General features: G+C 41.0%; 1 protein-coding gene across 1 annotated transcript; it reads left to right on the forward strand.

Annotated features, from left to right (window-relative positions):
- Nucleotides 1-24,080: 24,080 nt before the first annotated feature.
- Nucleotides 24,081-52,067, forward strand: LOC120731483 (protein crumbs homolog 1-like). Its single transcript, XM_040028499.1, has 13 exons — nucleotides 24,081-24,444; nucleotides 33,004-33,699; nucleotides 34,711-34,906; nucleotides 36,946-37,085; nucleotides 37,953-38,138; nucleotides 38,236-38,349; nucleotides 41,172-42,107; nucleotides 43,299-43,840; nucleotides 44,248-44,413; nucleotides 46,560-47,421; nucleotides 50,324-50,440; nucleotides 50,593-50,719; nucleotides 50,932-52,067. The coding sequence occupies exons 1-13, from the start codon at nucleotides 24,345-24,347 to the stop codon at nucleotides 51,151-51,153; spliced, it is 4,404 nt and encodes a 1,467-aa protein (XP_039884433.1). The 5' UTR covers nucleotides 24,081-24,344; the 3' UTR covers nucleotides 51,154-52,067.
- The last annotated feature ends 20,022 nt before the right edge of the window (nucleotides 52,068-72,089 follow it).

Consider the following 72,089-nt stretch of genomic DNA (forward strand, 5'->3'; position numbering starts at 1 on the left):
AAAGAGGATTACAGATATTGCTATAAAGAAACCTGGTTTCACACACAAGATCCTTTTACACATTAACACCTGATGAAGTTTACAGTGACAGAACTGGAGGTATTCACAGTAATAATTCTCAAACTTTGCCCTGTATTCCTCTCAGCAGCACTGCAACACCTAATACTACGGCGACACATTACCATGTTTTGGATTAATATGGTGTGCGTGTTTACACAGCTTCATTGGTCTGTTTTTTTAATTTTTCTTTATTTGATTTTTATCAGTCAAGTCAATTCTAAAATTAAACTGACTAAATAAAAGTCAGTTCTCATATATGAAGGCAACACTTGTGGTATTCTCTGTATACTGGTGATAAGAAATAAGAAGAAAAGTAAGAGAATCTAGGAACTATGAATGTTTGCACATTGATCAGCTCACCTTCATCGTCTGTATGATACCATGAAAGAATACATTCTCATCTTGGAGACGTAATCCTGGTAGGATTATTGTAGTGTCAGATTATGTCTATTTATTAAAATAATTATTATTTATTCCCAATAGAACATGTCTTATTCTTATTGTTTTTCATGATGGGATGTGTGGGACTGCCTGGAGACTGATTGGGCTAAGATTAGGCTAATTTGAAATTATGAAAATATTTTGTAGTAAAACTAGAATGTTCTGAAAATGGAGCACTGAAAGCGTGTCTTACAGAGTGCAAGTTCTTAGAGAAACTTTCTTTAGGATTTGGAGAATTTGAACTCATCTAGTTTTCCACTCCAAGCTACAGCTATCCTTTAAAGCATTGGTCTGTTCAAATGTGTGATATGCAGTCACAAGAAGTTGAATAGTATGGACCAGAGGTGTCAAAGTCAGTTAATGAGGGCCACACTGGTAAATGAAAATAAGATCAAGGGCCACACATATGCACAAAATGTAACTATTAAAATAAAAAAAATTATATTAGCCTTTATTAGTCAAACAAGAACAGCAATTTAGTAATAATTCAGTAACTGTCCCAGAAGCTTTATTTAAAAAAAAATCTTTGATCAAGTGGTTTACATACCACACACCCTGTCTTTTGGCATTACAGCTTCGTCTCTTCATCAAATCCCTGGCAAAGAGAACCCGCAAAGAAAGTCAAGGTATCTGTGAGTACAGTTTTCTTCACCATCAAAAGGCTCAGAAACTGGTGCAAACTCTGACAGGAAGTCAGCGTCAACTGCCAAACATGGAGCAGGAAGTGTGATGGTCTGGGGCTGTTTGCTGGATCCAGGGTCGGTGACTTGTACAGAGTGAGAGGCTCCCTGAACCAAAACAGCTACCACAGCAATCCATGCAGGACCCTCCAGCATGCAGTTGGTCAAGGGTTCATCCTACAGCAGCGGTCTCCAACCTTTTTTGCGCCACGGACCGGTTTATGCCCGACAATATTTTCACGGACCGGCCTTTAAGGTGTCGCGGATAAATACAACAAAATAAAACTAGGTACCGGTACCGAAAAAAAGAAGATTTATTCATAACAACACGTGAAAAGACCCAGGAAAACCGAGTTAACGATAAAAACAATAAAAAAATAACGCTGAACCGATAAAACGCCTGAAAACCAGACATTTCACCACTGAGCCTCAACTGCTCAGCTCGCAGCCCGGTACCAAACGACTCACGGACCGGTACCGGTCCGAGGCCCGGGGGTTGGGGACTGCTGTCCTACAGCAACATTATGACCCAAACATAAGTCCAAGCTCTGTCAGAACTACCTCAGGAAAGAAGAACAAGATGGTGAGCTTGAAAACATGGAGTGTGCAGCACAGTCTGCAGAGCTAAACCCCATCGAGCTGGTTTGGGATGAACTGGACAGAAGAGTGAAAGCAAAGAAGCTACAAGGTCCACATTTATGGGAACTTCTGCTACAGATATGGGAGAATATTTGATTTCCGTTGTAGAAAGAATGCCACAGGTGTGCTCAGCTGTTGTATCTGCCACAGGTGCTACTTTTTCTTTTGGTCTATAAATTGACTCCATTATTTCTTTTTCTTTCTTTTTTTTTTTTTTAAACTCCAACTGTTTATTTGTACGATGCTTTCATTTCAGAGTCCAGCAGATATTAAAATGCAAAACTTTGCCTACTGTTTCCACCTATATTTATTTATTTATTTATATACTCTTTAAGTGTGATCACTCACACATCACACAAATCACATCACTTTTATTCTCACGCTACACTGGTGCAGCACATGTGAGTGAGATTCTTGTGTGCAAACTTCACAAGAATCTCACTGTTGCATGTTACACCATAACATGTTATTCAATGTAGAATTAAACTTTACATTTTTCTGTTTTTATGTTGTTCAATCCACTTTGAATAAAAGTGACGTAAAGAATTTCTTATCTGCTTGAAAATCTGTAAATGATGCTTTAATTCAGTGTGAGCGATATCTGTCGTCAGTCGGTGTGTTTGGCACTTTAGACTCGTGGAATGTTTTGTGTCAGGTTACAGTCACACAAAACTATGTTCACTAAACATTCAGAATCATCCGATTCTTTAGAAAAGTCAGTGAGTCCTTTGTGTGCCTTCCACAGAAGTGCTACCCCCAGAAATGAAAGCAGACAGGAGACATACCTGCACTTGCCTAACCAATAGAAAACCAGAGAGAAAAACAGACACACAAAGACAAACAACAAGAACCGAAACTTCTTGCAATTTGAATGTGTCCTTTTTGTTGGAAAGAAGCTGATTGTTATTTGTTGAGCAAGTCCAAAACGATAATGATAACGTTTGCGTGTCAAGTGGCAGCTTGAGCTGCATTGAGATCATTCCAGGATAGAATAGAACAGAAAATAAAAGAGATGGCTTCCTGGAGATTGGAAAAAAAAGTGACACAAAGGGGACTAAACTCTAAAATTTCATTGATTTAAGAGATAAATTGTTAAAAAAAAGAAAGCAAAAACTGAAATTGATATAAAGAAATGTACAGTATTTTTTTTTTTCAGGGCATTGGGGTGGATGTGACACAGATTTGCAGAGCAGGCTCTCTACCAATCAAAACAAACAGTGGACCTACTGTATGCAAATACTAAGGATGCATATACATCATCACCCCTCCCCCTACTGGGTCGCTCAGAGCATAACCTGGTCCATCTTGTTCCCTCATACATGTACCTCTTGTGTGTAAACAACCCCACTACAAGGTAAATGACCCCCCCCCCCCCCCCCCCTTTTACTAATAAACACCTTCATTTAGAAACTGCATGTTGTGTTTACTTGTGCAATATTTAAACTTGTTTGATGATATGAAACATACAAAAACATACAAAAAAAAATAGGAAATCAGGAAGGGGGCAAACACTTTTTGCCTCGTCTCCACCAGAGGTTTCCACACCTGCTGGGCCTGCTTCCCCTCCGCCAGAGGGCTACACCAAGTGCCCTTCTGTCCTTCTGGCTGAACCAATACAAAACAGTTATCTGAAACACACAACACATGGTACTGTATGAGTTATTATAAATCACAAAGTAAAGAGGTTTTAGTATGCAGGTTAACTTGAATACTCACCTTACTCAATGTTGGGGGATAAGTATTTTCTTCAACAGGTCGCTTTTTTCTGCAACTCTGTCTATGACCAAGTCATTGTCAAGGGACATGAGGATGTCTTTCTCTGTAGTCATAAGGTGTCAAGGATTCTGACTTTTTCATCAAAATTATTTTTCTCAGAATTCTGAGAAAAAAGTCAGAATTCGGACTTTAATCTCAGAATTCAGGAAAAGAAGAAAAAAAAAGACGTGCCCACTTTTGTTTTTTCCTAGTGGCCCTAATCCTCTTCCGTATATACCTATTACCCATTAGTATATAGGTTTTTTTTTTTTTTAAAGTTGTATTTCACAGGAGAGAACCTGTGCTAAAAGATAGAAAGATACAAAACTATTTAAATTCTCTTTGAATTTATGCACACATTCTCCATTTACTTCATTATATTGCATAAATGTCTGTTACAAGCTTAAATTTAAAGTTGAAAAAGTGTAATTGCAGCCAGGCTATCGATCAAGTAATTGCGATTAATCGCGATTAATGACAGAAAATTGTGCGATTCATTAGTTAATTTTTTAAAAGCTATACATAGTCTGTTATACTGTTTTTATACTGTTGAGAGATTTATGTTCTGCTCGTCAAACACATTTCATTGCAATGCTGACCCTGTGCTAACTTGCATATGGCAAATAAAGCTGAAACTGAATTGAAATTGAACTGGTTAAAGAACTGGTGTGGGAGTTTTGCATTCTTCTTTACTAGAGTATTAAGTGTGCCAGAAAAATGGAGCAGACAATAGGCTCATTGACAGCTCCTGGTTTTTGCTTATGCTAACCCTTGCTTCCCTAGGAAGGTTTGTGCTAAAACTAACAATCTACTCAACTAATTATTGTCTAAGTTTTGTCTAAATTTTTACAATGGGGTGTCTCAAGATAAATGTTGACACAGTAGCCTGCTGTGTGCCACTTGTGCTTCGCTTTAGCTACTTAGTCACTACTTCAGCTTGTCTGACTGATGCCCTGTTATTGGGCCGAACCTATGTTGCATTTCATTTTCTAAAGAGAGCCCACTTACCACATTTGCCCTACAGCAATGACATGCAGTGACTTGCATACAAAAATGTAAGCACAAATGATAACCACTCCATTCCACTGCCACGGCCCTAAGGTTAAAAAAATTGTTGACAATGTGGATGCATAATTAACTACAGGAAGCTTCTGCCCTGTCCCTCCCAGTGTCATTTTGATAATATTGCAACACTTTCTGGAGTTCAATTTTAATACTGAGCATCATAACAATGCTTTGTACCAGGGGTGTTTTTAGAAGCACCCCCCAAAATTAATCAAAGAACCCCCAAAGATTTCCTAATTTTTTGACAATATTTGCTGTTTTTGTGACACACTACTAATAATATATAAACCATACAGTACTTGGTTGAGATGCAATAGTTTAACGACAAATGTTTAAATACCCCCCCTCCCCAAATGGTTTGTTCCAGCTCGCCTCTCCCCTACTCTGGCTCTAGCGCCTAGTGATGTGCGATACCACTGATTTCTTTTCCGATCTGATACCAAGTAAAATCCAGGATGGTATCGAGGATACTGATCCGATACTTTGTGCAAAAACGTATTTTATTTATTGTATCTCAAATTATAGCTTCATAATGATTACAGGACATCAGATTACTTGTTCTTATCACTTAATAATGCAGAATTATCATATAGAAATAAAAACACTGAAGTTGTGGCTATTTGAGCATCTTGCCTGCCTGCAGCACTAAAGGACTCCGTGAGAGACGTCTGTCTCACCCTAGCAGCACCTGTCCCTGTCCTCTCCTCCTCTTCAGTTCGCCTCAACATACGCTCGTCATATTCTGCGATATGATTTATTCTGAGGTGTTTGACAAGGTTAGTAATGTTGCCACAACACCTCACTGTCTTGCCACATGTATCGCAAACTGCATCTTGGCTGTTTGTGGAGGTAAAATACGTCCACACATGACTCAATTTACGCTCAGCCATTGTTGTGAGTGTGCACGCCAAGGGGCTGGTCGCATTTATACAGCTGTGTTTCGCATATCCAACCGTGGTTCAGGGGGTTGCGAAGCGCATCTGTAACCAGAAAGTCACCGGTTCGATCCCCGGGCTCTCTGTCCTGGTCGTTGTGCCAGATGCAATATGGCAGCCTCGCTTCTGTCAGTCTGCCCCAGGGCACCTGTGGCTCCAACCGTAGCTGCCTCTACCAGTGTGTGAATGAATAGTGACATTGTAAAGCGCTTTGGGTGCCTTGAAAAGCGCTATATAAATCCAATCCATTATTATATGACTAGGAAAGGCGGAAGAGGAAATAGTAATGTAGACAATCCGAAAGATATAGTTTCTTTCCACTGTGTTCCTGTTAATGATAAACTACAAATGTACCCAAAATTACTAAAATATCGATATTTTAAAATGAGAATCGATTCTAGAGCATAAATGACTGGAATCGGTATTTTAGTATCAAGCCGCACATCACTACTATTGCCCTTTCTGATAAAGATTATGTCTATGGCAGAGCAGCAATCATTGAAGCCAACCACCAGCCCCTGGTGACCATAATGAAAAAGCCCATCCATGCCGCCCCTGCCCGGCTCCAGAGGATGTTACTGCGACTACAGAGTTACGACATCAGCCTGGTCTACAAAAAGGGGAAATACATGTATCTAGCCAACACCCTTTCAAGAGCCCCGCTCGCCCCGCTGTCACACTGCCCGGTTGAACACACTGATTATGAGGTGATGACAGTGAGCTACATCTCCACTGCTCACCTGGAGGAGCTAAGACAGCACACAGCACAAGATGATCCAAGCCGTCAGCACAGTCATCCAGCGAGGATGGCCCATCAGAGAGAGCCAAGTACAGCCCGCTCTAGCTCCATTTTTTCCATATAGAGATGAGCTCAGCGTGCAGGATGGGATCATCATGAAAAGCCACAAAACAGTCATTCCCCAGTCCCTGCACAAAGAGTACATCAACATCGTACACAAAGGCCATCCAGGTAACCAAGAGCAGAGCTAGGAGTGTCATCTTTTGGCCAGCGATGTCAAAAGACATCACGGAAGAGCTGCTCTCTGGCACTGTGTGTAACAGCACTAAGACACATCAGCAGAAAGAACCGCTAAAACTGCACCCTGTTCCAGACCTCCCACGGTCGATGGTGGCTGCTGACATTTTTACCTGGCATGGAAAACAATACCAGGTCCTTGAAGATTCCTATTCAGGATGGATTGAGATTGACCTTCTCCGTGACTTGACCACAGCAGCGGTCATCTCCAAGCTAAAGAGACACTTTTCAGTTCATGGCACACCGCACACGCTCCTCACTGACAATGGCAGACAATACACTAGTCAACAGTTTATTGATTTCACAAAGCAGTGGGACGTCACCCATTTAACCAGCTGCCCAGAGTTTCCACAGTCAAACGGTCTTACCGAGAGAGCGGTGTGCAGTGCAAAACAGTTCATGGGAAAATCACACAGAGATGGAACCGATGTGTTTCTTGACCTCCTAAACCTTAGAAACATTCCCCGTGACACACAACTAGGCTCCCCTGCTGAACGCCTCATGTCTCGTCAGACGCATGCAGGCATTCCTGTGTGCAGCAAGCTGTTGGCACCTGTCGCGAAAGACACAGGACAAATCTGTGACCGACTTTGCGACAAAAGACTCAGACTGAAGCGTCACTATGATAAGTCCAGCCGCACGCTACAGTCGTTGCAAGAAGGACAAGTGGTCCGGGTGCAGCCAGAGAAAGGTTACGACAAGCTGGGAATTGTGGAAAGGAAGAGCAAGGAGCCACGATCCTCCCAGTGGCAGAACAGCCGCCGCCACCACTCCATGACTATGACCCTGAATGCCAGGACACTAACCATTCTACAATGGACAGTTCCACACTCACACCGCAATCACACACACGCTCAAACGAAGATTCACAAAACACATCCTCTCCTCAGCCCCAACCTGCTGTGCAGGTGCCCGGCCAGAACATTGTGAACCCGACACCATACACTACGCATGCAGGTCGCATGTGCAGACCCAACCCAAGATACATGTAAATGGAAAACACTAGGATGCCTCAGGTGTAATCAGTTTTGTCAGTATGTTGAAATATGATGCTTGCTGGCTATTTGCATTTCTGATAATTGCTGTTATGTTAAGGTGTGGGGTTACTCCGAGCATAAACATTGCTAAGTTAAAGTTGTGTGAAGAAGCACTGTTTAGAAACTTGTGAGTGAATTAGATTTGTTAGGTGCTACTAGCTAAATGGGGATGATGTACAGGGTGGGCCATTTATATGGGTACACCGTAATAACATGGGAATGGTTGGTGATATTAAAGTCCTGTTTGTGGCACATTAGTATATGTGAGGGGGCAAACTCCTCAAGATGGGTGGTGACCATGGTGGCCATTTAGAAGTCGGCCATCTTGGATACAACTTTTGTTTTTTCAATAGGAAGAGGGCCATGTGACACATCAAACTTATTGGTAATGTCACAAGAAAAACAATGGTGTGCTTGGTTTCAACGTAACTTTATTCTTTCATGAGCTATTTACAAGTTTCTGACCACTTGTAAAATGTGTTCAATGTGCTGCCCATTGTGTTGGATTGTCAATGCAACCCTCTTCTCCCACTCTTCACACACTGATAGCAACACCTCAGGAGAAATGCCAGCACAGGCATCCAGTATCCGTAGTTTCAGGTGCTGCACATCTCGTATCTTCACACCATAAACAATTGCCTTCAGATGACCCCAAAGATAAAAGTCTAAGGGGGTCAGATCGGGAGACCTTGGGGGCCATTCAACTGGCCCACGACGACCAATCTACTTTCCAGGAAACTGTTCATCTAGGAATGCTCGGACCTGGCACCCATAATGTGGTGGTGCACCATCTTGCTGGAAAAACTGAGGGAACGTGCCAGCTTCAGTGCATAAAGAGGGAAACACATCATGTAGCAAGTTCAAATATCCAGTGGCCTTGAGGTTTCCATTGATGAAGAATGGACCCACTATCGTTGTTCCCCATATACCACACCAAACCATCACTTTTGTTGTTCCAACAGTCTTGGAGGGATCCATCCAATGTGGGTTAGTGTCAGACCAATAGCGGTGGTTTTGTTTGTTAACTTCACCATTCACATAAAAGTTTGCCTCATCGCTGAACAAAATCTTCTGTGTGAACTGAGGGTCCTGTTCCAGTTTTTGTTTTGCCCATTCTGCAAATTCTGTGCGCCGATCTGGGGCATCCTCGTTGAGATGCTGCAGTAGCTGGAGTTTGTAAGGGTGCCATTTGTGAGTAGCTAATATCCACCGAAGGGATGTTCGACTAATGCCACTCTCCAGGGACATGCGGCGAGTCGCTGTGGGCTCTTGCTGAATGAAGCTAGGACAGCCACTGATGTTTCTTCATTAGTGACAGTTTTCTTGCGTCCACATTTTGGCAAATCCAACACTGAACCAGTTTCACGACACTTAGCAAGCAGTTTGCTAACTGTAGCATGGGAGATGGGTGGACTCGTAGGGTGTCTTGCATTGAAATCTGCTGCAATGACCCGGTTACTGCGTTCACCAGATATCAACACAATTTCGATCCGCTCCTCACGTGTTAACCTCTTCGACATGTCAATGGCTGTGAACAAAGAGAAACTTGTAAATAACTCATGAAAGAATAAAGATACGTGGAAACCAAGCACACCATTGTTTTTCTTGTGACATTACCAATAAGTTTGATGTGTCACATGGCCCTCTTCCTATTGAAAAAACAAAAGTTGTATCCAAGATGGCCGACTTCTAAATGGCGACCATGGTCACCACCCATCTTAAGGAGTTTGCCCCCTCACATATACTAATGTACCACAAACAGGACTTTAATATCACCAATCATTCCTATTTTATTACGGTGTATCCATATAAATGGCCCACCCTGTAGATCATTGGTTAAATGATCACCAAGCAATATTTGTTTATGCAGACCTGCCATAACTGTGGGGGCTAGTCCAACCGGAATAGTATGGTGGGGGGAGTTTTGTTCTTCTGGTACTGCCATTATGTTTTGTCATGTGCTGGAGTACGCATTAAAGTGTTACAGCGGACTAACATCCACAGTGATCATTGGTGCGTCGCATCACACGAGAGTGCTACAGTTACTAACAAGAAAATGCGGTCGCGGTACTATTTTTCAACAGACAGACGGCTCAAGCTGTCTTCAGCTTACTGCATCTTATATCAGTTGCACGGAAGTAGCTGTCTGCGTAAGTAATCTGGGCGCTACAGCTTTAAGTAGCTGCGCGTGCTCCCACGGATGGCAGTCACTTTCTGCCCGACAATCACATTCTGGCAGAACACCTGGAGCTAAGGGGGCAAAACAATCGCATGAGTGCTGCTGTTTGACTGAGGAAGAATAAAGTAGTCGTGGTAAGCCAATCACATGACCACTTCAAGATGACAAAGCAACAAGGTGATATATACCAGTTTTTAAATTGTGTTGATAGGCCACATAAAATGAGAGTCATGATAAACAATATATACGCGTGTTTTTCCTCAATAGTTTCGTCACGTTTACTGTCTAAGGACAGCGCAGCGAGCACTCTCTGCTTATGAGCAAAAAATAAACAAACAAAACAAAAACAGCCCGTTCGTGTTGGTGGAAAAATGCACCATGTCGACCAATCAAAAAATGACATGGCAACATGACATTTGGTTGTTTAGGAAGAGGGGGAAGTTTTAGGAGCAATGGTGAGAGAGAGAGAGAGAGAGACAGCAGAAAAAGAGAGAGCGAGTTTTGAGATGTGAGAGATTTGTGACGTTTAGCGTGTTTCGAGTGTGTAGTTAATGTGTTGTCTTGTGTAGTTAGTGTGTAGTGTTGTGGATAGTTTTGTGTTGTGTGTCAGAACAATTAGGTGACTGCAGTCTCCAGGTAGAGAGCAGGAGCAGGGATACACCTGCTGCTGTCAGGCCTGCAGGTATCAGGCTGTGATGTTCTCCTTTATAGTGGACAGACATTTTTTGGGGGAGTGGCACAAATGATTTGTGTGGCATCTTATTGGATGCAGAACAGCTGATGGTTATATAAATAGTTTGAAATGGTTATAACAAAGGGTAAAAGGTAAAAGGCTGCAAATAACTTTGTTGTTTGCAAAACAATTTGCAAAAGGAATTTAAAACTGACAATTTATATTTGCATTTAAAGTTATGAAATATGATTCAATAAACATGTTTGTGGTTGTTACAGTAAAAAATATAACTTTTTCTACTCGGGTTTTATGTTTTTGTCTGATTTTAGATCAATTGTGTTAATACAGTATATTGTGCTGAAAAGAATGATACCAAACAAGGCAAATAAACAGTTTTTAAAGGTGAAGGAGGAAACATAGTGGTTAAAATCGTCAGTTATACCCTGGTCCCCAGAGGGTTAAACATTTTTTTAAAGTAATGCAATAGTTACTTTTCAAGTAATTAATTACTTTTAGAATCTGGTGACTCAGTTACTAACTCAGTTACTTTTTTGAAGAAGTAACAAGTAACTATAATTAATTACTTTTTCACAGTAACTTGCCCAACACTGGTGATGTCAGTTGAGAAAGAGATGTTTGAGAGAGTTGACCACCAAAAAGTGATGGACAGATTTGTCAACTTCAAGGTGAGGCGACACGGGTTAAAATAAAGGAAAAAACCCTGCAGAGCCATAGTAGCATCTGAGTAAAGATCTTTTCATACATTGTATACATTGTACCATAGGCAAAGTTGCCTCCATGTTTATAATTTTTTTGGACTCTCCTATTTTTGGAGTGTATTTTTTAATGTATCTATTATATTACACACACACATTAAAAGTGAATCTCTGTCCAAAAAATGCACTCATTTTACTTTTTACTCACTATGAGCATCACTCATTATTCTCCCCAGTAATTAAGGTTAGGATATGTATTTTTTCTATTCCAATCCATTCTTCTTTTGCAGCATTTAAATAACCTTTATCAGATTTGATGGTTTTGTTACAGACTTTAAAAAAAAAAGAAGGTGTTTTTCTTTCACAAATGTGGGATTAAATTGTGTTAAAATATACAAAACAGTGATGTCATGTTTTGTGACGAGGACCCAGGCACAGAGAGACTTGATGAATTTAAGAATCTTATGATTTAATAAAGAAACGTCCAGATTTGCACGGAGATGGTAAAGTTATGATGACTAATAACAGAGACGAAGACAACAGACGATGAGGACAGGGAGGAACAGGTTACCAAGGAGACAGTCAGAGGAAACTCGGGACAACTGGAGACATTTAAGGATGCAGGGACTGACAGAGACGGGGAAGACGTCTCATCGTGACGAGTAAAGTTTATCTTGCCTGGCTGAGCAGCTCTCTGGGTGCTCAGCACCCCCAAAGCTCTGGTCCTAGAATCGCCCCAGCTTTGTACCACTGCGTCTATAATTTCAATGACATCTTTTTCTACAATAATTTTTTCTATGTCCAACAAACATGGTGACAAGATGAAACGGTTTTGCTTTCTGTTTTCATAAAATTTGAGTTTAACCTATAAATAAAATGCCAGTAATTTGTTTTTACCATTTAAAGCTATTTAACCTTTAAGAACTTTTGAGCTATTGAAAAATTATTACTCCTAATTTCTTTTCAACTAACTGCCAAAGCACACATTTACCTCCCACCAGTCAATAAAATCGCTAGAACGCTTACATTCAGAACCATATATTAGCCTTTTTAAGGTAAAAATATGCATAAGTATAATATGTACTACCGATACTTTTATGAGGCTGTCTGTGTCTGTGTGCGTGCATGACAGGAACCTCATTGCTCCAGCTTAATATCTCTATCCTCTGCATGTCACAATACTTCCGAGTGTTACAGAATCATAAACAAGGTGACTTTTTCATGCTCCACCTGCATGTAAATACTTCCTTTCTTTAGCTTTCATGAATCCATGATAAGCGGCTGATTCAATTATAATGTTTTTACTGCCATGGTACTGACTCAAATTACTGTCAATAAATGGGCCAGAACTTCTCAAGTGTGTATTTATTAAACATTGGATATTACTGTGACTGTCTTACAGTATCTCTTTGATTTGGATGATTTTTTGATAGATGGAATTTTTAACACTCTTTCCTTAGATGAATCGTCGCCTGCAAAAGTGTCAAAGTGTGTGTATCTTAGGGTTGCTTTTGGAATTTTGGCCACTCCCAATAAAAATCTTGACATCTCCAGCTCAGCCTCCTGTTTTTTTTTTGTAAGCACTATCATCTCATCTCTAGATCCATAATGACAAAGTGCAATTCTTTCTGACCTTTTCTGTACTTCCCCCGTAAAACTCTCAAAGAAAACATCTCATCTGTAGTAATCATACTGCTGCGCACAGTTGCCTGTTTTCTTCACATAACTTCAACAGCTCTTTTGCAAAGCTTCAGTTCGGCCACACGGCTGAACAACGAAACACAACTGGGAACTGACCAGTAAAATCTTACACATTGCTCACAGAGACCCTGGACTACAAATCTTATCTTTTAACAGAACAGAGGAATTCAGCGTCTTTACTCACACTATTGGTGGTGACTAGAATAAACACTCACTGCTGTTGCCGATGTTTTTGCCATCAAATTAGACTGAATTGCAGCTCTGCTGCCCCAGTTTTACTGAATCATGTCATTGAATCAACTACAGGTGAGACTGGATGACTATAAGGCTCTTACTAAAGACCTGGAGGACCATGTATTTTTCAAAAGTCAGTAATTTCTTTAAAAAAAATCTTTACTGTCAAATGTGTGCAGCTTCAAATTCTTCACATGTGACTCTTTGTTCTCTGTGTCCAGCAAAACATCAGTTTGTGTGAAGCAGATGTTCGATGCTGTAGAGAAAACCAGAGTGCATGACAGAAATGAAATGAAACCGAAGTAGAAGCAGTGCATCAGCAACACCCAGTGGTTAGCTTTAGCAGTCACAGCCAGGTGTTCCCCTGCATTCAGAGCGCCATCTAGTGGATCAGTCATAGAAAGGCCCTTATGTCAGCGTCTGCTGTATCTGGGAGTTCATGTAAGATTTTTCCCGAGTCCACCGCGGGACAGGGTGATGTCTTTGTGCTGTTTAATGTCTGCGTTCTGTGAGAGGGGTAATGAAACCTCTGTAACAGTCTCTGAACACAAAGAAGATCTTAAATGATTAATTAATGTTATGTTTTTCTGCCACGTTCATGCTACATTTACGGTAAAATTTCTAACTTCACTTTCGTTATTACTTACTGTCTTTGTTTTTGTGTTGTGAAATCAGTATTGATATAATAAATAATACTTCATCCTTTCTTCTCCACAGTTATTTTTGCACATGTCTACCTGGCTGTTAGAAGGATTACACAAAGCCTAGGGTGAATTTTTGAAATGTGTTGGAGAGGTAGAGGATGGGATGGAAGAACTCTTAATTTTGATGCCAGTCTGAAGTGTCAGCAGGAGATGCATCAATGACAGGAGCTGGGGGTTCTTTGGTTCAGGGATATCCTCTGGACAACATCTTCAGCACAGGTTTGTTGTAGTAGACCAAGGATTTTGGAAACCCACTACCATGCCACCCTTTTGAAGATCACAGTTCCCAATTAAGCGGTGGAATCTCCTGCTGTTAGGCTCTTTATTTAATTCTACCTGCAGATGTGGCGGTATTTTTTTTTTTTTTTCTTTTTAAATGTTGTACTTGCAGATTGTTTACATTTCATAAAATCAAACCTGGGAGTCTATGTAAGAAAATGACTAGCCTCTGGGAATATGGGGGAAACAAAATGAGGCTGCTGCCTGCCAAGAGTTGGAAAAGCCTGGGCAAGCCATCACACAGGACCTATAGTGGGAATAATGCCAGCCAGTAAGTCAGAATATAATGAATTCCCATTCTGCTGGTTAAATCTGTAATACAGATATCAAAGCTGTCTGGAACCAGGATCAGTATGAGACATGCATTGTGACAATTCTACTATTCTCTTACAAACACAACAGTCAGAAAAAGACTACAACTGTAGCATATGCCCCCACAGCGTTGCAGTATTGCAAGTTTGATCTCTGCTATTTTGTTCCTTTTCCTCTCTACCTCCAACCAGTTGCAGTATGTGGCTGCCCTCCCTTTGCCTGATTCTGCTGGATGTCTTCATCTCCATCATCCTTGACTCACTGGGGTGCTCTGTCTAATATTGTAGGGTCTTAAAGAAGGCTGTCGTTAGGACTGTTTTGAAGTTGCACTATATAAATTCAATTTAATTGCAAAACACATATTGTTTGAAGATAATTTAATGTTTAGATTACAATAGCAAGGAATCCTTGGTAGGTAGATTTCAACTTTCCATATGATTTGCTCACTAAGTGGTCAGATTATATAAAAGATGTAGCCACCGTAGGCACCAGCTGGTCAACATTGTTTCCAGTTACTTTTCTCGGGCACGGGGATCTACTGGGACTGATTTGCATTTGCTGTCAAACCCATGTGGCCATGAGAAGAACTTCAGCACTGGGCACTTGATTCACATGGATAACACTCCAAAATAAATTCTGTGTAGTAGTAACAAAGCCTCCTTACTATCAATGCCAACATCACTCATAGAACATAATGGCATTCATGGTATATTGTAATGCTTTTGTAATGTTAAACAGCTGGTTAGGTTGGGTTACTGTATTCCTGGTAGTAATGTCAGAGTTAAGCGGACAGACAGACACAATCTTAAAAGCTAAAGGAATGTAATGTTTGACTTTTCTATTTACCTTCCAAATATTACAGGAGGAAGTTTGCTTTGATCTCTCCCAGCTTTATTCAGATCCCTTTCATTACTTGAGCATTTGACTGGGCATACCTCAGGCCATGGTGCTGAAAGGTTTCATAGGCTGGGGGTCCCACGGGGTTGCTGGGGTCTTATTAGCTACTCATCAAGATTCTAAAAGACAGGAGGCCCGAGTACAGGGCAACAGACTAACATGCTCCGTCAGCCATACAGGAAAGAGATCATTACAGGAGAGGATAGCTGGTTTTGTTTAGCGCAGACATTCAGTGAACCCAGGACAGCTACACACACCTGCATATCTTACTGTAAACATATTACATTGCAGAATGTTGAGGCTTTCAACCTAATGACATGTTAATCAGAGCCAGAAGAGAACAAAGACCTTGCAAGGACAGGTAGAGAAAAGCTCCAGTTGGTGTGCAAATCACTTTATTCTGTTAATCAGGTATTAGAGGTCAGAGCAATTAGTGAAATCACAACAGAGATTTGTTTTGGTGAGCGAGGGAACAACATTCTCTCCCTGAATGAGAAAGCTTGGAGATTTGGTCATGTATCTAGTGCCGCTGCTGTTTAAGATGCTTGAACAGACCAGAATCTTCTTACTGAGAGTCCCACTAATTCCTCCAAGTAGTAGTAGTAGTCATGGTAGTAAAAGGCAGGCTGTAGTGTTGTTATCACAGTCTCTCTTAACAGGTGAATTTGCACAGGGAGCCTTTGCTCACTGCCTGATTTGACAGTGCCAACGTGAAACCAGTCCACCGATTACTCATTCAAACATCTGTAGGCAACTTAATGAATGAAAATGTTCTGATATCTCACTAGTTTTCTTTTTCTTTTCTTTTTTTTAATCTGATCCAAACTTATTCACAAATTCATTTGTGTACAAACAAATTAAACAGAATGCAGGAAACGAAGGGATCAACAGTTCCTTGGAGAGAGGGATTTCACAGATTCCCACTTAATGTTTCCCCTTAAAACAAATCAACAACAATGTAGAGATGTCAAAATAAAATAATGACAAAAACAAATTTAATATAAACATAAAAACTATTGGATCATACCCCATACCCCTTACTGTATGTATTTCAATAAGAAGAGGTCAGAAGAAAGAAGAATATGACTTCTTGATGAACAGACTATACAGAGGTTAGACTCTGATGGCACTGTGATGGGATTACAGCAGGTCCCCCCAGAGCCTAGATGCTGGTGGTGGAGATAAAGGTAGCTTGAATGGGAATCCCCGGCAGCCTACGTCTATTGCAGCATAACTAAGAGAGGATTCAGGGTCACCTGGTCCAGCCCTAACTATATGCTTTAGCAAAAAGGAAAGTTTTAAGGTGTGGAGTTTTTCCTGGTTTACAACTTGGCAGTTCATTCCTGTGCAGGTTTACAGACTAACAACCTCCTTTGTTAGATGACATTCAGTTTATCTTGACAGGCTTAGATGTTTGTGGTGTTAGTCTGTGAACTCCGTCTACCTGTTGCATTCACTGACAGTTCCTCTGCATTACCATACAATGCAGGTGTAAAGGAGGTGTGAGTGCTGCAGCTCTAATTTCCCAAATGTATTATTGTCTTTGATGGTGTTGTGGTTGCAAGCATGGTTGTTTACCCACAGAGCATTTACTGCAGCTTCCAGCAGATCATTGCTCCATATGGTGCTGGAGGTAAGCTGTGTGGACACATTGTCTTGTTGTAATCTGTAAAGTATTTGCTTGTAGACATGACAGCCCCCCTGTCATGGTTTGTGTCTGGCATGGATGAAACCCGATTTATCTGTCCAACAAACAAACTGTCTTACAAACAGAATCTCAAACATTTAAAAATATTATTGTAATGTAATATCACTTACAGAGCAGAAACATGATGCTGCAAAAAGTATTTTCCCTTCCTGATTGCTTCTTTGTTTTTATATATTATATATTACATGCTTTGTAAGTGACATCATTTGGTCAAGGAGAAAAGCTATCCAAGCCTACCAATAGTTTGAGCTCATGACTTTTAAGGAGTTAATGGACTGCTGATGTGCGATCTCCAGCTCTACTGTCCAGACTGTAGCCATGCTGTATCTCTTGTGCTGTTAGTTTTCCTCAGAAAATCACCTTTTCTCATATAGACTGGCCAGTTTTCCCTTTCATAAACTCTATGATAATGTAGGTCTGAAGGGTCAATCCCAAGACAAGGAAGACATGGAAGTGTAGTGGAAGAAATCACAGTACAAGAAGCCATCAACCCAGGGCTGGTTTTGGAATTATGGGTCCACACAACCCATTATGATTTATTGCAAACTGAAGGAATAAACTACAAGACATAAAAGTTGATTAAAGACAAAGTCTTGGATGGATTAACATTGGGACTTTGCTGCAAAGCCATAAAAACAGTCCTGAACACATTAGTGAAAGTGTTTTTGGGCTACATGAAATCTCATTCAGGGCCACCAAAATCCTAGCTTTATTTACAGAACTTTCACCTATTTGGTGTTTCCATTGAAACGTCTTAGTTTGCCACAGTTTCATCGCCCTGCGTTCTCTAGCAAAAATACCTGCTACTGACACTACGTTTCAGATCCTATTAAAAATTTCTATTCACTGACATGAAAAAAGTAACAGTTCAATGTCCATGAAAAAAAAATGTGCAAAAAACTTTACAAGACTCTTTCATGAACTGCTGTGAGAGCAGCCGGTCAAAGCTACAGTTTTTCTTTGCTTAAAACAAACTGCACCATCTGTAGCACATCTGCACCCCCCCCCACTCTGACGCTCTCAGACATCGGTGCGTTGGTGGTTCTTGGTGTCCGGGGCTGGGCGCTCATGTATGCACCAGCTCACTCCCAGTGACTGCTTGTCAGGGCCTGGCACCTGTGGCAGGCACTAACAAGGTCACACATTATTCCAGTTTTGGCTTCTCTGCCAGTAAATTTTAGGGTTCATTTTAAAATTTTAGTTGTAATGTTTAGAGCTCTCCACGGTGAAGCGCCACAGTCTGACCTGCTGTAACCTCATGCTTCATCCCGAGCACTTAGGTCGTCAGGTCAGAGGTTACTGGTGGTCCTACGTACGAGGTTCAAAACACGTGGGGATCGGGCACCGAGGCTGTGGAACTCCTGCCATTGTGTTTACGCTGTCTGGACTCCACTGACTCCTTTAAAAAGCAGCTGAACACATTTTTATACAAACAAGCTTTTAATTAATTTTTTCACTATTTTATATTATTTTATTTGTATTTCTGGTTTTATTGTGAAGCACTTTGTGATTTTTATCTGTGAAATGTGCTATATAAATAAATTTTACTTCCTTACATACTTACTCAGTCGGGCCACTTTGGGGGGTGGGGTGCCCCCGGCCTCTGGGCCTTGGGCTCGGTCACTCTGGCACAGCTGGCCGCTGGTGGACCTCCCGGACACATCACTGCAACTCCCCCTGGCTTCTGCTCCGCGGCTGCTGAGTGAGCCCTCATCTGGGACTCTCCTCAGCTCTTTCTGGGACAGTGGCGCGGCTGCCCCTCTGTTGGTCTTCCTTGGTCTCTTGTGCTCTGGGGGTCTCTGCATGTGTGGAGTCTTGATCTCCTCCATACCTGCTTCATGCCCTGGAGGACGGGGCTGTGGCCCCCCCCACACCCTCTAGCAGATCATTACCTGAAGGAACCTTTTAAATACAAGTGCGCTCATGCTCACAGGTGTACACACGGGTGATCACACACACAAACTACACCCTTTTTGGCTCCTACCTCAAAGCACACTGTGTTCTGTTGATCTTACGTGCTGCACAATAATGTTTAATATTTAATATTTACTGTCATATTCCCATATATCATTGTGATGTTGTTTATTCTATTACTCTGTTTTTGCTTGTTTTCTCTTCTTTTTTTTCCTCAACAGGTGATCCAGGTGATTGATATGTATTTTTGTGCCCTTTATCACCGTTCCTCTCCCTTTCCTTTCCCCTAGTCATGTCTGTCCCGTGTGTAACAATTGAAAATAAAATAAAACAAAAAATAAAAAAACAACAACAACTAATTATCTAAGTTAAACTATTTAAAAATTAGTTTAAAGCGTTTAGTGTGTTACTGTTTCTGTCTTGGAGCAACTGTAACCCACATAATTTCCTAAAAAGCATTCTGATTCTTTTTATGACTGCAAGACGAAGAAAAATCAAGCAAAAGAAAGCTTTATGCTGTCAGCCTTCTGTGCTTGCTCTCTGTGTGGCCTAACTGAGACTCTGTGTGAGTGTGCTGTCTGTGTCTATTGTGTGGCACCTTAAAAGAAAGCAGCATCCAGTCACAGAGGAATGTAAAACTGTGGGTGTTGCTTGTTGGAGATGCTAGAGCGAGCCTGTCTTCTTAACTCCTCCTTTCTCTCTCCTCCACACGCCCACCCTCCCTCCTTTGCAAAGTGTTTAATTAAAATTTTTACTTGTTGTTGAAAAGGCTGGAGTTAAGCCTGACATTAGGCTCAGGGGCCGCACGGGGTTCCAGTTGGGGGTTGGTAGTATACGTGGGAGTGGGTCATGTGTGCGGGGGTGGTGGATTTGGAAGGGGTAAGGCATTCGTCTAGCTGTCACATAGCCCTCCACCAACCAGATAGGTGCTGGATAAGCTCCCTCCACCTCCAGTGTCATGGTGGGGGTGGATGTTGAGAGGAATGGGAGCAACAATCCTCTTGATCCCAGAAATACCCTAATAATAATCTGGACTGGACTCAGGCTCTGCTCCTAGTAAAGTGTCAGTCGATGAAATGGTCATTCACACGTATTTTTCTATGCAAATATGCAAGAAACATATTAATCTGTGCAGGAAAGACATATTTAAAGACATATTTATTTACACTTTCAATGCAGGAGTTACAAACTCTACATTGCATGCTTGTCCATTTTTGATATTTTTGGTCAGCATGAAAGACTAAATCATCAAATTCTAATATAAAGCATCCTACAGAGCAAAATTAATGGGTTTCAGGGCATGTTGAGATAAAGGCAAAGTTCTCAGTGTCATGACTGTAGCTCTCTTTCAACATTGGCAAGTCAACACAGCAGCTTTTTCTGTTTTTGCAGTGTCATACACATCAGGAATGTTTTGTGTACACGTTGAGACAAATACTGAAAAGAATTCAGTTGTTTATGCAGAAAATCACTAATTCCATTATTGACACTGGTCTGTGCCCAAGTCTGTTTTACACTGACGGGACTGCAACAAATCTATTTTAAGGCTATTTGATTTAATAGGGGAAAACTGGCCCTATGTGAAAAATAGAGCCTAATAATTAGTTGTGTCACCCTTAACAGCAGGAAGTGCGCTCAAGCATTTGTGAAAGCTGGCAATCTATCAAGTCTTTCATATCACTGTGGAGGAATCTGGACCACTCTTCTTTGTAGAATTGTTTTCATTGTGCTGCGTTGGAGGGTTTTTAAGCATGAATGGTCTGTTTAAGGTCACGCCAAAGCATCTCAATCAGATTCAATCCCCAAAAGAACAGATGAGAAACAAAGTCACTGACGTCTATCAGCCTGGAAAGCGTTACAAAGACAATATAAGGCTTTGGGGCTGTGGTGAACCACAGTGATAGTCATTATCCACAAATGAAGAAAACTTGTAACAGTGGGGAATTTTCCCAGCAGCGTACCAAAAGTACTGTAATCGAGCATCGACCCGACCAGGAGGTCACAAAAGAACCCAGAATGACAGAACCGAAGGCCTCACCTGCCTCACTGAAGTTTAATGTTCATGAGTTGATATTAAGAAAGAGATTAGGCAAAAATAGCTTCTGGGGGAGAGTTCAAAGGAAAACAACACTGCTGACCAAAAAGAACACAAAGATATGAAACAAAAGTTGAACTTTCTGGAGGATTTGCATCCTGTTATAGTAAAACTAACACATGATTCCATAAAAACATACCAACAGTCAGACATGATGTTGATAGTACGATTGTCCCTTTAGGACCTGAACAACTTGCAGCATTTGTTGAAACTACGAATTCTATAGAACCAGTTAAGTTTGGATATTTTTTTCTTAATAAATGAAATCATCATTAAAAAAAGAGAATTTTATATTTACTTTTTTTATTTCAAAGATACGAAATATCACGGACATGTTAATGAAAAGCATGGACAAAATAACAAGTCAGAATGAGGCAATTTAGTTTTTCACAGCACTGTGCTTGGTGCATCTTCTGTTTACCTGTTAATAATAACACACTGTAGTTCTTTGTTCTTCAAGCAGTTAGTTGGACGTTCTGATTGCTAACAGTTACCAGAACACATAAATCACAAGACTTAAATGTCCACAACTGATAATCTGAGTTTGACTTTATCCATTAACAGAATTTCCACTGGTGTGTTCAACGTGCCACAAACATTATTCAGATGGAATCTGTCATTTCTTGTATAAAATAACAAACAATAAAAAATTATAAAATAATGCGAAAGAACAAATCTGACAAATAGTGTTCTGGATATTCTGTCCAAAAAATAATACATGAAGTGATCATTTTCACCTTGTTCCCTATTTGTTGATGTGCCACACAAGTTGTACATGTTGGCACCGTGTTCATCCGAGAAGGAAGTGAGAAGCATTACAAACATTTTGACTGAGTTTTCAAGGTCTGTGTCCGTAATCAGCCTGTTCTTCTTTGCTACTTTGTTTCACTGCTGCTTTTACTTTTGCTAACTGTTTGTACAGAATTGCACACAGCTCCCATTATTTATGTCCTCAGTCAACAGTTACTTCAATAACTAAGTTAAAGTCACACTGAATACAAAATAACATTTTTTTATTTTGTTAGTTATTGTATCATTAGTCACAAAGTCATTGGATCATAAATGATGACAAAGCAGGGGAGGGCTTTGTCGTGGACGATAAATCGCAGCCAGCGAACTATTACTAAGTTTCTCAGAGAGAGGAATTCCCTCTTCCGTGGTTTAAAACATAAATATAACAGTAAAAATGTTCAGCTCGAGGCACTATGGGCTGTAACTAATAGTGGGTGATATCCATTGGATGGCTTGATCCATCTTTTTAGTTTATGGTTAACAACCATGTGCACAATGAAAATTTAAGCTCAAATGTACCAAGAACATTAAATGTCTGAGGTCAGTCTTAGTTTTATAGAAAAGTACACCTTACATGTGATGAAACACTAGCAGCCTATTAAAAGACTGTACTGTTTGACACCTGAGAAATAAGAAAGAACTTGTAACACTGCGTCAAGAGTCTGACTCACACCTGATGTGTGGATTCAGCTAATATTTCTGCTATATTTTCACTGATCACAGTTGACCTGTGACGATCTGCTCAAAGAGAATCATCTGAGTCCACCCAGGTATTCTACATTTATTCTTAATTATCAGAAAATCCCACAGAGAGACAGCTCAGGGAGAGAGGTAAGGCTGAGATGTTTCAGAAGGAGGGATGGTGGAAATATTGGACAAAGGACATTCAATGTGGGGCTGCCAGGAAGGAGGAAAACACAGACATCATGAGGGAAGTTCATGAAGGAGGATATGAAGAGGGTGGTGTGAGGAATGTGGTGAGACTGAGGCAGATGATCTGTGACAGATAATTGAGATAACTGTTGTTGTGATTTGGTGCTATAAGCAGAAAAGTGAGCAGCCAATAGAAGAAGAATAGAAAGCTGGTATACATCCCCACAGTGCCTATGTCAGTGCTCATGTCAGTCTAGGGCACGATGTGGTGCATCATTATTTGATTACAATATTGCTACAGCTGTGATTTTTATTGTTTAAACAAACCTCTGACTATAGAAAAGTGACATAGCCAGTGATTTGTTGGTTTGGGAATCTGCATTTGGAATCCTCAGAATAATGAGGCCAAAATTAGTGTTAATTTATTAGATTTTAATGTGCGAGCCCTGCTAATCGTTTTCACCTGCTGATCAGTCCCCATTGTCCTCAGTGTAGTTATAATCCAGTTTTTCTTTTGTCTTTTCTCCAGACATCTTTTGATATTATGATGACATTATCTCTACTTTCAAACTTTCCTTTTTGCTAAAGCATATAGTTAGAGCTGCGTCAGGTGACCCTGGATCCTCCCTTAGTTATGCTGCAGTAGGTGCCAGCTGCTGGGGGATTCCCATGATGCACTGAGTATTTCTTCTTCACTCAGTTTGTGTTAACAGACCTCTCTGTATTGAATCATACTTGTTATTAATCTCTGTCTCTCTTGCACAGCATGTCTTTATCCTGTCTTCCTTCTCTCTCCCCAATCGGTCTCGTCAGATGGCCCCGCCCCTCCCTGAGCCTGGTTCTGCTGGAGGTTTCTTCCTGTTAAAAGGGAGTTTTTCCTTCCCACTGTCGCCAAAGTGCTGCTCATAGGGGGTCATATGATTGTGGTGGTCTACCTGACAATATAAAACGCCTTGAGGCGACTGTTGTTGTGATTTGGCGCTGTACAAATAAAATTGAATTGAATTGAATATTCTTCTTGATTCTTATACTTTTCTGAACTATATTAATTTCTGGACTTCTCGTGCTCCAGACTTTGCGTTTAGACTTTGCATTTACCTCATAAAAGTCTTTGTTCATTTTTGGTTTGTCCTATTCAAACCCAAAATACCAGTTCTGCAATTATTCTCACCACGTTCTTCAAGTTGAAATTTTAATGGAAGAGAAACGACATATCAGCCAATCAACTGATGGAAAAATAATTTTTATGCTATTTTTAAAAGCATAATAATAATTATTTGCAGCATAAAACAAGCCGCTGAATCCACACCACAGTGTTTAGACTGTCTTGTTTAAAGTGCACGTTTCTCGTGCAGACAGCGAGCAGGGAGTTAAGTGACCCGTTCAGTCTGATCCATGACTCCACTCCACGTTTTCCACTCTTCACTCTCTGCTGGGGTGATTACGCTCTGCTTACTCCAACTTCGACCCTGCGACACTCACACACAAACTCTCAAACACACACACGCACATACACACTTAGCGGTCCAGCATGGAGGCGCCTGCTCCGAGCAGCTAACTTTGGAGCAGCTGGAGCGCATATCTTGCTGAATGGAGTACCTGTGGACTGACAGCATCGCATGAGACTGACATTAGCAGCCTGCTCTACCATGGAGTTTGGAAAGGTTTGGTCCAGATATCAGAGGACGCTGCTCATCACCATGATGATGTTCAAACTGGGTGAGCTCCCAACTTTGAGTTTTTGATTTTTTTCGTCTTGAATGTATAAAATCACAATAACCTCCACAGTTACATCAAAGCGAACCAAAGTGTAGCACGAAGAAGGACACCTTATAAAGCTGCCCTTTTCCGACAACGCAAATAGTTAAAAAGGTATTTTACAACAGCACGATGGCTCTGTGCAGACATACACATGTACATATTCGCGTCAGTGCTTAAGTAAATAAACATGCAGACCACTGCTGACCTAACAGGACATAAAGATGGAAAATAGTGCTATCATCAACAAAAAGTACATATTTAAAGTTGTCTGATGAATCACAAATATGATTTACATTTAGGGTATTGAATCCTGTTCTATCCAAATGTTGTGATCTATAATTGTGGAGCTCTACATATTGTTTCCTGTTATTAAAATAACTTTGCACTCTTTAACAAGTGTATCATACACATGTTGTCTGAGTAAGAACCTTTAAACATATTAAGTTCATCCACGGGTGCAGTTCTTTGCGTGTCTGTTTATGTGCTCACATACATCACCCAAACTCTACCCCAACCCCACCAAGATTAGGGTTGGGGCCATTTTATTATAAAACGTTTGAACATTTACAACATTTAAATGGAAAGTCCTTTTAACAGCAAACATTGCTGTGCAAAAATTGGTGTATGAGACTTAATTTGAAAGGTAATATCCCGCATTTTACAAAAAAGCCCGCATTTAATATGTGGACAAAACAGAACAATAACACTAGACTTATGCTGCAGTGTGTATGTATAAAAACTGAAACTAACAGGACACAGTGTGAGAGTAGTTTGGTAAGTTTTTCATTTAAAGGTAAAGGATGTTACAGATATACTACATATTGTATAACAAATGTATACATATTGGTGCCAAATTAAAGGACGCCTGCAGTGAGGGGATCTGGACGCTCTGTTGTGCTCTGTGACATATTTTGCTATTATGATTTGAATCCACCTTTTTATTAGAGGGAAGTGTTACTATGAAAAAGATCAAATGTACTTAATGAACATGGAAATGGCACCAAGTTACAAAGTGTCTTTAGTTTTTTCTTTTGTGTTTTTTGTGTGTGCTAAAAACTACACGTGAGAAATATATCTTTTAACTGGAGGTTTAGCACAATCATTTCTTTACTTACATCATACTGTGCTCATGAGATCACAAGATTAACTCGAATGAGCGTATGCTTCAACCTCCTGAATCCATACTCTATCAGAGAACCAAGAGATATAACAGGGTTTAAGTAGGTGTGCTCCTTATGGCTCCTAAATGTGTGCAGGGTGTGTCTGGGTGTGTACTGTTGGGGTGGGTGGGGGGGTTCAAAACCTTATGAAACCCTACTGACCTATTTTTCCCGCAACCTTCATTTGTGTGAAATGTCTGAAGCTCATTTAAACGGTGGTAGAACGGCGGCATGGATTGGCTGTGGGTGGCATTGTTAAAGATCACCATGGTAACGAGCTGAGCGTCCGGCTGCACTGCTGCACAGCTTTTTTGTCTCGGCTTTGAATGGAGGGGGTGATGGGTATTAAGGAGCATGGCAAGAGGTCTGGCACGCAGCAAGTTTTAAAGAAGAAGGCAGGCGAGAAGAGACAGAGGAGACAGGGCGATGGTGAAGAGACGAACACGAGGATGACAGAGACGGGAAAACTGGAAGAGTTCACATGAAAGTAAAAGTATTTAGAAAAAGTTTTTAACAATGAGCACATTTGAAAACCTCTCAAAAAGCTGAACAACATAGAGTGTGTTCACAAATATATTTACTGTTACCTTTAAAACAAATTTGGTATTTTTAGGAAATGGGAAAAATACAAAACCAACATGTCCTAAAACTCACCCATTGGTCTCTTGAGTGCCGTCTTCTGCAGATGATGAACACAATGGAGACAAGTGCATTTGTCAGAGCCATTCCCGTCTATAGGACACGAGCTGTGTCTAATTCCAAAAGAATTTGTGAAATGCGGATAGAAAACTGGTGACTAACAATATGAAAAACATGGGGGCTAAGATGTATATAGAAGCCTTGTATTATACTTTTTAAACGTCTGTGAGCAGCTAGCTGACAAATTGACTCCCCGGAAAATAATTGGAGTTGGTGTAGCTTATACGAAGAAACAAATTTCCCTCCAGACTAGACACAAATAGTGAGTTTAAAGTGACATGGCCTCTACAGTAACTCACGGAGGAGACAAAAGAATGTATGTCTGTGGCTAGCTGAGTCAGAGAAGATTTGTGCTTTTTTTGTACAAAGTAAAGCAGCCACCTGCCGTGGGGCATTAGGAGCCCAAAGCGGAGCCCAGTCTCTTGTGGTGATTCAATAAAATTCCTCTGAGCTCAACTCGTGCGTTAGCCAGGGGCTTCCCTTTATCTATGATTCACAGCGCTGCTGTTTCCTCAGCCCTGCAGCAGTACTCTCTGTTGACTCTGTGGTGCTGTTGCCGTGACTCAGGGTAAACACGTGTCGACTGCCTTTTACATCTGCCAAGAGTGAATTTGATTTTCTAGCAACACACCTCTATCTACATCCTTTGTAATGCACCCATCTGTGCACAAATGTGTAGTCACCTATTTGATTCACTTAGCTCTAGTTTTGCTGTTTTTAGTAAGTTAGTGAAATAACTCCAGAAATCTATTTTTAATGCCAACATTTCATTCGGTTAGAACTGGCAAATTTATAACATTACCAGCTCTCTCCTTGATTACTGGTTGACCATCATCACTCTGGACATCCCCAGGAGCAGGTGTTGTGGGGAGGAAAGCCAAGTCACTAATATTTATTCTCCAGCTCACTAGACCATTAAGTCCACTCCTCCAATAAACTTCCTCGTTAGGGTGTGGGGGCTGTTTCCACCCGGGGAAGTATCCACTGTGTTAGCCAGCTGGTCTTGTTAAGTGGGAAGATATGTATGTGAATCATATACAGTAATGAACAGAAAACAATAATAACATTTATTTGGGTGATGCACTCAAAATCACCATGGCTACTCTTAATGAGGATCATCCAGAACCAACCCTCGTGTCCAAGGTTGTTACGCATACAGTTTCTTAGCTCCAGGATTTCCCAATTTCCCCTTATTATTCTCTCTATTTTATAATAATGCATAACTTTATTTATCTGTTCCCTTTTTTATATATTTGTTTACCCTTATTTCTTTACTAGTACTATTCTTGGTATTATTATTTTTTTCTCCCCCTCTTCATCTTTTTCTTCATCTTATCATTAATAGTGGTGGGATTATATCATTATTATTAGTAATAATATCATTATTAGTTATATTTATTCAACTTTGGGTGAAAAACGAAGTTGATTTTTGAAGCTGGATTTCTATTCGATTCAGTGTAATTAAACTGAATTTTATTCATATATCACCAAATTGCCGCAGTCACCTCAAGACCAATAATGCAGTAATACAGAGAAATCCCCAACAATCACATAAAGCCCTCGGAGCAGGCACTTGGTGACAGTGGGAAGGAAAAATGCCTTTTTGAGGGGAAGAAACGTCTGGCAGTTTATTTTAAATAAACCATTCCTTTGCAGATGGTTCAAGCTAATTGAAACAATTCACCACTTCCTGTTGAGAAATGGAGCATTTGTCTAAAAGACATCCAAAAAGTAGATAAAATGATACAATAAAAAACACCTACCATTGTTTTTGTTTTAAACAAAATGTATTGGTACCTTTCGGTTGTGATCAAATGTCTTGACAGTTAAATTTTTTCCCCACTGTGATAGTGGGCATGTTGGTGCACTGGATGGCACTAGTGCCTCATAGAAATAAGGTTCTTAAATCAGATCCTCTTTCCAGGACTGTTGTTAAAGGATTTCTTTTTCTGCACGTTTTCAGCTTCTTTTGACAACTTTTTGTTATGTGCGACAAAGTTGGAAAAATCTATTCTAATTAGCATTTGAGACATCAGGATGCTTTTTGTTTTCTTTATAATATTTGAACAGATGATGACGTAAGTATTACCCTGCTGTATATGTCTGAAACAACACACAGGCAGAGCAGACTTTATTTCAAATGAAGCATTTTGCTACAACATATTACATCTAATGGCTAAACTATGCCTGTACATGAACTTTACTGACTGCTTACAGTACATCACACTCGAACTGAAGTTTCTGTCTTTAAGGTTATCTTGAATTATGCACATTTAGAATAGCCCCAGATTTGCTTCAGATAATTAATAACTCTCTATTTCAGGCAACAACTACATGCTTTATAATGCAAAACAGCCTTTTTCATGTCCTTCAGGCTGGATTTGTCCATACCACAGCATAGTGATGAGACAAAATCTTCTGTTTTGGTATTAAATGATCACAGGTGATACTGCTGGATAGAGCGGAAAAGATGGTTCAGGTCATGTTTACATGATAGACACTACTTCATGTCACTTGATAACGATGAATTTGAGAAAAGCCAACATGTGGAATTCCTCAAGAATCCCTCGTTGGACCTCTTGTGTTGAACATGTACCTGCTTTGCTCAAATTCTACTTGTGCCTTACAACAGCGGTCCCCAACCTCCGGGCCTCGGACCGGTATTGGTCCGTGAGTCGTTTGGTACCGGGCCGCGAGAGTTGAGGCTCAGGTGTGAAATGTCTGGTTTTCAGGGTTTTTATCGGTTTTCAGCGTTATTTTGTTATCGTTTTAAACGTTAACTCGGTTTTCCTGGGTCTTTCACGTGTGTTATGAATAAATCTTCTTTACTAGTACAAGTTTTATTTTGTTGTATTTATCCGCGACACCTTAAAGGCCGGTCCGTGAAAATATTGTCGGGCATAAACCGGTCCGTGGCGCAAAAAAGGTTGGAGACCTCTGCCTTACAAAACATCCAGGTGAACAGGAGGAGGTCTTCTATGAATTCCTAGAATTAGAAACAAAACAAAGCGATGTTTACGTGTGGAACAAAGTGTGGAACAACCATGCATGAGTATTGGGCTGTTAAGGTCTATGTACCCTATTCCCTGATTCTCTGATATAAAAATATAATAATGGTTCTACAAAGTCTTAACAACAAAGTAGAGACATTCTGACTGGCACACACTATTATTATTTTGTATTTTACTAGTAAAAAAGTATTTTTTGAGCTCATTGCCCAATGTTTTAGAGCTCAGAGTTAAAGTATGGATTAGGTTCAGTGTTAGGAAATCTGCGAATACAAACCAAATGAAAATCTGACTATTATCCAAAAGAGGGATTTAAAAAAGAGCATTACACTGAGTCAATGTCCTTCTTCTCATCAGAGGGAATGGTCATGGTCTATGTTAAAGTGAAGACTCCCTAAAGAGACACGCTGAGGTCTCTGGAGAGCGTCGGCAGTTTGACATCACTCTACCTGCTAACAGTCCACGTCTCTGCTTAGTGTTATTGTTGGATCGAGAGGCTGGTACCAGTCAGTGTCAGGGATCGACCCTGTGCGGCCGTGATCTATGATGTGTTCTGTAATGGCACGGGGGCTGATGGGCTGTGTGTGTAGGAGGAGCTGTTATCATCTCCCTGGAATGTGTGAGGGGTTGACTGAGTTTGGATGAAGGAGTGAGGACAGCAGTTGTCCCTGTTTGCCCACTTCTACAGTGCTGATGAGAATTAGAGCCTGTGCAGGTTAAAGCCCAGAGTTCTGATGGAGTTCAGCTTCCCATACTAGTCTGGGGAGGCAGGTTGGAGGGGGTGAGAAGGAGGGAGGCTAAAAAAAGAAAACTAGAAAAATGTTGATGTAAGAGAGACTACACAACGTAATATCTGACTCGCTGCATTTCTGTCATGGTCCTGGATCTGGTGACCCAGTGTTCATGTGCTTTTGAGTTTTTGTTAATATTTCTTGGTTTTGTTCAGTTAGTTTTTGTGCTTATGTTAGCGTTTAATCTTCAGGTTTTGGACTGTTTAATTAGGTTTAAAAGGTTTAAAAGGAGGTTTATGTTTTTATTGTACGGTTGGTGTTCTTGTTACATCGTTTAGTTTCTTGCTCTTCATAATCCTAGTTCTCCTCCTGTGGTTGGTCCGTCATCCTTATCCTGCCTGTGTATTTCAGTCTCCCTCTGTTTGTTGTCACGATCTCCGAATTAGCTGTCGGTTCTGGTCGGGTCATGTATACCAATGTATGGTTGTAGTTCTAGCTCACCTTTTGTTTAGTTCATGCATTTTACTTTTAGCAAAGCTGCTGCTTTAAGTCAAGAGTCTCAGAGTTGTGCGTCCTAACCTAGCCTGCCACACAGCTCATCATGACACAACAAAACCAATATAGTCCATGTTTTATCAAATACATATCACACTTTCATATTCAAATTTAGTAGTGTAATTTTCATAATGCATTTTGTATCACAGTTGCAGGCCATTATCAGTTGTAATCACTTGATTAGATCGACTTCATTAAACAGGAGGCTGTCTAACTAATCCGAATTAGAGATAAAATATTAAAGCATCTGTAGTTTAATAGCTGCTGTGGTGGCTCCTCAGGACCTCTGTGTTCTGTAACACCTGTAATAATAAGAATGACAATACTACTACTACTAATAATAATCTATAGTAGATGATTCTCTGCTAGACAAATTATTGGATGTGGTGGATTTCCTTTATCTGATTTCCTTAAGTTGTGCTTTGTATTATTCATACAGCCTACATACTGTGCTTAGGACCAACAATTAACTAGTTTTATCTATGAACTCTGAATAATGTCCTTTAACCAGGCATTTGTGTTGCTAAAGAGCGCACAAACATTTAACTGATCTAGTTGGCTAGTAGTGCACATTGCTGCTTATAATGAACACTGAACAGTAAACAGTCCTCAGCTCAAGTGTTTCCTGACTAATATGTCTTTGGACTGTGGGGTGAAGCCAGAGTACCCAGAGAGGACTCATGCAGACACGGGGAGAACAAACGCCACACAGACAGGCTTCAGCCAGATGGCAGAGGGACTATAGTGCTCACCACTTTGCTGTAAACAGTATAAGAAATATATAAATATTTAGTAACTTTCAGATATTTAAGTTTTATTCTTTTCTTAGATTGACATTTTTTTAAAAACTCAAACGATGTAATTATATCAGGGCCCACTTTAGACACTCAAATACGAAGACTATAATATGTCTATAATATAATATGAAGACTATTATTCTTTGTTTTTTAAGAGTCTCCACGTTGGATTATCGGCCTCAGCGTTGTATTCGGTCTCCTCCTTCACTACAGCCATTAATCTTCAGTCTCATTCTCTTTCCTCCTGTTTCCAGTCATCATAAGTGTGATTATTGGTCATAAGTGAGCATGCTGAGGCTTATTATCAACTATGAAATTAAAACAGAGGAAACAAACAATGCAGCACTTCTCAGGTTTGGAAAGCAGAAAGGTGGTGCATGGAGATGTGAGACACTCATGTGAGGAGGAAGTAAGAGCAGATAAAGAAGGTGATAGCAAATGCATGTGAGAGGAACTGGGGGTGTTAAAGTGGATACAGTGGGAAATGAGGACTGTAGGTGTTGCAGGGAAGATATAAACAGATTGTTACTGGGAGGTTGTTAGCAGTGGGACACAGTGGCTGCCATTTTATTGGGATGATTTTATTCGAAACATCTTACAGTAATTCCATAAATTTGTGAGTGTAGATGTCAGTAGTGAAAATCCAACACTTTGTTAGTGGAGGAAGGAGAGGGAGGTGTCACAATGGGCTTTCTTGACATACAGGTGTTTCTTCTGCTTTAGGGGTGATGAAGAGTAATTTTACAGCTAGACCGGAACTTTGGAAGAGCCTATTATAATGCAAGGTTCAACATATAAAATGACTTCTCGGGTATTTTGTTGCAGTGCCCACATTTGTTCTTGTCATTGCGTATACAGGCTGAGGTTAAATGAACATCTCTGCAGGATGCTTCGTACATTTGGAGACGGGGTGAGTCTCATTTGCACCTCAAAGGTGAATCCTTCCTGCAGCTACACCTGCGGCAAATGTAGAAAGATCAGTTAACCTGACAAACATTTCCATGCTCCAGTAAATGATCCATGTGGTATTTATCATAATTATCTATAGTTTTATCAGATAAATTCAAATAAATGAAATTACACACAAAAAATACATAAATAAACTACTATTCATTTTTACTAATTGTTAGAAATATATGTGAACAATATCTTTATAGTTTTTGTAAAGTTTCAAAATGTTTACTAAATACTGCGTAGTGTGGACATCCATTATGTTGACTAGTGTTTCTAATACGTGCTTTAAAGACTGTGTTAATATAACAGGGGCCTCAATAAATCACAACACTGTGAAACGAGCTGCTTCACTCATCGCTTGGCTTCGTTTGTCTCACTTTGGTTTAGTTACTAAAACTACTGAGGATGGTAAATGTTGCAGTTTGTTCAGTGATGAGCTGGGACAAACACTAACGCCACGACGTGCAACGCTAACAGAGACTTTATATGTTTGCAAACTGGACTAAACAGCCCTTCTAAGGGCTGAGTTAGTGAAGAAACCTCTATCACAAAGTGACAGTAAAGAAATATGATTTTATGTGTTCTTAACAGGAAGTTTGTCTTTCATTTCCAGGCCTGCTGTGCACAGCAGCAGAAGATGTGTGCTTATCGTCTCCTTGCAACAACGGCGGCTCTTGTCTTGACCACTTTGGCGACTACGTGTGCCTTTGCCCCAAAGAACCAGTGTGGTACACAGGTAAAAACTGTGAGGACCTGTATGATGCCTGCATCGATGCAACTTGCAGCAATTGCACAAGCAAACCTGGAACTGGCAAGTACACCTGCCTCTGCCCGGGTGGTTTCGCAGGGCTCAATTGCACCCAGGGTGTTGATGAATGTCAGAGTAACCCCTGCCAGGGTAATAAGTCCTACTGTGTCGATGGAGTCAATGGCTATTCTTGCCACTGTCCAATTGGTTTTGGTGGTGAGCACTGCCAGGATAATGTGACCAAATGTTCAGAGGAAACATGCCAGAACGGTGGCACCTGTACGGACATCCCTGACACTGGGCACCTGTGCCAGTGTGCTGCAGGATACCAGGGGACAAACTGTGAGGAGAACGTAGACGAGTGCCAGTCGGAGCCCTGCCAGAATGGAGCCATCTGTAAAGATGGAGTGAATGCATACCAGTGTTTCTGTGTGCCAGGATTTCAAGGCTCCCGCTGTCATTTGGACATCGACGAGTGTGCCTCCCGACCCTGTCAGAATAATGGCACGTGTTGGGATGAGGTAGATCACTACAGGTGTGACTGTGCTCCAGGCTATAAAGGTGAGCAGGTATTTGAAGCAGGTCGTGTTTACAACAGGCAGAGCAGCATAGTGCAGGAACTGTAAGGTACCGAGCTTCATATGAACATATTTTAAATTTACAGCTTTAACTGGCTGTTCTAGGTTTAGAATACTTTCCCAAATAAGTCCAATAAGATTTAATTACACTTATATTGGCTCATTTAACAGTAGCAGTGTATAGTCTGTAATTCTTGTCTTATTATAATCATACCTCTTTAAATAACCTTTGTCACTCCCAGCAAACATGTCGGTGTAACATAGAGCAGGTACTGTTTAATCATTGTGTCAGATGGGACCCAAAGTCTGGTCTTCTTTTTGAAAGTCATGCAGTTATACCTCCAACCACTGGCAAAATAGCACTATGGAGCACTGCCTGTATATCAGAACATTGCACTAAATGAGTACCTGATATGTTGAAATGTAACTGAACATAAAAGGTTGGGAATGAGAACAAGTTGCTGTGGACAACAGGAAATTCTCAGGTTTCAGATTATTGATTTGCTCCAAGCTTATCGCTCAACAAAAATAAGCTATATTTAAAATTGGTAAGTCATGCGTAAACATTCCTCAATAACCTACAAAAGGATGCTGGGCTGGTAGAAATACGAGGCAGTGGTACAGGCAGCTGCAGTATTGAGACTGCAGAGCTAAAAAGAGCTTAATCGGGAGGGTATATTTTGGAATATGATGTAAAGAGAACAAGACATCTCATTGTGTATATCACAGTGTGACACAGTGTGAATCAGGTAGCTGGCATTGTTTAGTTTAATGTAGTTTGTACCACATGACAGTGGCAGCTAAAGATGATCTCTTGAAACTCTGCAAAATAATTCCAGTGAATTATTCCACAGAGATAGCTGTCTGTCCTCAAACTGCTAATCCTACATCTGATTATTTCAAATGTGAAATGTGATCATTGTGGACATATATGACAATGCATCGCCAAATCTCATGCGCTGGCCTTCTGCCATCCCGGCTGTGTCCTCTGCAGGGATTAACTGCGAGGTGGAGATCGATGAGTGTGAGGTCCGTCCCTGTCAAAATGGCGCCACCTGCCGAGATCATGTTGCCATGTACTCGTGTGAGTGCGTGGCTGGGTTCCAGGGGCAAGACTGCGAAGTCGACGTTGATGAATGTGCCAGCTGGCCCTGTCTAAATACAGGAAAATGCATAGATGGTGTGAACAGGTAGTATTTCTTTCAATATACTGAATATACCCTGGATGTCATTAATGTGCCCCATATGGAAAAGAAATAGAAAAAACTTTTAAAAGACTTGCATCAGATGTGGCCTTCTTCATATAGTGACTCATGTAAGGCTGATATGATTCACTCATGAAAGTGGCCACTTTCTCATTACTTCCATATATTGTTTTAGTAAGTATCCATATACAAGTTTTATTCATATAATTTTTCAAGGGATCTTGATTTTCATACAAGTTTCACACAAGACAGATACAAACTTTATAAGACCTATAAATATATTTTCCATACGGGGCTGTTTCCCTAAACTTAAACTTGAACCATACCTCCACACTAGAATTGAATGATTAGAGTCGGGGGTGGGGGGGGTGTCCCTGACATGCCTAATTTTTCTACATGTAAAAAATGTAACCCTCATAGTTTACTGTGCAAACGAGCTGTTTGAAGAAGGAAATACAACAGATTCAAAGCATCAAAAGATAAAAACCAAAGTAAAACTTTAGCAAATCAAACTGTTTTGATATGTAGTGATATTTACTGTAGTGAAATAATTATTCGTTGTTTTTCAAACTGACAGCATTTTGTACTGTTGAAATGGCACAGCTGTGATTTCATCATTTGATTGCATCACCTGTGTCTGAAGATAAAAACATGTGTAGTACAATCATGTAGTACATATAAGTAGTAGTACATCAAATAGAAGGAATTCATCAGTGCAACAACACGACTCATAATCCTCATAATCACTGTAATCAAACCTTATAATTTAGCAGGATAAAGGTGATGAGCAGAATATTTAACAGTCAGGTGGACTGAAAAACAGAAGATAATCGGTGTTAGGAAGAGACTAGTGTACACTAACATACAGGTGCACTGTGCCAGTCTGTGTTGTGTCTGCCCAGGACTGCACGGCAGACATTAAAGTTGATCAAGGACAGGAATTAATCCTCTTACTGTCTGTCACGGTCATAGTCCTCACACAGCTGTAGGTGCTGTGAATGCCTGGGACAGTAAAATGTATTTTAACAGCATCGAGTGAAGAAGATAAAGGATGTAGTAGTTTCACATTATAAGCATCGGTATGTAAATCTTACACTGAGTCAGAATCAAATGAGTAAACATCATTTAGAAACAAAATCGTAGAAAAATCATTATTTCAATTAATTGATTTTTTGATGAGAAGCTGCTTTACTGGCCTGTACTTAAGTTGCATTTAGCATCACAAGTACATGTTTATTATTTGTTTACAGCTGCAACCATTATTTTGTCAGTGTAATAAAAAAGGAATTTTCTTACAGCTGAAAAAAGTGGATTTATAAGAAATCAAGTCAGTGGCTTTGATACTAAAACTCTTTGATCTGTCTGCATTTGTAGTATTATTCAAATAGAATTATTATGAATTACACAACAAAACATTGTTTCCATTTGTATATTTTTTGTAAAAAAAATAAATAAAAATAAATCAAAACATAACATTTCATTGTTTCAGCTTGTCACATGTGAGGATGCACTTTTAAAAATTAAATCTTTTACAATTTCACTGATATTTGTGTTTTGTGTACAATGTTGAGGTCAAGCGGAGATAACAAGATACTTGGAGCCCAGTGGGAAGTTTTCATCTTAACCTCCTAAGACCCAAACTCTTCCATGGCAGCATCTTTAATTTCTCTTTGTTTTTGGGTTGATTGGGACCTGATGAATGTAAAAACAAAGAATTACAACATTTTTCTTAACCTGGTTTTTGTTTCTGAGAAAAATCAGATCCAGATTTGAGGACATTGGCTTTAAACTTGGATCGAACGGTGGCAGTGTAAAGTCCTTGTAAGTGGATATCAGGCCCTTGTAGAGCAAAATGTATTTTGGTCTAAACGCCCCAAAATGTGATGCCACACATGTGGACAGCAGGTCCTAGGAGGTTAAAATGCACTCTGTGTCAACCAGCTACAACAGTGCAACAGTAATCTAATGTGTAGTATGATAGACATGCTCAATCAGTCTAAGACTGCCTATCTTGTCTCTTCTAGTTATGTCTGTGACTGTGAGGGGACAGGCTTTGTAGGCGACTACTGTGAAGAGGATATTCCTGAATGTGCTTCTGACCCCTGCCAGAACGGAGCCACGTGTTTGGAGGGGACCAATCAGTACAAGTGCCTGTGTTGGCCAGGTACGCTGTGGTTCAACTCTAAGTCTAGTATAAACCACCTCTCACCATGGTTTAGGGCTTGTGTTATATGACTACTCACCAAAAATGCTAAAAAGTGAAAAAAAGAAAAGCTGCGGGGTTTCCCATGCATGAATCACACTGAACAAAGGGAGTTAAGGACTCTTGAGTCTGAGGGCATAAAGAGCAGAGCCACCATTCAAAAGCAGGGACATTCTTTAACGTAGGAGGACGTACAAAGATGCAGACGCAGGCTGAAGATGAGAAAAGCTAAGCTGTGTTTAGCAGGTGTCCCTGAGTCTGATTATTTACACTAATTTAAAGCCTTTTAAAAATCACATGAATTATTAAATAAAAAAACTGTGCCCCCATCGTTTGAAGGTCAAACTATCCAACGAACTGTAAACATGCTGTTGTGTTGGACGCATCACATCAGCTTCTGAACAACAAATGCAGAGATTATTTCTAACTTTGCATTGCTCAGCACACTTAAAACACTGACATGCTGGCGCCGTTTTCTGCTTTGATTGCTCAGAAACAATGAATCCCATATCTAATGGAAGGAGGTTAAAGTGGAAACGATGTCCTGCTAAAGAAAGAAACAGTAGTTCTGGGGAGTAACTAAAGAAACAGCTTTAGAAAAGTCTTGGGGGGCTTGAATATTTTAGTAAAATGTTTATTTTGGTTACATTTGATCCTCCTCAGAAAGTATTTTTTAATATATTTAATATTTGAATATTTCTTATTTTGTAGTTATTGTAGGACTGAGGCAATATAGCATGATGTTCTTACGACCATGTAAGTATGTTGACAGACTGAATATTATTATAAGAATGAGTATATAATGTGTTTGTGTTTATGTGCAAGCAGGTTACGAGGGAGACGACTGCCAGGTGGATATAGATGAGTGTGAGCAGCATCCCTGTCACAATGGTGGAAAGTGTTTTCAACGCTCAGATGTCGTGAACTACAGAAAGCTTCCTGAACTCAGCACTGCTGACTTCAGTTATGATGTGGCCGCCGGCTTCATCTGTCATTGTCTGCCAGGATTCATTGGTAAACCAGACAAAAACCACTTGAGTTTCTCTGCATGTTGCCTCGTTGATGTGAAGGTGACGTGGATATAAATATCACTGATATAATCCTCTTGCAGGAGACGACTGCTCTGTTAATGTGGACGAGTGTGAGTCTGCTCCATGTCAGCATGGAGGAAGCTGCCAGGACCTCGTCAACTCTTATCAGTGTGTCTGTCCAGATGGCTTTACAGGTAGGAGACACCTCTTATCAGCTATTTAATTTTACCCCCTAACAAGTTGTGTTTTCTGTTCTCTTCCTTCAGTGTCACAAAGTAGAGGCTGTTATATAATCTACCAGGACAGATGATATAGAATCAGTGATGTAGCCTGATCTGGTGTCACAGTGGTGAAGTGTGTGCTGAGCCTTGCCTGCACTAAAAAATCACCGTCAGCTGGAGCAGAAACGACAGTATCTCTTTAAAAAACTCTTTATTTCCTTTTAAATATTTCTGGTTTTTTTACCTCAAGGTCCTCGTTTGTGTGACAATTTGAACTAAACAGTTCAAATTGAACATTTTCATTAGGAGTCAGTGTAGATGGATTACCTAAGAATCTGCTATGCCAAACAAAAGTGCTTCCAAACTACTGAAAACAAACTGACCCACATCACTAATCTGGAAGCCCAGAAATCTGTTCTGGAAGTGATGAGTTCAGCCGAAGGCTCTCATCAAGAAAATCTGAGCGTATTTGCTAACAAAATGATGACAGTAGAGGAAAGGAGTGGATGAGAGCGCACATGATAGAGAGAAGCATAGCTGAAAACAACAGAGCCAATAGAAGGTGCCATATGTCAGGCATTAAATGTGGGTCTCCTAAGAAACTTGTCAGGAGGGAGGGGGGATTACAGCAAAGCTGCTTAGTAGCCTAATTAAAGTCCAATGAATAAAGGACAATAAACAAGGACCTTATCCAAAGGATACATATGTCATGTGTCTTCCATCCTGCACTATATCCAGGGAGCAGGTGCACTTAGAACAGCACAATGATGCACAAGGAAGCTCTTATTTTGTAGAATCTGAAGATTATATCAAACATGTTATGCGCATACTTTGACTGTGAGCACTCTTTTCCTTGGTGTGCCGGGTTTTTCATGCTTCTTGCAACACTTAATGTTCTTTTGGTTCTTCTGTGAATTTAGACTCTTCCTTCTTTTGAACTGGGATGCTAGATCATCTGTTGAAGGACTTCTTATTTTTGTAGTGGTTGAAAATGACTGTGGCTGAAATAATGGTCCATCCTATACTTGTTCCCAGCATGTCAAGTACTGCTATTTTGTCAAAGCCCCTGGTATCTCAGACAGTATCCTGGCTGGCTGTGGTTCAGAAGGTAGAGCAGGGCGTCTGCTAATTGGATCTCCTTGGGCAAGATACTGAACTCCAAGTTGCTCCTGATGTGTTCATTGGAGTGTGAATGTTGGCTAGAAAGCACTTACATGGATGAATAGGACATGTATAAAGCTCTTTGAGTGCTTAGGTAGAAACGTGCTACATGCATATGTTCTTTGTTTCAAGTTAAGAGGTGCAAGACTAACTGATGAATCATTTTTTTCAAATCTTTAGCAATTATAGAAGAAAATGTTGACATAGAGACATTTTTATAGATTTAATAAAGCTTAGAAATGTAAAAATCTAATATCTGTTACATGACAAAAATTTACGAATAAAATAATTTTTACATATCACATTAATTTGACCACCGCTCCTGTTTTTACTGGTGCAGTGTTCAAAACTATAGTGACTGCAGCGGGTGATTATTCGATCAGCTCTTCATTATGCTGTGAGTGTCATCAATCCAGCTTTCAGTCAGAAGCACGTGCAGTTCATTGCTACTAATGATTTCGCTGTGGATTTAATTCATACAAGAGCAGAGGGTCTAAACAAAATGAAATATAGATATATATTGTATATATTATTATATAGTCCAGTGCTTTTCAAACCTGGCCCACACACCTTAAACACTGAACATGCAGCACCTCCTGCTGGCTCTTTCCAGGAAGTACTTGGCACTGGTGAGTAACTACAAACCAGCTCATGGAGCAAGGAGGGGACTGCAGCTCAGCATTCCTGTTGTCATACACTGACAGGAGCCAGCTGGAGGCTGGGAGCTAATCGCTTTGATAGGACTGAGCTGCAGATAGGAGTAGGAGTATAGGGTGTGAGTGAGGAAGGAGGAGGAGGAAGAAGGGAGGGAGGAATTCACAGACTGATGGAGGAGGGAGAAAAAAGGCAGAAGGAAAGGTGGGCAGGGCTGGTGTAATCACTTCTGCCTGTCTGCCTGGTACAGAGTAGAGAAGAGGAGGCACCTCTGGTTTATGTGTGTGCGTATGTTAGAGAGAGAGAGGACTTGGTTATGTCACTTCACTCATCCAGTGTGAGCTGTGTGTTGTCCAGTGCCTCAGTGGGTCATGGAAGAAAAGAGGCTGGTGCTGCTGCTGTGCTGCTGCTGTGGGCCCTGGTGGGTAACAGGTATGATGCAGCACTCTTTGATTGCATAGAAGAGATTTGCATAGAGTTGCAAGGTTTTTATGAGAGTGGCGCATTGGCAGCCTGAAGGAGCAGCTTTAGGACACCTCGGGTTTAGAGTGTTTCAGAGGACTAGGTTAATGCAAGTTGACTGCTGCTGTTGAGAGTTAACGTTGAACAGAGTTTGACAAGCGCTGACCACCGATCACACAGAGGGTGTGTCATACACAGCTAACAAATGCAATATTTAAAGGTTCAGTTGGTGCAGTCAACAAGACAGTCACTAAGTTAATTGTGTTAGGGAGACTGAAGATCCTATTGTTGTCTAATTGTGAAATTAACAGCTATTTCCTCAGGTCATTTCCTCATCTGTTAATCGCAGAAAGCTCATCCCCTTGTCTTCATCTACATGTGTGCTTCACTGACTTGATATCTAAGAGATGTTGTAGTGAAAATATGATCCATGTGAATGTATTTTAGCATGGCAAAGTTGGACGAGTGTTGCTGGAGTAAGTTGCAGTGACACTAAATGTCAGTGTTTCCTCGTGCAGGTGTACACTGTGAGGTAGACATCAACGAGTGTGACAGTAATCCTTGCAAGAACGGCGCCACCTGCAAAGATGCTGCCAATTCCTACAGGTGTCACTGCCCTGTGCTGGAGCCCGTCCATGAGCCCTGGGGGGGGCCAGACTGCGACGTCAGGCTCGTCGGCTGCCGGCAGCACCAGTGCCAGCACGGAGCAGGCTGCGTCCCTGTTTTGATCAAGAATGGTGAACACGGCTACACCTGTGTGTGTCCTGCTGGCTGGACAGGAGATCACTGCAATACCTCCACCACCTTCTCCTTCAACTCAGAGGGTTACGTCCATATGCAGTTGCCTGTTTTCAAGAACAAGACAAAGCCAAATGTTCTACGCATGCAGCTTCGATTCAGGAGTACTCTTCCTGACATGGTGCTCTACTACCGGGGCACCGTGGAGAACTTTGTCTCTCTCGAGCTTGTCAAAGGCTCCCTCCAAGCAAAGGTAAAATCAGGGAAGCTACTGTGGGCCAATTACCCAGGCCCAGTCAATGATGGAGAATGGCACATGGTAACCGTGACCATGGATGAGAGATTGGTTCTGGCCGTAAAAGGACCCGGCTGTGAGGAAGGATGCCAAGTAAAGAACGAGGGTCGAAACCATCTAATCTTCCTCCAATCCAGCTCCTTCCAACAGCTGTATATAGGAGGGGCACCACAGAAATATGTGGGCAACTTGTCCAGTGGAAAGGCATTCATCGGCTGCATGGAAGACTTTCAAGTTGACTATAAGCTGCTGCTGCCTCAAGATCTCATCAGGGAGGAGAATTCGGGCTTGGAACTGGGATGTACCAAACCAGACTGGTGTGGTGAGGACCCATGCATGCAGCGTGGACAGTGTGTGGATATGTGGGTCGGTGCCAGCTGTCAGTGCCATCGACCGTACTATGGAGAAAACTGTGGAAAAGGTAGGAGTAAACATCTCACCTCTGCTTCGACTGAAAAAAAGGGTTTTCTGGACAAATTAACAGAACAGGGAAAAACTTCTTAGGTTTAGTAACTCAACACACAAAATCCCAGGTGTCCTAGTTATGGTTAGAGTCACAGCTCTCCCTTTATTTGGAAATTGTACCTGTTGGGTATAACTATGAACTGCGAGGTCACAAAAAGAGACTTGATTCAAATGTTACATCTTCTTAAAATGCAACCTTAACACAACACAATCTGTAAACATGGTTTGATCTAGTGCATGTTAAGAGGTTACAAGTAACAGCTTTAATGCTAGCTGCATCTGCGTCAACAGCCATATGTTATAAGAAGCAGATATTCCAGTCAAACCAGAAGCACTGAAAAGTGACTCCAGGGTTATATTAAGCAAAATCACCTCTTACCAGCTAAGAGTAATTTCCACCAAAACTAGAATTGGAAAAGGCAAAGCACCTTTCAACAGCTCAGTGAAACTAAGCAAAAATGTTTTATCAGACTATGGCTTCCTTTTAAACGATAACATCGGTCAAAATCTGTTAATAATGTTCAAGCCCAGGCCAAGTCTTGAAAATGGTTTCTCATTGTTCAAAGTAGGTTCTGTTTGAGGGGATTGTTGTTGTTGTGAAATTACTCTATAGAAATAAAAGAAAATTGAATGAAATTGTTTCAAAAATACTGAGTACAGAATGTAAAGTAATAAAATAATAGAAAAAGTAATAAAAGTAAAGTAATAAAAAAGCAGAAAATGACCCAAAATGCATCAGTTAAAAACTGAGTAACACCTTTTTATTTGACCTTAGAGTGCAGTTGTGGTTTCTGCACAACTTGGCATTAATTTAAACTAATTTAGCCAATTACCTTCAGTTTTTGAACGAAAGAAATTACTGTTTGCTCGAGGATCTTATGTGATATATCACACAAATAATCATAATGAAATTATAATATCATAGAGAAAGAATGTAATAGTAAATGCTACTGATGCTACTGAAGAGCTCACTAACCAACCTCTGCAGTCAGCCTGATTCATACATGTCACAGTGCTCGTCATTTGTTTAGTACTTAAAATCTTAATATGAAAATAAAAACTAACACATTTGCATAATAAATATAATAACATCTAATAGTTCATGAGATAAAATACTAAAGCTCTGTCCTTCTTCCCCCTACTTCAGAGTACCCTTCCTGGACCTTTGGACATGAAAACAGCACCAGCTATTCTATGTTCAACATATCAGGAACTCACGGTGACAACTTCACCGTTTCGTTTTTTATGCGCTCTCTCAAACACAGTGGCATGCTCCTGCAGTTCCATCGAGAAGGAGACGCCTACCTGACTATCTACCTGAAAGAAGGCACTGTTGCTCTCTACAGTCCTCACACCACGCTTCTCTCAGAAGCGAGATCAGTTACTGATGGGAAAAACAATTTGGTGATTGTAAAGGTACATTGTGGCCATGTGGTTTTTCCCAAAGCGGGCAATAATCGTGCCTTAGGAAATGTGAGTGTAGAAGCCGGGGATGTGGCATATGTTGGAGGGCTCCCTGCAGGCAAGAGCACGAATGCCTGGGGTGGAAACTTCAAGGGCTGTCTGCAGGACATTCGACTGGATCACAAGCATCTGGTTGCTGAAGGTTATCCAGAGGGGATGGAGGTTTACCAGGCAAGCACCGAGGATAACCTGCTGCCAGGATGCCAAAGTGATGATACGTGCAAGGTAAAGGATGCGGTGCATCCCTGTTTAATTTCTCATGATTTACAGTTTTATTTATAATCATTTATTATGGTGATGGATCGGTAAGTACAGTCCCCTCACAGTGAGGTTTCCTGTTTGGAAACATTTCTATTTGACTACAGACAAAATGAAAATGAAATGAGAGAGATTAATATATGCTGCAAAGTTGATTTATGGGAAAATATATGGCTCTTGTATCTCATGGCAATTGCAGGACTGTCTAATAGCTTGGTTGTGATAACCCTATTATCATTCATCTGGTTGAGAATCCTGCTGATCTGTAAGTTAGCGCTCAATCCTCTTAGTAGCCTTAACCTATGCGGTCGCATCAGGTGAGAGATTTTACAAGCGATGGTCTAATCCATCCATCTGTGTTTGTCTGTGCACAGGATGAACCGTGTTTCAATGGTGGACAGTGTCAGGTAACCTGGAATGACTTCAGATGCAACTGCTCCACCAACTACCGGGGTCAGCTATGCGAGACTCGCTTGTGGTGCGTCGAAAAGCCCTGCCCCGAGGGAGTGCGCTGCATGGAGCTGCAGGATGGTTATGAGTGTGAGTAATCCCTGAGCAGTGATTGGCACTGTGTTTTTTCAAACCAGAGAGATTCAGGTTTATTTGTTTCTGCTCTTTTTCTTTTAAATCAGGAATCTTGTATTAAAGTTTTTAACATTAGATTTTTAGGAGGACGTCTCATGAGATTGACAGAGAGACTCGGTGACCTTAACAGTTCTGTAGCAGGTGCATAAACATTATGTTGCATCATATTGAAGTCGTTTTTTATGGCTTTGTTACGTTCCCCCCGAAGGGGTCTAGGCATGCGAGTGAGGGGACCAGTAAGAAATGAGTCCAGAACAGAATGAAAGGAAAACAGACAGAGGCTTTTAGTAAATAAAATAGTCTTTATTTTAGATAATCTTAACATAAAGAGCCGGCAACGCCGTTTTACCAATAACACTTGGAAAAAGGAAAAAAGGTTGCAACAACAAAGAACACAACAACCAAACAAAAACACACCACGAGGAGGCACTTCCAGGGGCCCACAAGCTCACCCTGTCACTAGCAGCAGCTAGCTTTACTGCTGCTGAGGCCCACAAGCCCACACTACTCACGTGAAGCAGTTACACTGCACACTGCTTCCACATTATAGGATCTCTCCCAACAACTTCAACACCCAATGTGAGAACACCAGAGAAAAAACCACGCTGCTCACAGCTCATCCCCAGCTTAAATAGCCTCAGAGGTGATTGCTGACTGGATTCAGGTGGCAAACGAGGCTAACTAAGAGCAGCTGTGTCCTGGGGAGAGAGGAGAGTGAGAGAAACAGAGGGGGTAGGCGTGGCAAGAGAGGAGGAGGCGGAGAAAAACACCACGCCCACACAAGGGCAGTTTCAGGAGGCCCAGCTAGGGCCGTAACACCCCCTCCCATAAATACAAACCAGTGGTTTGTCACAGAACGTCCTACCCAACTTTTAAACATATCACTTACCATGCACCATAATAACGGTTAGGCATAGCCTGCCGAATCTGCCAAGACCTTTTCGATGGGTCCAAAACACTGAATGGGGTTGGCTCAATTCCCTCAAAATAGTGTCTCGAGTGACAGCCAGATGTTTTTCGAGTCATTACACAAAGAGAGCTGGAAGGCCTTACTGAAACACTTTTCAGGCGCTTCTTTGCTAGGTCATGGCGACAGGCATGCTGGTTAGCCAGAGGTGCAGGTTGGAATGGTTGTATCACACCCAATCTGTCACACTGTAGGTCTGGACCTGAAAGATGGCTTTTACTGTGTAGCAGCATTGAAGTGGCACAGAGAGCAACATGACAATGGTTCTACAGAACTATATTGTTTAGTTATCAAGTGTTACTCTTTACTTTGCTGGTGCTACAGCTAATCATTTAGCTCTATAAATAATCAAAATAATCTGGATATGAATTTATATAATCTTTGATATTTCTGGTTCTTTTTTGCAGTTTTGTGCTTAAAAATGAATTTTGCAATTTATTTAGGTTTTTTGGAGGGAAAGCAAGAAATCCCACTGCTGATGTAGAAGACTAAAAATCTGATGTATCAAATATGATAGACTAGGCACTGGTAGAGCAGATGGTACATCAGTCAGAAGGTCAGTGGATTGATCCCCGGATCCTCCAGTCCATGTGTCCAAGTCTCTTTGGACAAAATACTTGAACCCCGAGTCTGTGAAAGTTAGATAAAAGCACTTTAAGAGTGTGTGTGACTGATTGAGACTTAATCACTTAGCAGGAATCATTTTTAGTGCTCATCTAATTCTAAAAGTAATTCTTTCCTCCCATTTTTACAAAGTGTTTGCCACAGAAGACTTGCTGCATAAAGCAGGTCCCTTGATCCAGAAGGATATCTGGGCCTGGATTAGTTATTTTCTTAGCATGATGCCACTGTCTTCCAAGTTTCCTTATTTCAGTCTTACAGTGTTATTCAATACTTCCTGAGTCAAGATTCGACTCTAAAAGACGTCTAAGGTGGGCGAAGTCTCAACTCTGATCAAACTTTCATCCATATCCTTCAGGAAAGACCAACAGACAAATCAAACAATGACCTCCTTGGTGGAGGTGAAAATTAACGTGATGTGTCTGAACCAGCAGCATTTATTTTTTCAAAAATTGTTTCCTAATATTCCTGTTTGTTAGTGCCAGTAACTCTCATGACGTTTTCCCCTCACAGGTTTAACTGAAGCCATTTTCCAGGACAATTCTCTCCAGTACGTTGCCCAAAGCTCCCTGCTGAGCTCCATAACCAACATCACCATGAACGTACGAACACGGGATGAGAACGGGATCTTGCTGCGTTCTGTCAACACAACCGAGGTCTTCTGCCTGGGCCTGCTCAACTCCAGCCTGCTGGTCAAACTGGACAGTGGGGATGGTGCAGAGCTGCAGGCCTTCACGAGCGACAGGACAATCGCTGATGGGGCATGGCATCACATTCAGCTCACCATGGTTGACCCAACACAGTCAGAGTCGCGCTGGCGCCTCACCGTAGATGGACAGAGAGCTGGTGTCAGCTTTGGAACAACTGGCAACCTCAACTTTCTCAATGACACCAAAATCTGGCTGGCAGAAAAATACACAGGATGTTTAGGAGAGGTGAGGCTGGGTGGGGTCTACCTACCGCTCATAAAGGTAGCAGATCCACCTCAGATGAGCCGATTCACCAGAGTGGGTGGCCACGAGCCAAGCATTGGGTGCCGAGGTGCACCTATTTGTGATTCGCAGCCCTGTCTCAACCAGGGTGTGTGTCAGGACCAGTTTAATGAGTTTAACTGCAGCTGCACACCTGGATGGGAGGGGGAGCTGTGTGAAACAGAGATAAATGAGTGTTCTTCAACGCCTTGTGTCTACGGGACATGTAAAGACCTCCTGGCAGACTTCCAGTGTGAATGTGAGCCTGGATACAAAGGGAAAGACTGTGGGGCAGAGGTGGATAACTGTCTGGAGTTCAAGTGTGAGAATGGAGGAGACTGTGTGGAAACACAGGAAACTCACACCTGTTCGTGTCCTCCTGGCTACATTGGAAAGCGTTGCCAGTGAGTATAGCCTTCAGCTTCTCTACAGCGCATTCTTTTAACCCTTGGATGCACAACCTACCAATACCCACATTCTTCCACGAGTGGGGTCAAAAATGACCCCAAATAAAAACAAAGCGTTTTTGCAATAAACTGGGTTGTTTTTCTTCAAAATCTTTAAAATGAAGAGTTGTAACATTTTCTTATTCCAGGTATTCCTCATAAAACTGCATTTTTAATTATTTTTTCATTAATTTTAAGAAATTGCAGTTTTTGTATCACTACCCCCCCCCCCTCCACAAAATCAAAGCGCTTTTGCAATAAATTAAAGACATTTCTCTCATTTTGATTAAGATTATATATTTTGTTCAAACAAAAGAGAAATTTCATTTTTGACATGTACATTGTTTACTTTTCATTTACATTTTAGCACTGAACAATCAGTCAATCAATCAGGTGTCAAAACATGTTTGTCCCTATGTCTGGAGGACGAAAAGAGGTCCGGAGACCATAACACAACAAAAACATCTTATCTCCTCTCACTGCGTGCAGCTGTCACAAACTACTTGCTTCTGGCTGTGATCATTGCACACAGGGGTATTGCATTTCAAACAGCAATCAGTGGCTTTGCGATCTTTGTTTCTTGGACACAACTGGCACCTCTTTTCCTTCTGCTGGCCCTGTGTGCTTCTTTCCTGTGGCTGGATTGCAGCCGTTCTTTTTTTCACTCCACACCTTCCCGTTGCATCAGTGATGTAGGTTGTGGACATCTCTGGACCTGGAAGCCTTCATGACTGGAAGAATGTCTGGCTTGTTCTGTCGCAAAGTTTCCACAATAGTCAGAACCTTCTCAAGGAGATGCTCTGCAAGATGGTGAAGAAGTTGTCAGTGGTGATGTTGTGGCCTGTGTGTCTGAATCCACTGCACAACTGACTGTCAGTGTTTTCCCCCAGATTCTTCTGGGTGTCATCCCCTGGTTGTCTGCCTTGGTACACGATCCCATCAATTGCATATGGGATGCATGCATCACAAACCCAGAAGATTTTTATGCCATACTTGGTGGGCTTACTCGGTTTACTGTAGAAGCTGGGTCATACCTCTGAAAGGCACAAGTTGTTCATCCACTGTGACACAATCACTGGGGATGAATTCCTACCTGCAGTTGATCAGGAACAGGTCCCATATGTAGCAGGAAGCTGCCATGTGGTCTGTTTCAGTCGGTTGGCACTGGTCCTCTTGTCATCAAAGCGCAAGAAATGGCAAATATCTTCAAATTGACATAGTTTCCTTTTACAATGGGTTATGCAGAGGACTCCCAAAAACACATGGACGGTACAATGAAAAACAAGTTCATAAATGGAGATAATACTTACATATATGTTGCTGTGTAAAAATGACCTGGGTGGTGAGACTGCTGACATCAGAAGTGTAAGTGGGACGGTCGGAGTTGCTAAAAATTAAAAGCTCATAGAAGATTTCATAGGAACTGCTTGGGCTCATTTTTGACGCCACTTGTGGAAGAGTGGGGTAGTGATACAAGAACTGCAATTTTTAAAAAATAATGAAAAAGTAAATACAAATGCAAATGGCCTCATGTCCCAAACATGTTTTATGAAGAATACCTGGAATATGAATATATTACAACTTTTCATTTTAAAGATTTTGAAGAATCAAAACACGTGGGGTCAAAAACGACCCAGCGTGTGCATCTCAGGGTTAAATGTGCAAAACTGCACCAGGTAAAACTTTGCCTGGTTCCAGATTGAAATTTCTCCTGCAGTTGTTACTTTTTTATTTGCATTCTTAAACAATTTAAAATTATTCTTTCAAAGGATGATTACAGGCTGCCTGAACGTCATGCAGAGATTTATTTCAGATCGATTTGTCAGTTAGCTGCTTATTTCTAGCAGTTTGTTATAGCATTTATTGTGTAATGCAGTGGTTCCCAAACTTTTTTTGCTAGGCCCCCCTTTGTTTTACAAGAAAATCTCATGTTTGTGTGGGAGCCCGGTCAATAACGTGTCCATTATGCTAGCATTGTCCAAACAGTCTTTTTTTTTTAGTCATACTTTGCCCCCCCCCCCCCCCCACAATGGCTCTGCAACCCCCCACTTTGGGAACCGCTGGTCTAATGTATGAACCAATATTTCATGTCTGACAAATATTAAGATAGTAAAACAGCTAGCTCGCTGTACTTTAAGTAGCACAAAGCGGGCATTGTTTCTTTTTTTTTAGAACCTTACTGTCTAAAGCACCTATCAAGTAAAGGCAAGCAAGATAAACCCAAGATGTTTTGATGAATCAGCTTTTATTAGCCATTCAGTACATTGCTACATCTGTTATCTACCAATTGCATTAGCACACAAGCTAGAATTAGCTACCATCAGTGTAAGTGCTCTGCCCTGCTGGCCATCGTTTACATTCCTTTTTGCGCCTGGACTTTCTCTGTCAACTGTAAAGAAGTTGCTTCTCTTCACAGCTATTCTTCATTTTCACCCACAGCTGTGTGATTTTTTTTCTCTTTGCTGCATAAATTTGGCCTCATGTTATAACTGAAGCTCGCTTCAGGTAACACTTACCATTTAACGTTGTGTTTTATCCTTTTTTCAATATACATGTGCCCTGAAAACTATCATTTTTTACTAGAATTAAACACTCTATAAAAAATTAACAATTAGTAAACTAGGTGATCAACATGAATAATCTGCCAGTGTCATCTGAAACGAACAGAAATGCCAAACATTTGATGGTTCCAGCTTCTGAAAGACTTGTTCTTCCAGTCTGTTTTTCCAGTCCTGTGTTTTACGGAACAAAATATCCAATAACCGGAAGAGCTGATGAGCTTCAGCTACTAAAAATAATCATTAGCTGAAGCTCTGCTGTCGAAAGCCTCCTTGAGAAAATGTGTTTGTGTGTCTAATAGATGGCGTTTTCCTCCTGTGGCATGCAATGCGAACACTGAGTGTCTTAATGGAGGAGTTTGTATTGGAGGCGACTCTGGGGGCAACTGTACCTGCAAGCCAGGATATGCTGGAGACAGGTAGGAGTACGACACTGCACACACTCCTCTTCCACACCCTGTACTTTTAAAAGTACATCTGAACCACATCTAAGTAGAAAGGTCAGAAGGGCACATGTGAGCTGCTGCTCTGTCAGTCAGTATTGTGCTAAAACCTTGCTGATGTGTTTCAGGTGTGAGACAGAAATAGATGAGTGTGAGTCCAGCCCTTGTCTCAATGGTGCCACCTGTCTGGACAGACTCAACCACTTCCAGTGTGTGTGTGTGTCAGGATACACTGGCACGCTTTGCGATAGCAATGTAAGTGACGCACAACTCCATTCACCAAAACCAGTTGTAAGTTAATGTGCTTAGTTCTGCTCGATGGGTTTGCAGTTTGAAATGCCTTTATTTGAGTCAGGTTTCCTTTAGCTACAAGAGAAAATGATTAAACTCCCAGAGCAGTGCTTGAAATTGTGCTTCAGTCTTTATCCACACTTCAAACTAAGCTGGTCTGTGCTGTTCTCTTGCAGAAAGAGGAACAAACAGAGCGAGTTCCATGGTTAGCAGTGGCCATTCCTTTGACCACTCTATGTGTCTTACTGGCCATCCTGGTGGTGTTTTTTCTCATCATGACAGCACGAAAGAAGCGTCAATCAGAGGGCACATACAGCCCCAGCTCACAGGAGGTAGCTGGGGCCAGACTGGAAATGGGCAGCGTCCTCAAAGTGCCTCCAGAAGAGAGGCTTATCTAAGGCTTGAAGCCTTTCCTCACAGACTTACATCCAAAGGATGCATATTAAGGGCGAGAGATCAAATAGTCCTCAGTGTTATCCTTTGCACAAGGAAAGAGGTAACAAAATAATCAGTATCACATTTTCTCTCTAGAAAAACTTGTGACATTCACAACTTATAGGTGAAGACTTCAACGTGGATGCTGACAGAGGCAAACTCAGACTGTGCTGGTAGAAAGAGTTTGGTCATTTGATGTTTAGCTCTCGTTGGGCGTTGCTTTTCACACTAAATCTGTTTTGCATAAATAAAAAGGAAAGAAGAAAAAAACTGCACCACAACAAGGGCTCGGGAGTAGAGCGAGAGCACCACAGAGCCCAACACGTGGAGCTGAACTCCAAAGTGCTCAGGTCCAGATCGAGTCTGAGCTTTTATGGGATGTGATCAGAAGCTAAACGGACCAAAATGTCTGCTGCTCGTCCCAGTGACAGACCCCAGGTTTTAACTGAGAGAGCCAACGTTAGGTTTTCACGCTGTGGCTGATCCGTGCATGTTGCGCACGACTTTGTTCCCCACTATTTGTGGTAGTTGTAGTTACACACTGAAGTTTTAGATTTTTCTGGAGCCAGACGTCATTTTTATATCCGTCATCTCTTTTGCCATATTGGGTTTTCCTTTCTTTCCTTCCACAGTGAAGCTTTTTTGTCTGAAAGAATGCATTTTGAATTAAATTACCTTGATGTTAAATTTCTAATTCAAGAATGCTGCCAGGGATTCCACTTGCCTAATATAAACGATGTCCCACTGGAAAAGAGCATTGTTAACGTTTTAAAATCAGTCAGGTTACGAGCGACTCAACTACAGTCAGGCGTTGGGTATTGGCTAAGTTGATATATATGCTCACCTTTTTATGCAATTTTTCCAATTTAAAAATAATGAAAACGCTATTAACAAACAAACAAAAACTTCAATGCCAAAGGATTTGATGAGACTTCGTCGTAGTCTTCTAGAAAACAAAACCCAAACATAACTCTAACCCTCACCTTAGTTGTGTTGCTGGTGACCTGGTGGATGTTAAGAGGTTAAAGTACAATGCAGTATTACTCACGGAGCACATCTGGCTCGGGTTTGTGTGAATAAAACAGTACAGAAAGTTCCAACACGTAACATACCGACACTACGTGACAAATCCTCGGCATGTTCAGAGGCATGAGAGCCGTTTGGAATGAATCTCTACATGTCAATGTGTTTTACATTCTGACCATGAATCACTTTAGAAAACACTGTCTGATAGGGTTAGGCTTAGAGCAGGAGTGGGCAATCTCAGTCCACGAGGGCCGGTGTCCTGCAGGTTTTAGATCTCACCCTGGGTCAACACACCTGAATCACATGATTAGTTCGTTACCAGCCCTCTGGAGAACTTCAGGACATGTTGAGGAGCTAATTTAGCCATTTAAATCAGCTGTGTTGGTTCGAGGACACATCTAAAACCTGCAGGGACACCGGCCCTCGTGGACTGAGATTGCCCACCCCTGGGTTAGAGCCTCTGCTCTAAGCGTGTGTTAGCGCCGCGAGCGTCATTCTGTTGGATTCAAGAATCCGGAGCGTCTCATTTCACGCTACATTGAGACACCTCGGTCCGTGACAGATCGTCGGTCTGTTACGCGTTGGGAATGAGAATCTCTGGAAAGTTTGTGTGATGGAAAATGAGATCAGAACTCTAAACGGAGCGTTTGGCGAGACGTCGCTGTGGCGAGACGTCGCTGTGGCGAGACGTCGCTGTGGCCTAAGTAGGAGTAAAAAAACTAACTGCTGTATTATATTGTCAATGTGCACTGTATGACTCCACACAGTCAACCACACCATCCATTCTTTATTATTGAGTAATTATAATGTCATTGTTGTTTGCTGTGTTTACTTTGCTGCAAAAGTTGAAACCACTGAATTTGTTTTTATGTTTGTTTATTTTGATGTATTTTTCGTGTCAGAGCGTTTTGTTGTAGAAATGTTACTGCTGTAGTCCGAGGAGGTCACACCTGTATTTGTGGACGTGAATACACAAAGGAAACACACACATACCATTATTACATGTTTATACATTCCAGTGTTTATCCACTGTGGCCAACGACCAATCATTTCGCTTAATTTAAGCCTGTTGTTTTAGATTGTTTCATAAATACTGATCAGACTGAATTTGACCTTGAGAGTAATGTAAAGAATTCCTCATTCAAGTTAACATTTACAGGAATATTTGAAAGTTGGAAAGTCTGTGCATTTGTAGTCCTGTTCACCTGCTCGCTTGCCTTTTACTCTGTATTCACCAGTGCTGCTGACCTTTACAGTTAATGGATGGTGCAGAGGTCATACACTCATGTAAAACTTTAAAAATCATGGAAAAACACAAACAAGTGACATACAAGTGACAGCTGAATATTGTGAATGTTTCATGTTTGAAGTTTACATTGATTTTGTTTCATCCAGCCAATTACATCTGCCCTAATACAGATCGGTGGCCAAAAGTATATTCATATCCGTTTCTGTTTTATTGGGTTAGTGAGGTGCCGGATTTCCACTGAGGAGCAAAGCTGCTGTTCTACTCGAGACAGTTCTTAAGGAAGGTTATTCCGATTGTGAGGTTACAATAAACGCGATGAACCAACCCAAGTGATGGTTATATATCATAGCTTAGTTTTATTTTGCATAGGATGTGTAGAAGAGAAACGTGCTGGCAGACTGTGTTATAGTTCAGATGTTTTGGTGCTCCGACAACTCTTACACTTGTTCTTGGTTTGGTCTTTTCTTTTGCTAAAGGAACATTTCAGTTCAGTTATGTGCTTATAAATCTCTGTTTTACATGTCATTGTATGTTAATTCCAAACATAAATGTTCTTAATTGATTTGTGGAAGAACTCACGCCCATACAGCACATTTGGAAGGAAGTGGAAGCCAAAACTTCGACCTGAATATGAAATGCTGTTGATAAACATCAGCTGGGCAATGAGGACAACGGGGAGGGAAGCTTTTACACCTACACATTAATGCTCAGAGTTTTTCTTATTATCTTAAGCAGTGTTATATCCACATAATTCTGCTCATTATCTGTATATTTTTTGAAGATTTAAAACGTTAGAGTTTGAGTTACAGTTTACCTTGTGTCCTCTGTATGCACAGAGTTTAATCGTAAATGCAGAAATGGACACCCCAAGCAAACATCCCAATCATCAAGGCATGACATATACAAATTTAAGAGAATAAAAATATTCCTGCACTATTTACTGTAAATTCAGAGGCTTTATTTGCAAGTCTTGCAACCTGGATGCCCTTTAATATGTAAGTGTTGGCTGGACTATGCTGGTGAGATAAATGTGGTTATTCATGAAGTTTTCTGTGGAAATAATCATACTGTGTTGTAATTATTAGTCAGGCTTGTTTATATTTCTGCAGGGCTCCCATAGTGTTTCATAACAGCCTGAAATCCTTAATTGGCCCCTTTAAAGTGAATGTAGAGGTACGTGCCTTCATAGGATCCTGTGTTATTTGTAGCTGTTTAGGTGTTTTGCATCTTAGAGATGACATATAATACTTTAATCACATGTTGATTAAAGTATACATACAGTATTACACAATGTCTTTTAACAGAATATGCACAGGGTAGGTAAATATCTCAACTACGTACAGAATGATAATGATTTTTACACTGGTGGTGTTTTTACTGAAACTGTGCCATGTTAGATCTGTGCACGAGGCACCCGACTCCAAACGATTACAGTCTGTTCAGAGAGCACTGACAGTTTGGTTTTGTTGTTTAGAAATGTTATTTGATTTATGAGTGAAATGAATGGGTCAGCACACTGAGACTGTAACGGTCTTACAAAGCTCGTGTGTGTGAAGCTAAATGTATATTTCCCATCAATGTTTCTGGTTACAGTGTTTGTTTATGTATATAAGAGAAACGAGGCTGGATAAGGGATCAGGTTATTTTGAAATGTGTCTTAATCAGTGTTAAAGTAAAAATAAAACACAAAATGTATAACATGGATGATCTTTTTTCCTCTGTGACGTCAGTGATGTGTATTTTACATTTGAAGATCCACCATGTCAGGCTTCAGGTGCATTTCATCTAAATGCTAAACACGTTCTCAGTACAGAGCATCTGGAGAGTGCTTACAGCACTTCACTGGGTCAACATGTTGTCGTGTTACAGCATTATTCAATATTGAATTACATACATTTCTCACCTCGAAATAATGACCAAGTGAATACACTTTGAAGGTAAAAAACAAAAACAGAACATCCTTTTCAGGGTTGCGGGGGGCGCTGGAGCCTATCCCAGCTATCATAGGGCGAGAGGCGGGGTACGCCCCGGACAGGTCGCCAGTCTGTCGCAGGGCAAAAACAGAACATGTACATATTTATTCACAGCTTTTGCCATGACACTCAGAATTGAGCTCAGATGATCTGTCAGATGTTTCTACAAACTGATTGGACTCCACCCGTGGTAACTTCAGTTGATTGAACTTATATGAAAGGCACACACTTATTATAAGGTCCCATAGTTGACAGTTCATGTCAGAGCACAAACCAAGCCATGAAACCCAAAGAACTGTGTGTGGACCTTGGAGATAGGTTTGCATGGAGGCACAGATCCAGGGAAGGGGACATAAAAAAATGCTGCAACACTGAATCTCCCAGTAACACGGCGGTCTGCAGGAATATGGACCCATGGCCCCGCCCCTCCCTGAGCCTGGTTCTGCTGGAGGTTTCTTCCTGTTTAAAGAGAGGTTTTGTTCCCACTGTCGTCAAAGTGCTGCTCATAGGGGTCATATGATTGTTCTCTGGAGGTATTATTGTAGGCTCTACCTTACAGTATAAAGCACCTTCAGGCGGCTGTTGTTGCAATTTGTATATCTGTATAAATAAATTGAATTGAAATGAATTATATCGTGGTAAAAATACATTACTATTAAATATGGTATATTTAAAAATATATATTAAATATGACTACTGAACCACGTCCACTGCCCTACTCCTTTTTAAAAAAAAACATCTTCTTTTCCCACTATGCGCTGCTCAGCCTTCTCACATTTTCCTCCCCCATTCCTCTCCCCCCTACTCTTTGAAGCTATAATAGTGCATTCCTTTGTGTCTCTGAGTGACTCCTACCCAGGGTAGCTGTTAGCTTGGTCAGTACTTTTCCTCATAATGATGGCAAGTTAAGCAGGGCAAGCATCCTCCTCCTCCCTGCTCCTGCAGTGTGGGGGCCGAGGAGCCAGGAATTCCAGAATTAAAGTCTAGCTCGGCTGTGACAATCCAAAGTAAAAGCTAAGGTATCACGTATGTCTCAGTCACTTCAGCAGGCAGCTTGCAAAGCTATTCTTTCACTGAAATATAAGCCATTAGAAAGTTGATGTATCAATTTTTTCTGTCACCACAACATGGAGACTTTTTAAAAAATGAATTAAGCACCACAAACTTATTAGGTATGGATCCATTATGTTGAGTTGGTGCAAATATCAGAGGCAGATATATGAAATTAGGACAAAAATAATATTTAAAAACCAACAAACTGTCAGAACACTAGAGAAAGGTGGTAAAAAAGTCATAAAATATTTGTTTGCTTTAGCAGTTTCTCTTGATATCGTTTTTTCTTGCTCTGCAGCTTGTCACACTTGCTCCACCCAGCAGATGTCCTCTGACTTGCTCCCAATTACCTGATTCATATATGCACAGACAAACCTCACCCGTTCTATTCTCCAATTAGCTGCTGTATATTTCACCTGCTGTCTTGCCTTTGTTCCTTGTCAGTTTGCCTCACGCATGTGTATCGTCTTACCTCCTGACTGCTCTTTTATTCTTTTTGCCCAATTCCTAATTGTTCTGCTAACCTGCTTCCAAGCTTCTCTTTTCTATTTAAATGTACTAACTGACTAACCAGGATGTGTTTTCTTAATTCTGTCTTCACTTTCTGCCTTTTTCTTGCAACTTTTACAAAATGCGCAATTTGGCTAAATAGATGGTTTAACCTGGGATGAGCAGGAGGCATCATTAGACCTAGTGTCACATGCACATTTGCTGTCTGAGATGTTTTTGACTGTGCTTCTTGATTAAACAAGAAATAAGAATAAAACATACATCTATTTTTGACTTGTTGTTTGAGGTCTGGGGGTTTGGTCCAGTCCTGTCATGGTATTTCCTGACAGTAGAAAAAGTATAGTTATAATATATTTGGTCTAAGGACTTGCTTAGACCCTGTTTAAGTAGGTCATTGCCACCCAATTGATTCGGTTTTATTTTTATTGTGTTTTTTCCCCTTTAGTGTCAACAGTTCACACAGTCCAAAAACAGCAGAAGTAGGACTGATTAAAGACAGCTGCATATAATTGTGCAGGTCCACCTAGCTTTACTGAAAACAGCTCTGTCCATCGCAGGTATGAACACAGGACCTGTGGGGTGTCCTCTGATGTTTGGCACCAGAATTGTCTTTGGTCCAGTAGGATACAGAGTCAGAACCAGGTGTATTGGGCCTGTTTCCATCAAACAGATGGTAGTTTGGATCTAGGGAGGTGGAGGCAGGTGAACTTCTTGAGCTTGTTGCATTAAATGTTGGTAATGAGCTGGATCAGGTTGTATAAAGATTGTGAGCTGCAGCATGTTGCTAAGCAAAAATGGGCATATGATGCTAAAATTTACTGAAGAGATTCTTGCATCCAGGAGAAAAAAATTCATTTTAAATTTGAAATGCAAGAGCATTTGTTGTGGTGCTTTAGACTTCCAGGACCTGTTCTTTGTATGTGGATTAAAGTTTTAACCTGATGAACCATTAAGCAAATGGTTCATCAGGTTATAAACCTGCTCCTGAGCAGGTCTGACTTTATGGATATGTTGTTGGATGTGTGACAATCAATCCAACACCTCCTTCTATCTAAGGACAAAGATTAAATGACTTCATTTAATTTAAACAGCACTGACGGTACTTAAAAAGAACATCCATCCATCCATCCATCCATTCGCTTCCGCTTATCCTTTTTCAGGGTCGCGGGGGGCGCTGGAGCCTATCCCAGCTGTCATAGGGCGAGAGGCGGGGTACACCCTGGACAGGTCGCCAGTCTGTCGCAGGGCCTTAAAAAGAACATTTAAGAGGAAATATTAATCTGGATTCCCTTTTACCCTGTTTACGTGCTCAAAAATCAACTGATTACTGTTTTCTGTGCGTATCTAAAATATGTTTCATGTGTTAAACTTAATTCTGATAAAAAACAAACAAACCTTCAGCTATAAAATGCAAATATCATGCCTTACCTTACCTTAATCTTAGTGAGTAGCTAAAAGAAAACCCAACCCTAATGCTAAACAGGTCACTGGTGGTCCTGGTGGATGTTACGAGGTTATTAGAACTGTTTACAATTTGTCAACCCTTGTGAACACATCTTTCAAACATTATGACATTTATTGACATTGTGCTAAACAAATAAACTTCATTATAGGCTCTCTCCTTGCCTGGCCCCCACAGAAGTGTGCATGGAGCTTCTTCCCACCCTCGCTCACCTCCTCCTCTACCCATCTGCCCCTCGCTCTCCCTGACTGGATGGCTGGCTGGCAAGTGACAAGACTGACAGACGAGGCCTGTTCTTGGGTTAGTATCATGTCGGTGGGGAGCGAAGCCTCCCGGCAGTGTCAGCCATCATGGTGCCAGCTCCAGGTCTAATGAGGGAGACTGCCGCCTCGGCATTCCCTCCCCAGTGTCAGGAATCGGCCGACAAATCAGCAGTGCATCACGGGCCCAGCACAAATGATATGTTGACAAATGCAGATATTTCACTTTTAATTGACACTAAGAGACGGAGATGATCCGGCTGCCAGGGCTTCTGAGGAGACAAGGACAAGACAAGATGGGAGAGAGAGAGATGTGGAGGGGGAGAGGGAGAGCGAGCAGGAAGGATGGAGCAGGAGGGGGACTGTGTTAAAGAAAAGAAGATGTTGGAATAGGCCTTGGAAGATGTTTAATATTTGCGGAGTGTGTCATTTTTTATGGTTGAGGGGGAGAAGAAATCGGGGGGAAGGGTGGGGTGTTGAGATTAGAGGTGTGTGTTTCTGAGACTTGTCAGCGCTGACAGCTGCTGTATTATATGGCAGCCTCACAGCCGACTGACTCCTCTAAACCCTGACAACATTGCCTATTCATTTAGCCAGGTGGGCTTTCTTTGCAAGCTCTCTATCTCAGCTCTCTTTGACAAACGCTGGATTCGATCTGGTATTCTGCTGTGCCTTTTGCTCCTATTGTTTGCTTGTTAATTAATTTTTTGGAGGCTATTATCACTTTGATAAGTACATAATCCAAACACTACATATCAAGTTGCTACAAATATTACATTCAGGATTGTGAGTTTTATTAATGTGACATAAGCCTATATGGCCAGGCAGCGTGACACCAAATGCTGTGTATTCAAACAACACTGCAAAGAAAATAAAGACCACTTACAGCAGGAAATATGCAGATTAAAATATATTACAGAAATAAACAAGAAACAAAACAAAAACCCACCAACCTCTATGATGAGTAGATGACCTCCAGCGTCGCCCTGGCTGTAGAGATGTTTTAGGAGATTATAAATATCAACATTTGGCACCTTTTCTGCATCAGTTTATGGTGGAAATATCTTTATTTATGTAAAGAAACAACAACAATGCAGTGAGGCTGTATTGCTGTCAAATAATTATTAATATTTTTTGTGCAATGTTAATTATCCCTGCTGAGTCATTGCACACACGGTGATGATTTACTCTTCTGTCCTCTTTTGTGTTTGCCTGGAATCAGAAGGGAGTCAGACTAATGAGTCAAAAACATGCCTGCCGGAAGGAGCCAGAAGAGAGGGTGGACAGCTGTTGACTGGGATCCCAACACTGTGTGTGTGTGTGTGTGTGTGTGTGTGTGTGTGTGTGTGTGTGTGTGTGTGTGTGTGTGTGTGTCTTGTTTATTCCTTAGTTTTCTTCTTGTCTTTATTATTTTTCCCAACCAGTCCCTAATCAGTTAATCAACGTGGGTTTTTTATATCTGTTTCTTGCGTAACTAATCAAGCTTTGCAACAGTCTCTTTTGTTATAGTTTTCCTCACGTAGCCATCGATCGTTTCTTCGATGACTTCACATTTGCCTTTTTCTACAACTCACCTGGTTCATTTTGTGTCGCTCCCCCCACTGCCCCAATTTTAACAGCAGTCATAGTCATCTTGTACATTAACACCTTTTTACAATTTTTTTAAGTTCTGGGAACTAATTAGATTTTACAGTGGGGCACACCCACTCATCAGGGGGGGCATCTTCGTACAGCCCTGTTTCACACACCCCTGCCTGGGTGTCTCTGGTGTGCTTTGGCATCCTAGTGCTGTGCTGCCTGTGTGGGACATAGTAACATTAAAGGCATCATGTGCTTTATAAATCATCAGAATCAGAATACTTTAATAATCTCTAAGGAAATTATGTAAAACTCTGTATAAGTGGTTTTTGTGAACATGTGATACCCATCTAGGAAAGATTTTCTTTGGGGTTCTCCTTCAGCTTCCTCCCACAGTCCAGAGACATGGCTCTTAGGTTACTTGTCAGTTCTAAATTTACCATAAGTGTGAATGCAAGGTAGATAAAGTACTTAAGTGCATGTGTGTGAAGAACTAAATGTAGCTTGTAGTCTACAGTCTTCTGCGGTGCTTAAAATGCCAGTGCAGTTCTGTTCAGTTTCATTATACATCAGACCCTATAAGTCATATTTGTCTTGTTAATAGGCGAAATGTCCTTAAATAACAATGACCTTCATTTACAAAGAATTTACTGAAGCAGCACATTCGGATCAATTAAACCATGTTTTCTCAGTGTAAAACCCCCCACACTCTCCTGGGTTCTGTAGCTGTTCCCTGTGAATATTTCCTCTGTCCAAGTAATAGTAGCCAAGAAATCATTTTATCCAGGTCCTTGGTATGATGTGCACACACTTAATTGCAGATACTATGTGTTACAGTTACAGTTACAGTTACTCTCTGGATGTCCCAGGAGTTAAAAGCCTCCCACTGATACAAGAGTACTGACAGGTACTAGCAAGAGATATTTCTCACTTATGATTTTTCCTTTATTGCATGTAAAATCCAAAAAGTAACCTAAGGCTGTTCTACGCCCATACTTGGTTTCTTCTTGTTTAAAGGGAGTTTTTTTTCTCTCCCTACTTGCTAAGTTTTTGATCATAGCTTGTGTTCTGATTCCCATATATGGTCCCTGGTGGGGTTTGACATGTGACCCTCCACTGCTCTGAGGCGTACACAGAGCAACGGACTAATCCCAAATAATCCTTCGAGTAGGTCTGTGTATAAGTGAAGGAGTAAAATGTTATTGGAATGATTTTTTTAATTTATTTTTTTATGGAAAAATTGTTGTGTGAAAAGACAAAATTTGATTTTACTTGCTAATTAAATCAATGCTCACCTGCTGGTCTTTATTTTGTTAGTTTACCATATCAGTTAATGAGAAAAGGTCTTCTTTGAGGAAGATCTGTTATGCTTATTCATCCTATGCTGGACATTAAAAACGATTACTATATTACTATTCTTATATTTTACTTGTTTATGGTTGACACAGTTATCTGCAGGAGCATCCGGTGAAGAAAAGTTTAGGTCAGGTTAGGTTGCATATGTTTAAAAATCATGTTCAGGTTAAAAAACAGGACCTTTATTATCACTGTTGTCATTTATATTTTGGGTGTGATATGAGGTGCTGATTCCTATGACTGATTCCATTTTGACTTAGACAGTCAGAAATATTATAATTCTGATCATTTATCAGTACAGATCCATATTTTTATGTCTGTGTATAAAAAGAAAGCTGACACTTATGTGATTTCATCAGAGGTGTAAACATCACAGATGCCTTTGTGTCAAAGTAACTGAGGATAAAACAGAACAACATGAAGGAGATTTTCCTGTTCTGGCTTTTTATAGCAGATAACTTTAAAAATATTCTGCAGTAGAACCAAAATTGAAGAAAACCATGAATCAACATCTGAAGATTACCTGATGCTGCTGAAATGAAGCAAAGTTACAGAGGTTTGATTAGAGACACAGCTGAGCGTTTTGTAATGTGTAAAAGCTTAAATAACTTCGGTATTGAACAGCAAAAATGAGGCTTTCTTGTCGGAGGACATTTTTGAAAAAAAAACCCAGCAGGTGACAGCACTGTACACAATGGTAGACTGGTGAGTAAAAAGCATGAACGCACAATAAGCAAGCGAACAATGCTGGAAACAGAGACTTTTGATGGTAAACTGGTCTCGAAGCGCACTGAAAGACTGCAGGAAGTTTGATTTTATAGTTGTAGAAGCCAAACAGCCCAATTCAGAGGGAATTCATGATAATATTTATCAAACATGAAGCGTCGTTTGCATGTTCTTTTGCTGCTCGTTCATTGAATTTTGGTTAGAGAGAGGTGAGACCTGCAGCTTCAGCATCTGTGAGATGTCCACGTACGTGCTGTCGGATCAGTGCTTTGTGTTTATATCTTTGTGCGGAATATGTTCACCTGCTCTCATTTGCTGTTTTAGCTGTTTGGTGGTTGTTCATAAAGGTTTTTGAGCTTTAACCTGAGATTCTGGGCAAAAAATATTTATATTTAAAAATCGATTTAGGATTTAATGAATGGATATCACATTATTTAAACTAAAATCGATTTGAATTGAGAAGTCGACCCCTAGTTAACACTGTCATCTCACAGCAAGGTGTTCAGTTTGAATCCAGTCTGTTTGTACCTCAATGTTCCAACTGTGTCTGTGTTTCTCTGGTTTTCTCTGAGTACTGTGTCTTCTTCCCACAGTCCAAAGACATGTGTGGGGTTGGGTTAACTGATTATTCTAAACCGGCCATTAGGTGTGAATATAAGGATTCATAGTTGTCTAGTTGTGTTAACCCTACGACAGACTGCCAACTTGTCCAGGGTGTAACCTGACCCTATGGCAGCAGGGATGGGTCGCCCACTAAACCTGAATTGAACAAGTAGAAGAAAATGTTTGGATGAAAATAGCTCATAAAAGACTAAAAGAACAAATCATTTTGAAACAATAGTAGAAAAACAACATTCAACTTGATCCATTTCTCAATCGGCGACTCTGTAACAATGTGTCTAGTAATTAAATCTCTCCATTGGTTTTAATATGTTCGGGTATTCTTCTTAGCTTGATTATCCCCACATCAGAATATGCAAACAATGTTTTCATGTGAAGAAATACCTCACTTTCTGTTTTTAGCAACAGCTAGCCAACTGTGACTGAATCTGTGATCCTTGTCTCCAAGTTCTGAATCAGCAGTGCTGTGGAACAGTCTCTCTTACAGCCTTCTTTGTACATAGTCAACTACTAGTACAAAAGTAAGTGAGCAGATTAACATACATTCAGACATAAGGATTATTTTCAATACTTGCATGAAAATCTGTTGCAGTCAATAACTGCCTGAAGTCTTTAACATCATCAAAGTGTGAATTTCTTCTCTTGGTTAAGAAATACAAATTCACAACATCAAGCTATGTGAGGAAGACTTTTAAGGAAATAGATGTGTCATCATTATGTGTCATCACCTTCTTGAATGAAGTTCATATACAAATACAGAGGGTTTACAGTAAGATGCAAACACTGGTTACACTCTACAAGACGGCCGGATTAGACTTTGAGAGAACACATCTAAACGAGGCTTTAAATTTAACTTTAAATTTTTTATGTATCATCAGTCTGTACTGCACATTACTCATTACTTTTCTTAAAAGTAATGCACTGTCACACTACAGTTCCAGACACTGACAATGGAGGCAACAGTGCTAACTTCTATGGTGTGATCATTTAGTCATCACTTCCCGTATGTCTTTAGTGGTCTCTTGCATCTTGTGGGGGGATTTTTTCCCATTCTTCTTTGCAGTGTTGCTTCAGTTCATTGGGGTTTGCAGACAGGTTGAGGCCTGGACTTTAGCGGGGCCATTACCTCGGCCCAACACCTCGATTCTTTTCTTTTTCAGTGCTTGGGATGTTTTTCTTCTTAGTTTTTCATATTGCTTCTCAATGTAGTTTAAACAATAAATAAGTAATCTATCTATCTGTCTATCTATACAACAGCACAGGTTTTTGGCTCTTATATTTAAGAACAATTGAGCCACAATTGATCATTAATCATTAATTATCTGTTGTGTTCCATATAGACAGGAAAAGCTGTTCGGCTAAACACACATGTGAGTGAGTATGAAATGCATGGAAATTACTGTTACTGCATTTTTTTTTTTTAATTGTGAATCCTCACAAGTGGACTCAGTGTTGCTGTTCCCAGCTTTGAACAGAAGAGGGCAGACAAAACCTGGACTGATTGCTGATATGCAGTGGGAAAACATCCAAGTTTCAACGTGTTTATTTCACATCCTTGGGCTTTGCTCATCAGATCAGTTTGAATAACTAACCATCCCAGCTTCTACAGCTCTCTCATGAATAAAGCTGTGGCCCTTAGTGGTGCCTGCACCGTCTCTTGGAAACGCTAGGCTGCTCTCTGAAGCTAAATACACAGACACACATAAAAACCCAGAAAAATACACATGGCACGGGTAATAGTTGTGGATGACAACAGAAACATCATTAGATGCCCAACTGTCAGCCACTTTCTTGGTTTCTAAATTGGATGAGTGGATGAGAGTGATACACCATAGCCAAATAATGACTCTGTTGCATATTGTCTGATCTGTTAAGAAAGAAAGAAAAAAATTGTTACACCCTGGTGTCTTCTCACCTTTAAGTGTCTACTGGATGTGAGGCAGACAGACTTAAAGCACCCCAGGAATCAAGTGAAGTCTGGACTGAATCATCTGACTGGTGGGGGCTGCTTTCTCACAGAAACACGAGTTTAAGATAGAAGTAAGTTTCTCACCGCAAGAGAGATTATTTACTCTGCTGATGAATTTGTGGTTAATTGTGAGTGTTGGTGAGTATGACTATGTGGGGGGAATGTTAATGTGTACCCCTGGGTAGGGCTGATAGAGAGGGAGACATCCCTCATTAAAGTAATTAGACCTGCAGGAGAGGATCCCCCAGCCCAGAATAGATGCACACACACACACACACACACACACACACACACACACACACACACACTGAAGATATGCATGTATACACAACCTAAAAGGCATGTTTCCTCACACACAACATAATCCTGCTATCATTTTAAACATATAACTGGACAAGAAGGATAAACACCCAACGCACAGCATCCAGGTAAATGCTGAAAGAGAACTTATATATTTTAATTTATTGTCTTCACTTTGTGATTGTGTCCTCTTGTTCCCAGATTTAAGTAATTAAAAGAAATGATGATAAAACTGTAAAAATCATTTCAAAATCGGTTATTGACATCGTTGGTGACAAAGCAGCAGCTCATATCACACAGATTTAGTGGACAGAAAAAAACAGCAATAAATAGGATGACAAATGGTTTTGGCTGGAACCAGACACATATACTACAACACTATCGCATTTTCATCTTTTTTAGAGCAGGTCGGGGAAAACCAAGGAAGATGTTTGCGTAGAGCTATAGGAGTCAGATTTGTTCATTGTGAAGGCCAAATAGAGTTTCACATTTTTTAGCTGGAGACCTTTTACATCACCTGATGACAGTCCTACTGTTTAGTAACTTGGAAATTACAGGTAATGAATTTAAGGCCAACATAAGTAACCGCTGTTTATTGCTACATTGTTGCCCAGTTGCCACAATTGCAGTCATAATCATTTAATCTTCATCTTTAAAGACAGAAAGCAAGTTTTTAAAATTTTGTCTTGACGATCAGCGATGCTGGCAATGTCACCAAACCCCAGAGTAAAGTATTCGTGACTAATCACCAGGATGTCAGTTTTATCAGGATGTATATGGAGGGAAAGAAAATGAGAAATGTATAAGTCTTCATTTGTTGTGCTGGTCAAAGCATCTATAGATTTGTAACACATAACGTAAGATATTACATTTTTTTCTTTGCTTTTTTTTGGTTTTTTGATCTTTTTTTCACTTAGTATGTAATGCATTCCATCATTTATAATACTTTGTAGCACAAGAGACTGGGCATGTTAAGGTTACCGTTTTGTTGGAAAGTTCCAAATTGTATACACTTTTATAAACGCACGTTTTAGATCACCAATCAGTAACTGGAAGAAGCACTAACAATACCAATTGAGTAATTAGATTAAAACTCGCTTCCCTGAGCGTTGCCTAAAGGCTACATGTACAGGTACAGTCTACCCAGATGCTAATGACAAACACAACTTTTGTTGCAAGTCTGCTCAGTAGAACACACCCCTCAAAGCAGTCAGCAGCTGGGGGTGGGTGCAGAAGGGTCATATTCATTTAGGCTTTGACTTCAATATATAAATAAAAAAATAAACAGCTGTTCTGCAGATGAGTTGCAGAGGTGATTAAATTCTTTCATCTTTAATAAAATGATCAGCGTTGCTGCTTTACAAAGTGTAACAATTAAGTTTACCATCCAGGCGTCCATGAAAACAGGATTTATGAAATTTAACGGAGTTAGAAGTTAGCAGGAAGTTAGCTCGCTAGCTTCTATCTAAACATGATATAGCATGTTCTGACTGAGAGATTTCTGAAACAAATTCAAACGTACAGCTCTGCTGTCACTTCCAACATAAATGAAGACAGAAAACTAAACAGCAGTGACGTTTGTAGGGTTACTGAAGTTGGGCTAGCTGGTATATAATGATGTGCTACGTGATCGCTAGCAACACAGCTATGTTAGCATAATATAAACAGTGAAGCTGGAGGATGAACGCTTTTTCCAGTCGATAAAAGTTAACAGGTTTGAAAGAGGTCTTGCAGGGGCAGTTAAAAAACATAAGAAGCTGCACACTAAAATGGTCTGCAAGTTCATTCAGTGATAAAAGGTCTATTGGAACCCTTGTTTCCTATTTAACTATGTTTCCATTCTTAACGCTATGTCCCCCTCTGATGTTGACACAACGACAAAGTCTTGTTTTTGAGAGGATGGGCTCATGCTTACCGGATCATGCACTGCACTCCAGCAAAAAGTATCCAAGCTTGCTCAGCAAATGTAGCAACATATACAAACATCCAAGATGTAGTGAGAAACATATGATTCAGTTATGGTTGGTCTACACTGTGTTCTTGAGGCCTGATGTGTAACTGTGCTTATAGGCTGATTAAGGGAAGGCACCAAAATCTATCTGGCAAAGTTAGGAAAAGATAGTCATGATGATAAAAAGCAGACCTAAACAAATTCATGAATACTTCTTGAATGGAACTGCAATGCCTGGCTTTACTTGCTTAAGGAAAAAAAACATTTGAATCTCTAAGAGAAAGAAAGAAGTACATGCCGATGGGAAAATGCAAAGATTTGCAAAAACAATTCTTCCAGATTCAACTGTGGGAAAAGAAAGAGTCCAAATGTGCCAAATTTTCCAAACATCGCTTAATTTTAGATGAGTAGGAGACTTTAGAAATAGCATATGAAAAAGGGACAGACAGATAGGCTGACTGGGATGGCAAGCCAGCATAGAAGCTTGTTTGATTAAGCTGGGGCTCAAAGGGCCACTATATGCCAGCTTGTCAAATCAGCTTGGCTTTCTATTCTTTTTTCTTATGTTATTCTTCAACTATAATAGAGTGTATAAAGTATTTGTCCCCTTCCTGATTTATTTTTTTTTATTTTTTGCATATTTGTCACACATACATGTTTCAGTTAATCGAACAAATCTGAATATTAGACAGGTTTTAAATGAGGATTTCATTTTACATCAAATTCATGGTTACATCAATTTTATGGCAAGTTGTCCAGGTCCTAAAGCAGCTAAGCTTTGAACAACTGATATATTGTCATGTTGTGTAGCAATCACTTGTCAACAAACTGAAATCACAGAACAAACAATGCTAAAGTATTGGGGTGCTGCTGCAGTATGGTCATTGTCCATTTGCACCCTGAGGCACCGTCCTCCAGTTTTGCAGCATTTGGCTGAATCTGAGCATAAAGCATAGCCCTGCACCTATCAAATTCATCCTGCTACTGCTATCAGCAGTCATATTATCAATAAACACTAGTGACCTGGTATTAGCAGCCATAACATAACATGCAGATTGCTGCATGCTCATTTTGGTTCAATCCGACTAAAGAACTGTGCAGGCTGTTTTGGGAGGAAGGTAAATGTACTTTCCTATAAAAGGGCATGGCAGTATGCAGCTTGCTGGTGCACAGGTTTCATACATCCAATGGTAATTTTGTATATGTACTTCTTTTTTGCACAAAGTAAAAACATTGCTCTTCTCATTATTTAAGTATGCCCCCATGTGTATCCTTTGGTGCACAGCAGCTACAGTAACTCTTTATACTTGTATATTCTTTATACCTTCTTCAGTACTACTCTAGGGTATGCAAAGTATTTTGTGTGATATGACTGCAAAAACCAAGAATTAAATGTTTATGATGGTTGTGAACTGCCTTTCTTCATATTAATGTTACTGAACACTGTCCATAGTATTTTTCAGTTTGTGATGAAATTATTACCTTTTTGGGGGATAGCACAAAAGAACTTATACTTTCTCTTTTAAAAAAAATGCTGCATCATTTAATAACTAAAAACATGATTTCTTGGATAAAAAACAGGTTTGTGGAATACATATTTTTCAGCAGAGCACACAGCTAAAAATCCTAACCCACATGACTGCTTTTCACTGGTGTCAGAAATGCTGCCTGATCCTCACCTGCTGTGGCAGATAAAGGATTGGGCTCTGTGCATATGAAAAGATTCATACATATTGAAACCCCAGCAGGTCTGATCCCGCCCTCATTCATAATCCATATTCCTTAAGAGCCTCAAGAACAAAATACCTCTTAGTGCTCAGCTTTGGCATTCATTACAATTTATTCTCCCACTGTTGCTTAGTTTGGACCTCAGTGAATGTAGGGGTTCAAGGAATAAAGCTAGCCCAGATATAATGTGATTATACATGCAAGGCATAATACATTTGGTGCCTTGGAGGCTTTTTATTGGACACACAGGTAAGGTCAGTGGACAAAGGAGGAGAGACGGCAGATTGTGAATAAAGGCATTACAGTTAGGTTGTCCGGTAACAACTTGCAAAGTATGGCTAATGTTTATAAAGGGGAAACCTGCTCTCCTATTTAATATGAGCAGGATTTTTGTTGTACTCAAAATTTTCATACAGATTTATGCACTTTCCTAAAAACATAAAACCAAGAAAAACCAAGAACAAAGAATGTTGTTCTGAAATGGAGTAAAACTGTATGCGATTCATATTTCCTGTTATTATAATGTTATTTTAAACAATGAATATCTAAGCTAAGTAATTATTTTTTGATTCCACTGTCTGAAAAGAAAATAAGCAGGCCTACAGTGCTGTGAAAAACTCTTTGCCTCCTTCCTGATTTCTTCCTTTTTTTGGTAAATTTTTGGTTAATGTTTTTTAAACGTTCCCTAGTTTAAATACTTGAATGTGACAAAAGGACCCGACACACACAGGAATGACGTGCTTGGGAATATTTATTTTTGCTTGTTCAGCAGTTTGACTTTGGTTTCAGCATAGGTAACTCTGAAAGCGGCTCCTTCTGTAGCTACTCCTCACACACTCTTCTCTCTGATGTCTCCGCCATCACTTTATATATAGAGGAGAAAGAGTCATTAGTCCCAGCACACACACCTGTCTCCTCTGCCACCTCAAAGCCGCCCTGAGAGCTCACTGTACCGCCCCTCCACTCCAGAGACCACACCCCTGCCACAGACCCCCACTGCCCGACTGAGGCCGGGGCCCCATCGGCCCGAACCTACTCCTCCGCCCACGAGTGGGAGAGGAAATTGGCCACAACCACCTGCGCCCCCGGCCTATGGACCTTGAACTTAAGGGGCTGCAGAGCCAGATACCTCCAGGTGATCCAGACGTTGGCATCCTTCCTGCAGTGGAGCCACTGCAGCGGGGCGTGGCCTCAGCAGAGGGTGAAATAACAAAGAGAGTCAACCGCCCACCGAATGGCCAGGCACTTCTTCTCTAACATACTGTACCGGGTCTCCCGGTCAGTTAGCTCCCAGCTGATGAACACAGTATCAGCCAATTCCCTCTGAACTATTTGTTCTGTTCAGGTAGCCTCTAGAGCAGGGGTGGGCAACTCCAGGCCTCGAGGGCCGGTGTCCTGCAGGTTTTAGATATCACTCTGGTACAACACACCTGAATCACATGATTAGTTCATTACCAGGCCTCTGGAGAACTTCAAGACATGTTGAGGAGGTAATTTAGCAATTTAAATCAGCTGTGTTGGATCAAGGACACATCTAAAACCTGCAGGACACCGACCTTCGAGGCCTGGAATTGCCCACCCCTGCTGTAGAGCCATGAACGCACCGTCACGCCCGGCTGCATTCTTTAAAATGGTGCTCAATGAGCGAAGTACGGCCAGGAAGAGGGGAGAACACATCTGCAAAATGCTGTTGCAATACAGCAACATTGGCTCTCTGGGCCTTTGTGAGATGATTACCACAATGGAGGGAGGTGGGAATCGTGGAATTTGGCACCTTCGGCCCCAACTCATCTCTCTCCTTGACCAGGCTCACCAGAGATGCGATTCCAGCCTCTCTCCATGCTTTAAGGAGGTTGAGGTGATATATTTGTGTGGCTCCTCCCCTGTCTGACCATACCATCTCATAGTCAACGCCGCCCACCCACCGTGTGACCACGAACGGTCCTTGCCACTTGGCGAGTAATTTTGAGCTGGAAGAAGAGAGCAATACAAGCACATTATCTCCTGGTGAGTCTAGCCCTTCTGTTGTACAGGCTCTGCTGCCGCTGCTGGGCCTAGAGTAAATTTCTGTGTGATAACCTCCCCAAAGTGTGTAGCTTTGCTTTCAGGTCCAGCATGTACGGTTTTTTCGTGGGGCTCGGACCTTACTCTCAGCTTTCTTTAATCAGGTTGGTATCCTCTCCAGTGGAGCTCCATTGATGATAATGGGGTTGTAGACTCGCTGTGATCTCTTCTGAAGTCCACCACCAGCTCCTTCATCTTGCAGAGGTGGCTGTCCTGACACCACGATGCCAGGATCTTTACCTCGTCCAGGCCGCTTCATCTTTGTTGGAGATAAGGCCCAACACCACTGTGTCAGGAAACTTCACAATGGTATTGGGGGCCAAGAGAGGCCACACAGTATAGCAGGAGTGCAGCAGTGGCGTGTGGCGCTCCCATGTTCCAAACCGCAATACCTGAAATCTGCCAGTGAGAAAGTCCAGCACCCATGCACACAGGCGGCTGTTGAATCCTTGATCCCTCAGCTTTGTGAACATTCTACTGGGCACTATTGTGTTGAACGCTGAACTGTAATCTACAAACAGCAATCTCACATAGTTACCCTGTTTCTTGTCCACGTGGCGGAGATTGGTGTACAGGATGTGGGAGATGGTGTCCTCTGTGGATCTGCCGGGTCGGTAGGCGAACCGGAGCAGGTCTGTGGTGCTTCGAATGGAGGAGGAGATGATGTTCTTCAGCAGCCTCTCAAACACCTTATTACCACCAAAGTCAGTGCAACTGGCTAGTAGACGTTCAGGCATGAGGGCTTGTTGTTCTTGAGCAGTGGGAACCATGGTGGATCTCTTGAAGCATGTGGGTACCATGGACTTTGCCAGGGACTAGTTGAAGTCTGGTGTCCTGGTGTTCACTCTCTTCAGCACCACTCGGGCTTTGGGCTCTGCAATGCTGATCACCCGTTCCTCACTTACATCATACATCAGTGACCTCCTGACCCAGTATGAACCTTCCAGATCCCTCAGGTCATCTGGATCCGGTCTTTTATCAGTTCCCAGAGTCAGAACCAGACACGGAGAAGCTGCATTCAGCTTTTATGCTCCTTATATCTGGAACAAACTCCCAGAAAGCCTCAGATCAGC

This window comes from Simochromis diagramma, unplaced genomic scaffold (assembly GCF_900408965.1).
Source record: "Simochromis diagramma unplaced genomic scaffold, fSimDia1.1 OVJJ01000781.1, whole genome shotgun sequence".
NCBI lineage: Eukaryota > Metazoa > Chordata > Actinopteri > Cichliformes > Cichlidae > Simochromis > Simochromis diagramma.

Coding starts and splice junctions, on each gene's coding strand:
- LOC120731483 (XM_040028499.1), top strand. CDS start 24,345: ATGAGACTGACATTAGCAGCCTGCTCTACCATGGAGTTTGGAAAGGTT. Junction 33,700..34,710: donor CTGTGCTCCAGGCTATAAAG/GTGAGCAGGTAT, acceptor TGTCCTCTGCAG/GGATTAACTGCGAGGTGGAG. Junction 43,841..44,247: donor AAAGTGATGATACGTGCAAG/GTAAAGGATGCG, acceptor GTCTGTGCACAG/GATGAACCGTGTTTCAATGG.